Here is a 72,089-nt window from a genome sequence, read left to right on the forward strand (position 1 = left end):
AAAGCCACTGTTTTCAGTGTATTAAGAGACAGTAACTGCCAGTAATTATCTTAAGAGCATGAACCACATCAAGCCATTTTCTCCCCTGTGCCACTCTTATCTATCTCCATTTCTTTACTTTTATGGTGTTGTTTCCCGTGACAATGAGTGGGTTCATGTCCTCTGGCAGTCTCTGTGACTGCAGTCCTTCAGGCATTTCTGACCTAATGAAGTGAATTTGTGAATTGAAGCCTAAGCTAGATTTTTTTTTGATTAGTATATGTTCATATAACTTTCTAACAACTAATTGTAATTGTTGTTCCATTAGAATAATATGATACCAATATTGTCATAAAGTGAAAAAGTCCCTTTTGATAGGGCTGAGTACTTTGGCTAACACTCTGTAATTATTTGGGATATGAAGAGACTTATTTATGTAATTTTGAACACCCAAGATGTTTAGCATTATTTGTTGATATGAGTTTGAGCTCTTTAAAAGCATTTTAAAATGTTGTAAATGAGTGGCAGGTCTGGACATTCCTGGTGTGATACTGGAAAGTCCAGGGAAGGAAGGAAGGAAGGATAGATAGATGGATGGATAGATGGATGGATGGATGGATGGATGGATGGATGGATGTTCAACATAACTGAAAACATTAACATGTAATCTTTAATCAGATCTAAAAATAAAATAGGGAATGTCTGGGTTTATAATAGAATAAGACTTCTCAGCATATTTTTAAAATGATCAAAGTTCTAAATCATTCTGCAACGTAATTACATTCAGTAATGTAATGTTCAGTGTAAAAGATTTAAACAGAGTAATGCTTAATGCTTAATCTATTATTGGCTACTTCTGATGTAGAATTGGAACTCTCAAGAAACTATTTTTGTAATCATATCTATAACATTACTTCATATTTCAAGCTTTCAAAACATAAAGGTTATCATAGCAGCATCCAACAGGATTGAACTGCAACATACTAAAATAACCTCAAAAAATGTATCTGCGGTGAGAAAATTCAGTAGGAAACCATTGGACATGTGAAATTTAAAATTTACTTGTGACGTTTCTTCTGAGCTTTAGTCAGTTTTACATTATTGATCAATGTTTACATCTTACAATAAAGAATGTTCCCAAGCTTCAGTCATCATTTCCTTGGATCCATGTGCTTTCTTCTTGTTTCTAGGAATTCAGATGACTCTATAGGCTTTCATAAAAACTGGAAAACAATTTCAAATAACTTTTTTTAAGTATAAACAGAAAGACTTAATGGTATATTTGGTATATAAAAGTACAGTTCTTAATTCTTATGATCTCATTTAAATTAATGGAATCATAATTGTTACATGAATAATGTTCTCTATACCTGCAACCACTGGGTCCACGTATGCCCTCTTTTATCACTGGGCTGCACTTCCTCTAATACTGATGCCATCCTAGTTGAAACCTAAGTACCTAATACAGCCATTCATCCAACCATTCAACTCTGGGCATCAGTGGGGCCCCCACATAGTCTATAACCTTTATAAGATTAATGCAATGGATTGAGCAGGTGTCTGCCAAAATTCCATTCCCATTTAAACCTTCCAGCCCATACCCACAGCCTAATCCTATTAGGCCCAATTGAGTGAAGTCCACAGTCTTTTTCAGTTAAACTAAGTTCATGCACTAATAGGATTCAAAAGGGGGCAAAAAAGGTACAACGAAGAGAGCAGCAGTGTTAGTGTGTGGCTGGGGAAGTGGACAGTATTGGGACCAGTAGGGGCTTCCTGCTGAGTTTGGGGATATGTGGGAGCGAGGAAACAAGCCAGAGGTCTCCCTCAAGGTGGACAAGCAAGAACAGCTGGCGTCTCTCTCTTGCATGTTTGTGTATGTATGCGCTCCATGGATAATAAATGGTGTGATTTATAAGTGAACAGTTTAATTGATGAAAGATGATTGGAGGAAGATTATCACATTTATCTGCATGTATGTGATCTGTATATATACATACATGATTTAACTACTTGCTGCTCATTGCTGCAAGCTGTAATAGATCAATGTTCTGCCAAGTGAAAAGGGAAATGAAGACAAAATATGTGGTTTAGAGAATGTGATAAATTTATCTTAATCTTTCAAACATTCATCTGAATGTCAGCACATGAAGTGGATTTTGTAGTGAGACATATTACATTATGTGCCATAATGCATGTCACAAGGGCCATGTTATTTTCTTTTCAACAAATAAATCACTGTAATATAAGGGACACAGATGCAGACAACAAACAAGACAAAAGGGTACATAACATTCATATAAAATAAAATAAAATAAACCAAAAAATTGCGTTTAGCATCACAATTAGAATTTCACTTGTACCAAAAACTTCCTGGTAAGAATGAAATCCCAAGATGCAATCTAAATTGAGGGGTCCTCGAGTCAAAAGACAGTAGGAAACACCACTCTTGGCCTTAAACAATCAAAAACTTTGTCACCTCATTGATTCCTTTCTATTTTGGGTTTGTAGCCACAACATATTATCAAGACCCTTTGTTAACCACCCCCTCTGTCCTTTTGTGCCTGCCAAAAGACAAGATGAGCACTTGTGATAGGCAAAGCAGCACATACTCACGCACACCAAATTAAGGAGGTCAGAAGAGGACACAGTGTTTAGCCAATGGTATCAGTGACACAGATATACCCTGAGGATTTATCCTTTCAGGACGGACCATAGCCAGAGGTGCTAAATGGGATTCCCTTTGAAGAAAACAAATCCAAAAGGACTTGAGAGACAAAAGGTTAGCACAGGATTTCATTCATCTTACATAGTCTCATGTCTTGAAAAACAAACAAGGAACAAAGACTCTGAAGAGATACTTGACATTAACTGCAAGTACTAAAGCTTATTTAACGTAGGCTTTTAAAGTAATAGCACTGAGTTAATAGAATAATAACTGTTTTATTATTACAACCCTGTTTCCCCCAAAACGTTGAATGCTGTTTAAAATGTCAGTCAAAAATGGAATACAATGATTTGTGAATCTGGGACATATATATATATAAATTTGTGATACAAAAACACTGCATCCTCAGTTCAGATGAATAGAAGTAGAACTTGCCAGACAGATAATTAAACCATTATATGCTGTCTATTCTTATAATGGTGTTAAAGAGGGGCCATGTTACCTAACCTGATTACATCTTTCCTTTGCTTCTTCATTTGCTTTACCTTTGTTACCGTTTTTTATCCTTAGTTGTCAAAAAGTCTTTATTTTCGGGATGCTTCCATCCATATAATGAAAATACAGAAACAAGGGTAACACAAGAGAATAGAGTGATATTTCTACAGGACTGTATGCAATCCTGTGAAGGGCACATTTCAGTAGTTTGTAGAACCACTTTTAGCAGCAACACTTTGAAGTGCTTCACATTATTTTGGTTCACTATTCTTTACAAGTTGTTTCAGTTCATTAGGTTTTGCAGATTTTCATTTATAACAGTTGTCTTCAGGTCCTGGCACAGCATTTTAATCAGAATGAAGTCTGGGATTGGGTGTAGCAATGACTGCAAATAAGTTTAAACACCTTGAGTCTTTGTTCATTTCAGCCATTCTGTTGCATGATGCAATTTCAGCCAAACTTTAGTTGTCAGATAAATGGCCCAATATAGGACTCTAGAATAGTTTGAATACAGAGGAGTGCATTTTCAACTCATTGAATACTTGGTGCCCAGGTCCCGTGGCTGCTTTTGGTTGATATGCTGTGTCTGGATTTCTCTGAATGTGGCCCTGTGCATTATGACCAAACATCTCCACCTGTGTTCTAGACACTGTTTCTGATTGCACTGTTATGAGCTTTCATGCTAACTGGGGTCTGTAGAGTCTCTACAATTAAGTCTATGTAGGTTCTCAGTCTTCCAGGTGAAGGTAGTCTAAGAAGCTTGGGGGGGGGAAAAACAAGTAATTATATTTTATAAATTGTGTATAAACCAACAAGACCTATTCCTGTGATTTGCTCAATATTATAGTTCCATATTAGTTCAGTGGTCAGCTAGTAAGCTTAGCTTAGCCTAAAAAATAGAAACATGGGGGAAAATGAGCCTTGTTTTCTTTAGAATACAGCAAATTTTTTTTAAGCTTACTAATTCTATTGTTGTTATGGAAGATTGCGTGTTTATCTACTATTAATCTGGTGATTCAGTTATGAAAGTGGCATTATTAATCATGTCATCTCATTCTTGGCAAGAACACTAGATCTACACTTAACAAATGTGCACTTAAAAGAGCACAAAACTTTTCCTTTTATGTGTTATAATGGGTTAATACATCAGAATGGTGCTCTTCTTGTGAGTAGATTGTGTGACACATTTTGTAGTGTAGATCTGCTGAGTGTATAATTCAATTATGAGTCAGATTTTATCCTTAGAAGACCCTAATTGTCCAGCTCAAATGCCATCATTGCCAAAATATTATGTACTGGTTTGAGTGTGTGTGTACGTGTATGTGTGTGTGTGTGAGAGAGAGAGATAAGAGTCCAGTGATGTAGACTAAACTACGAAAAGGCAGGAGGGAGGGAGAAAGAGTAATATAGCTGAGTACAATGATGGAACAGAGAGTAGGAGGGAAAAAAAAATCAAAGAATTGGAATAATTGGCATAATTCAAGGTGGCTGGGCACAGTCAGGGGGAGTGTCAGTGTTGGGCGAATCTTTTGCCATCCTCAAAGAGAGACAGTCTGCACAATTAGCCAGTCGAACTCTGACCCCGCTCAGAATAATTAATGAATAACAGAGAGGATAAAGACAAAAGGCGCAGAGCGGTCTGGTTGAGTGGTGAGCGAGGGTAATACATCAAAGAATGCCGTTAATTGGCCCTGTGGCTTTCATTCTTTGCCCTATTTCTTTCAATTCATTGACTCAAAATAATGGGTTCAGGTTCATTATCAACAGGTTGTAAGCCCTGGGAGTGCCAAAATTCAACTGGAGAGTCAGGGGTGTGTGAGTGAGCGTGCATATGCTTGCCAGTCCATGTGTACAAAAACGTGTGTAATGGCTTAGATTTTTGCCTGCCCCCCCTCCAAGTCTTGACAACATCAATTCCACACAGGAAAACTAAGAGTTGTACAGGCAGGTTGAGAGCAAAGAGCAATAGACTGCACTTTTTAACTTAATTTTTTTATTTTTAAATAGTTGTGCAAGAACGTAGACATACAACTTTTACTGTTTATGTTTGTGAGTCCTACAAGTCCTGTAGCGATGCTGGAATATAACTGGTACGGACAGGTAAGTGAAGCTGACGCACCAATCCCTGCATTGATGCTTTCAAAAGTATACTGATGTAAACCTCTGCTGATGTATCTGCGTGAGTCTGCAAAGCTTTCAGAATTGCTAATGTTGAATTACTATACTGCTGTGCATTGACTGCTTACATTGTTTAACAATGTTAAACGCCATTTATTGTTTAACATTCAGACTGTAGACAATCAGACCAAGTCTACCCTCGTTCTATACTACATGCTCAATAAAATCAAAGCAATTATTTGGACTCTTACTCTATACATTTACATAACTTCATATCACTAACTTTAAAATAATATAATTGTATTGTGTGACTGCTTAAATGCTTAGCATAAAGAACAGCCTGGTTTCACATAGCACAAAAAAAGAACTTGATGACTCTATTAAATGTTAAATAAAATGAAGTTTGTACAGGGCATAGTTAGAGTAAATAATGTGCATTTAAATGGCATCAGACTCCGTCAAATTCTGTTTAAATTAACAAGGCCGACAGTATTACCTCATCAGTGACATAGCAAAACACTGCAGACTCATTAAAAGATAATCTCCTTAAAGGAGCTTAACTTTACTTCTGTTTCATTCACTTGTTATGAACACTATTTGTTGTCACAGCAACTATGAGGGCTACGGTAGTGTTGCCCCTGGCTTTAGTGGTCGCTAATATTCACAAATCCCGACTAGCTTTCTTTGAAGTGATGTAAACACGTGCAAGGTAGAATTACGTTATAGTAAAAAACACAGTGAATAGGAAAAATAGATTTGTTTAAATTTTTGATTTTGGACAATAAAGCATGTTGACAATAAGTAATTCAATTTGTTTCTTTAGTAGTTACATGCTGTTCTATGTCATAATGTCACAGGAACTGTTTAGCACACTTCGTTATCTGTTAAGTCAGTGTAAGTATTTTCATCATAGTACTAAACAACGTAATTGTACTTCACAGATTTTCTGATGTGTTTAATGAATATCATTAATTGATATTGTTAATCATTAAATGAGAGAATTTCCTGGGTTTTTAAAAAATGTATCTTTGTCATTTTTTTTCTGACAAACTTCATTTTATTTACACATGTCAAAACCAGCTAGTGTGGCTTTGGGCTGAAAACCCTTCTTGAAATGCTTGTGCTTGCATACATAACCAAAGGAGATGTGAAGGAGCAAAGGATAACAGGAGAGTTACTTCAATTGCCAGAACTTTGTCTGTTCACAACACGTGATTTTGTTGGAAAACATAGCTGCGTGTTACACACCGTGAAATACTTCTGCCATCCTCTTAGCTATTGCAGAACGGTCTTTTCCCCTCTTTTAGTCTTTTAACTGTGAAACCAAAGATTTCCCATACCTGGGTAAGCCATGTCAAGCAATTAATACCCTGAAAAACGCCTTTTAAGTGAGTCTTTTGGTCTGTGGACCTCCCAATTGTGAAAAGACTGGTGTCGTGTCTTGTTATCCTCGCACAAGCGCATTCTCCGCCAGCACATCTGATAATTACCATAAGTTGAGATGGAAAGAGAAACATACTTTCAGGGTCCTATAAAATATAAAATAGCCAAAGATTTGTGGAAGAAAGTTATATTTTCTAAAACATTCTGGGATAATATGAGGCATATGGCTGTTTAAACAGACAAAGATGAAGCTAAAATGCTCCAGAAAATGTTTAGCTATAATTATACGTATACAAAGTTTTTATTTCACACGTTAAAACATGCATAACCACCAGCAAGATCCTTTAATCCATCATTTCTTTGTACTGTGCACCTTTCTACATGACCAGTTTGAATTATGTTGCTCATACTGTATATAAAGATATGAAAAGGATTATATATGATTATAAATTATGTAAAACAGCAACGGTTCATGGTCATTTCTGGTTCACTGACATCGCAAACGTTTCACACACAGAAGCAGAAAATTGTAAAGCACCAATCATTTTGGTTCACACACAGAGTAATACCATGGAGTAGAGTAAATGCAACAACACATGCTTGAACACAGACAATGGAAGCATGCAGAAATGAGCAAGTAGTATTCAGGGAGTGTCAGCAGGGTTTTGAGGAAGAAATAAATAAACCGCCCATCCCTTACAACATTATAATTACAAAAATGAGTGAAAATGTGTTTATGCTTAGTTACTGAATGTAAGTATAAGAACTGGTGTTGGACATCCAACAGTTAAAATAAAATACAGCAAGTTAATATTCATTTCAATGACAAGAAAGTTTGGTTTTAAGCATTTTTAACTTTGTATTTGGATTTTTTTAAATATAAAAATTCTGTAAAAATGTCTGAGAAGGATCTTTAAGAGTAAAACAACACGCTTTAAATGCATTCTACAATTAATAATAAATGAAGGCTTCCTGATATTGAGGTGGGAGCTTTGGGAAGATATTTGGGAATATAAAGCACAGGATTGGTCAATAGGGAATTGTTGCATTTCCCTTTGAAAGACATCTTTGGCAGCTATAACACTTGGTTAAGGCTTGGACCAAAATCTGGTCTTCTACATGTAACTCATATCCCTGACACTACTGCACTAACACCCCAAACTTCACCCCCAAACCTTAATGTGTGGTGCAGATTCCCTCTACTCCTGGCACTAAATGTTGAAAATGGATGTCAATTGCAAGCAGACAATCTTTGGTATTCTGGTAACCCTTTGGTATTCTAGTCTGTTATAGAAAAACAAATAAAAGCGCCAGTTTACTTTTAAAATATGGCGAAGACGCAAGAAAGATTAACAAATGCCATTATGAACATCGATGTGATGTGCAGCAGCTCATTTTGTTGGTAACAGAAATCAAAACATTCATGTTAAATTTAAGGTTTAAAACTGGTGAACCTGTAGTTGATTTGAACTTTATTTTGAGCGGCAGGGGAGTGCATCGTAGCCTACAATGAAAAAGTTGGCACTGGCAGAAATTCTGTAACACACTTGGAACTGGCAGTACCCAAATGATGAAATAAATAATAATAAATTGAACTCAGGCAAAGCTAATTACACAATTTACCCCAGACTAGGAGTTGGAGTGGTGGGAGAGTGTGGCTCGCAGTGTAGCATGATCCAGTAGTATCTACGCAAGAAGGATATTTAAAAAGAAAAGAAAAGAGAAAGCCTGCTTTTGAAGTCTTGAGAAAAAAATACTTTCATTTTGGTCAGTGCGCATATATGGAAACACATTATGTTATGTAGGAAGGTGATGTGATATGATCTAAATGCAGATCAGCGTCTGATCAGAGCTGCATCCTGCTTGTGATTGCTTTTCACTTCACAGCAGCTCGCTCGTTCAAACAGCAAAAGCACAAAGATAGCCAGACGGAGCAAACAAACAGCTCTTTGTCCACAGCTCCACTATATATTATTAGTTCGGGTAAGGTCAAAGCTGATTTAATTTTCTGCTTAGTTCTCATTAAACAGCTATTGCATTATTTAATTTCCCACAATCAAGTTAAGGAAGAAGAGTAGGGGTTGACTAATCAATATATGTCCACCAAAAGCTTTTGAACAGTAGATTACAAATTTAGCCCACAAAGCTTTATACTAGTTAGGAACAGTACGATCCTCTTTTTGATGCCATATTAAGCTTTAAAGGTCAGCACTATATTAAAATATTGAAATATTTCCAATTCTGATTTTCTGGCCAAAGACTTTAGTTCATCAAAAGTTTTTGAATGTTTATGAGGACTTAGAATAAACACTCATCAATCCCTGATGGCCTGTCCTGTTTACCCTGTGGGATACAGTGGAAGTTACTAAGTGATATATGTAAAGATTTTTGAGTATCCCAACTAATTAAAAAAATGTGGCAAATATAAACATGAACTATAAATTGCTCCTGAGAATGAATGAACAGAGAAGCACTGGAGAAATGGTTTAAATACTTAAATAAACAGTAAGTTAAAAGGGATCTTTCCAAGGTGGAAAGACTTGGAAAGACTCCATACTCCTGCGACAGCTAGTTAGATAACTGGTTAAAAAACTGATTGATGATAAGTTAAAAACACAGATGAAATAACTTAAAATAACAGATAAATGGGATAAACAGCTTGCTAAATTAACGAACAATTCTGTAATGCATGCTGAAGTCTGCAACCAATGCACTACAGTCCACCTGAAGGGCACTACTATATAAAAACTAATAGATAGATGTCTGAAATAGTAAGCTGAAATGAAAAGTAGCTCACAGAATAAATTAAACGCTTGAAAGAGTGTTTAAACAAATTGCTAAATGTGGGGTGCAGGTAACTGGTCCAATTGAATCCATGATTTTGCCCCAAAAAAACCAATATATCAGAGGGGACAGTGGTCAGCGCTGTTACCTCACAGTAAGAAGGTCCTGGATTTGAATCCACCACCTGGTTAGGGCCTTTCTGTGTGGCATGTTCTCCCCAAGCCTGTATGGGTTCTATCCAGGTACTCCAGCTTACTCCCACAAAGATGCTTCTTCCAGCTGCTCCCTTATTTACAAGGAGTCACCACATTTGGTAGGCCCACATATTTGATTTTAAAGTGTCTTTTAAAACCGGGTGGACTTTGTGACGCAACACCAAAGGGATTTGTGTCTCCTCCCAGGATCAAACAGCGGATCTTGGCCACTAGACTGGTTTACATAGATCCAATAGTGTCCAAAGACATGCACGTCAGATTAATTGATCCTCTCCATTACCCCTACAACAGACTGGCAGCTTGTCCAAGGTATAACCTGCCTCTTGCCTCATGACCGACTAGATAGGCTCCAGCCCCCTCACGACCCCGAATTGAATAAGTGGAAGAACGTAGGTGGATTGATAAGTGGAAAATCATCATGTTCTGTTCACAGTAGCATCTCAGCTAATACGTTTTTTTTTATTACCAGATGAAATGACAAAGGGCCGACAAGGTGCAACTCCCCGAACAGCTAAATCCAGACAGGAAATACAAACCGCCAAACACTATGCATGTGACTTCAGAGATTTGGCTTGCATCATTCAAAGTAATGTTGTGCACCCTTGTTGGAAAAAGTTACAATCTAGTTTTTGTATTTTCCATTATCTTCAGACACAAAAAGCACGTCTAATGTTCCACTTATATGTTACATCATGTTGCCTAATGTTTTTATATTGATTCAGAATACTACAGACTAAGTTGATCATTCTGTAATAGGTTACCCAAGACTTAATTACAAGTCTTGATGCTGTTAGATTATTAAATCTTTTTTGGCCAGCTCTACCGATTCTTTCCTGACTATTAAATTCAATAGTCTGTGCTTCATCCATGACTATACCTTCATGTCATATGAATAGTTTCATTCAGGGTGTTTATCTAAGAGTGTAATTTTACAAGAATTGCCAGTAGACAGTTTCATTGAATTCTTAAAAATTGTTATGTTTTCTTAGTAACTGATAGATGCAGACTTATTGTGAGTGGACTGCGGATATATAGATATGAGCTGGGCTGTGTTTAAGTAATTAAATAATGGATTTAAACATATTCCAGTAGATGATCTTTGAGTGTTATTTTTGCTGTTCTAAATATTAATACTAATTGCAACTATCTAGCTAGAAATGTCAAAGAATCCAGATTAAAACTTAAACTCCCATCAGTGCAGATGTAAAAGGTTCTAGTTTTATGTCTGTAAGTGTTATTTCAGTATAAGTTTTGTTGGAGGTGGGTAAAAGACCAACCTCCATGCTATGAAATGACAAGTCTTCAAAGCAGGATTACCAATCACCGATTATTGACAACCATTGTAGTTTCTGATTTTATTTTCAGCTTGTCTGCTAAACAAATCAGATAGAAATGACTGAAATTGGTGAATTGATACATAAAAATCTATGCCTATAATAAAACCAGTAGCAAATTTAAGCTGTCAGTCAGCCTGGTGTAGACACGCAGACAGCTGGTACTGAGGACTGAGAGGTCAGAGTCTCTGTGAACTGAACAGATCAAACGCTTCAATAAAATCCTACTTACACTCATGTCTCTTACTGTGGTTTCCCACCAGGATGTATAACTTCAGAACAGATTGAATTAGTGAGAGAGAATAGATTCCTAATCGATTAGACTAAGTGTATTTAGACTCAGTTTGACATGCAGCATTTGTACAAAAGGCACAGTGAGTCAAATCTTTTGAGATAAATAGATAAATATATCTGTCCTTTACAAAAAAGTAGGGTAGCACAGTCGTACTTAACCGCATCTTTCTTTTAAGGAAATCTAATTCATTGTCTGTATTGTAACTATTTTGTCTATAATCCTTTATCCAGTCTTGAAAAGTCTTTAGTTTGGTAAGCTGGGATTGTCTTGCAATCAATCATGTGCATAATTTTAATAAGACTTCATCTTAATAGTTATAGCTGGGGCTCACTGGGGCTTCTTTTCACCGTCTGCCAAAGCGAGAGATTAAAGTTTGTCTATGGTGCAGCTTTCTGACATCATCCAAAGAAGCAATACTAAACATCGCTCTATCCTGTTCTAGCTCACTGGACAGTGAGGGTCAAGGCTGAGATTCCCCTTTCAGAACTACTACACAGTAGTTTACCCATAATCCTGTTCTGTACTGCTCAACAGCTTCTGTTTAAACGTCTTTTGAGGAAAACTTGTCCTGTGTTTCTTGCTCAAATCCACCAGGTGGCCTGGTGCGGTAAATTATTGCGGTCAGTGTTAATCTCGTTAAATTGACGTTAACACCATAACCGCATTGGATGGCGCTAACATGTTAACGAGCTAACCTCGCTAACACGTTGATGCCATGCAGCCCCACGCACGCATCGGGCGATCCGTGCTAACTCACTAACAGAGATTTGCCAGATTAATGCAGTTGTGGTGTTAATGTCATTTTAAGGAGATTAATGCTGACTGCACTAATTTAATTATATGCAAACATGCCTAAAAATGTAGTATATAATAACAAAATCAAAGTTTGGATCATTGTAACAAGCTTTAGAGTCAATATTTGGTATGACTACTGTTATCCTTTAATACAGTCCGAACTCTCTTAGAAAAACTTTCTCATGTTTTCTTAAGGAAAGATTCTCCAACCTTCTTGAAGAACATTCAAAGCTCCTCTTATGCTGCATTTTTTTCTGTTCTTTGTCGAGATGATCCCACACTGCTTCAATAATTTTGAGAGGTTCTGGGGAGGCCAATCCATGACTGACAGTGTGTCATAGAAATGTGTTTTTCTGCCCGGGTATGCTTTTACTGCATTGGAAGTTGAATTTTTCATCACTGTCATGATGAGAAATGAAGCAGTTGACAATTCGATACGTTTGAGATGGTATTAAAACCTGATCATACTTTTCCATACAATATTTCCATCAGGTTTGACAAGATTGCACAACGCTACTGGCTGAAATGCATGCAGTCGCAGACAGAGCCTATGTTGTACAAATGACTGATTGTCAGGTTCTTGTGTAATGTGGCATATTTCAGTCATTTCTTCCTGGTTCCTTTTATTAGACCATTTCTGATGAGGTTTCAGTGAACAGTATAGGGCTCACCTGTAGGGCCATATGCAACAGTCAGGTCCTGTGTCAGGTCTTTGCTGGATTTTTTCCCCTATTTCTTAAGGACTTTTAGAAACGGTTCATCTGCTGTTATATATTTTAGGCCTACAACTTCTTCTTTTATCCTCCATGGGTTCCATTCCCACAATTTTTTACGGACAGACTGCACATTATATCGCAATATGCCAATATTTCAGTTACTAGCTCTTTGGGAATCACCCTGTTGGTGCAATAGCACCAACTTATGTCAAATTTTATGTTATTCTGTTACCATTTTACTTAATTTGACTAAAGAAATTAGAACAAATGAAATGTATTTGCAGCAGGCTGCTAGTAACAAAGTGGCTAAAAATACAATTTAAAATGAGTTCTGTGTAAACGCATCATTGGTTAATCCCCTGAGTTAAATGGCCATTTTATGTGTGAAAAATATACAGGTCAGTGTTAGGTGGCTTAACAACAACAGGACAGTGCACTTTAACATTTTTTTAAATAATGTTTAGTTATTATATGTCTTATAGTCTTATCATTAAAAAACTAAAACCAACCAATGTAAACAATACAGTGTCATTAACAGCAAAAGGTTTTATTCACAAATATACAGTTTGTGTAGACCACTTGTGAAGTAAAAAAAAATATATAAACCAAAAAACATAGTCTACAAACCTGGATTTATTCTGTGCTATTTCTTCATGTTCTTAACTAGCGCGTGTCTGTGAAGTAGTGTGCATGCATGTGTGCATGAGGGTCTGCGACCTCTCAGGTGTTCCTGTGAACAGGCTCCTTTTTCACTGCTCACAGAAAGAATAATGCGCTCTAACTGATTTAGCAGCAAAAATTGTATTATTGCATTTTGACTAATTACATCTACCCTGTACTGACAGAGAGGACAGGCTGCACTGCGTCGCTCTTTCTCCTACTCCTCTCTCAGCTTTCTGAAGACCTTCAGCTGACTGTAGCTATTTATGTAATACTCATTTATAAAATTAAAGGTAAATGAGTCAGCCACAAATGTATACTTTGTTAGTCTATTAGTGTGTTATGTCAGGTATTTGCACTTTGCTACAGTAGCTCACATTTTTAGTTCACTACATTTTTAAACCAAAATTCAGTGGAAAGTGAACTGTTAAGTAAAATGATTATGAAAATATTTTTCTATATATGACTTGGTGTTAAAACCAGAGAAAATAGTTTCACAACTAAGTCCTCTGCTTGCTATATCAGTCAAATATAGTTAAATAGGTTTTGTTTGTGTACTTACAGGAATCAGTTTTTCTTTTTTAACCACAGCTGTAGTTATGTACCGCTAATGGCGCTGTACGAATTTACATTTCATTTTCTCTCAGGCTTCAAAATATTACCCGTGTTTTTGTAATTAATGATGGCATTTTAAAAAAAAAAAAGAAGTTTGTTTACAATCAAACCTCCACAGGGCACCTTTAAATCATTTTACAGTGAGATGTCTTTACTTTAAGTATGAATTTTAATTATTTTCGCAGCACTGCTGAGGTGAACCATTTTCTTAAATTCAATATTTCATCAAGGTAACAAGCGCATGCTCTCGCACACAGTTTCATGTGTAATCCAGTTAAAATAGCTGTAATATTTAATTCATATGAGAATCATTAAAAGTGCAGTGGTGCTGTGTCCATTATGCATTCCTTTTCTAGCAGGATAAAACAGTCCTCAGATGTGGGCGCTGCACTTTGAAGTGTTGTCTCAGAAGCAGGCCAACTCTTACAGGAAGTCCCTGATGTTTAAAACATGCTATGACGGGGGACTAACAAAGGTGAGCACTTGTGGCTTGCCCCAAGATGAGCCAAAAATGGCCAGCCAGGAATTTTTGCCTAGATCTGATGGAGCGTACATACAGCAGACATCAAATAAACAAAATAGTGGACAAATATACACATGGGTAATGGTTAGAACAGTACAAAAACGAGTGCAGGAAAACACAGCAACAGATAAGCTGGAGAGATGGGCATGCCTCGTGTTGATGGTCAAACAGCAGCAACAGAATCCAGATAGTGCAGCATAAATATTACCTAATGATCTAGATCCGCTATATACACAGAAGATTACTGTGCACAGTAGCATCAAGAAGGGCATTCTTTGCGTAATGAAATCATTGACCATAGACACGTGTGGGGCAGGCTGCATTTAAACTGCTGAAAGAAGACTTTTAAAACCCAAAGTCTGCACAGGATTGATTTAATTGATTCAGTTTAAGCCATTATGTTCAATGTCCTCAAATTAATCCTGATGTGTTTATTACAGTGAATCAAAAATAATTACTATATGAAATTTGAGTTCTTAAATTGTCAGGACCAGTGTGGAGTTCACCCCAGAACATGTATCGGAGCAACTCTGATTCAGATTTATTCACCTGCTAATATAAAAACTTGTAAATCTTGGGATTAAAGGGAGGACGTTTCAGGGATTTTTGGCCTAATAATAACTAGAACATAATAAAAATGTGTGTTTTAGCATGTTTGCACACATTCTCAAGATTCCTGTTTCCCTGTGTTGGAAAAGTGACTACAGTTTTGTGGATAAAATGACTTCCACTGGGAAGTTGGTGTCATGAAGACAGGAAACTGCGCTGAGCTAGGCTGGATGTTATGTGGGAAAAGCAGGAAAGTGTAGTGATCCACAAGCAAGCAGGAATTCACATTCTGTCAACTTATTATGGCTTCGCACACACACATTCACACACTTACTTCAACCCCCTACTGTAAATGCCATCTGTATTTCTGCCTCTGTCAGGCCTTTTCCTTGACCAAACACACACACAGACACACAGCTACAGAGGGGAAACGGCTCGTGCTGCTCCCAAATAAGCTGATGTGTCATGGCTTCCTTTCTGATATTTCTGAAAAAAAAAAAAAAAATTCAGGAAGGAGGCTGCAGCACCTCTCTTTTTCTTCCTCTTCTTCTCCTCCTGTCACGGTGTGAGACGAAGCTGTGGCTGTGACAGTTGTTCTTCTTCTGTAAGGATTTGCAGCTCCTGTGGTGGGAGACGCTGCCACTCTGGAGAGCCATGAGCCGCTGTTGTGTGGTCAAAGTAATCACCTTGACAGAGATCCAACTTTTACAGGTAGGGGAAATGACTTATTTACAGCCCAGGAATTTTGAGGCAATGACACACACTGAAGAAAACATTGTGTTAAATTCTATGTGTGCATTTGTTTGCACGCAAGACACATTTGCAGTTACAGCCAGACTAACCATGGAGGCACCGTGGAATGGGACTTTTGCTATCAGTTCGCTATCCCAGTCTTATCTTTCCTCACATTGCACAATCTAGTGGGTGGTTACAGCTATTTACTGGTTAGCAGGCTCAGCAAAATACAGTAAGCATGACCGAGGAAGAGTTTTGTTCCACTTTCAACTCATCTCCATCCATTTGAGATGGGAAAACAAGATGTTAGATGTTAATAATCTGCATCAATATGTCGCAAAGTGCGGCATTTTGCAGAAATGAATCCAAAACTCCTAGTAGGTTTTGCCCATAATTTGTACAGCTAGCTAATGTCACCATCACCCAGTGTTTCATAAGTTGTTGGATTTTTCTGAAGTGAAAGGAGAACTTGGGCAAGACTGAAACTGGATTAGGCAAGAGCTTTGTGCATTTCAATGTAAAACCTGCAAGGTTGTCTAGTACAATGGCTTTGTGAGTGCAGCATTTCGGGGGGAGAGGGCCACTAAAGAAATACGCCTCTTAACTGCGAGGTAAATGACACCACTGTTAAATGGATCTCACAAATAGAGGCTAAAGAACTGGGCTTACGTTTAGCTGTGAAGGTGTTACTGTAATTTCGGGCCTGCTGCTATCTGTAAGTAGAAGCTGAGGTTTGGGATGTTGCTTTATTTTAAGCCTGACAGAGCTTTGAATTGATATGTTGAAGAGCTGCAGTTGTATTCACTTGTGATGGGATTTCTTGGGCGTGTACTGTAGAGTGCTTTAGATTTGATTAGGACATATGTAGGGACAAAGGCATGTTCTGGGTTTTGGCATTTTTATTTTAGTGGTCTAATATCTCTAATGACGAAAAGTGAGGAAGATACAGATATATATTATTTTATTCAAACACTCTGAAATATGCTGACAAGAAGGTGTGTTCTAAAGTTAAACTATGTGCATTAAGTCAAAAGGCAAAAAGCTTTCATAGTTTAATGTAGGTTTGCATGTCAGGAATAACTGTACAAATGTGTGTAAATAGAAAACTGAACCCATGACCTCCTCTGTGCCAATAATCTCAAACACTGCCTCGATTGTTGTAGCAGGTGCTGGTAGCCGTGCCGAAAAAGAGGAAAACAACCAAAACAAAACAAAACTGAAGCATCTGAATAGCTACAACATGCCCAAACTCCTGATTGATTACATTCTTATATTCTCTCCTGACCCATGTGTATGGCGGGCACTGATAATTTTCCTGCATGCCCGCTTCACACATGCACAGGCCTGCCATTGTCGAGGCTGGCCTTGGTGACTGAAGCACCATTACTCCTCAAATCTAATCAGATTTCCTTAAGTGGATAACAAGCGTGTCTCCGGCATTTACAGTAGTGAGAAAGCTGAAGTGAAACCAGGACAATCCGCTGTCACACAAAGCAGATGTGGTGTGCAGCGGTCCTGGCATCCCTCCTGCTATCCAAAGTGGAAAAAAATGTTGATTGGCTAACAACTGGCATCTTGTTTAGCCTGGAGAACTCAGATAACAACTCTTAGTCACTACTGACAAGATGAGTATTGTGATGAGCCTGGTCTTAGTTAGGTGGCTGAGTTGTGAATAAGGTCAGCTAGTCTAGCTGACAAGGGGGAATTTAATGCTGACTTTTAGCATAAAGACCAATTCTAAAGCTGTCAAAGCTAAAAACTCCCTACAGTTCAGCAGCTTTGTGCCAGACAGCATTTGAAGAATAAGAAGTTTGGTCTGAAAGCATGACGATATAAAGGATAGCTGCATAACAAATCAGTTCTGACTATTTTTTTTTTCTGAGGCAGCGTAGAAGAAGTAACACTTGGACTGTTCTAACCAACAGCTGATGATACTTTTTTTTTTGGCATTTTAAATAAGCTAGCTGCTTTCCTCATCTCACATAAACGACACCTGTCGCCTGTTTTTAAGGCTGAGTACTGTGATCTAAATGTGTTACCATGAAATTAGGAACACATTAAATATCGGCATTTTCAAATCATGTTCGAGTAATACTGGTCTGGCCAATCGAAGCTTCTTGAGCTTGTTGTTGCTCAGTTTTTGGTGGGTCCTGATTCCGTCAGTCCCTGAAAGAGCATCTATTCCATGGTTTAAAATAACTGAGAGCTTGCTGTTTTGACCAGTAAATAAAACAGATTTGGGAGGAAGTACGCGAGACACAGGCAAACTGACCAACCTATTACAGTCAACAAGACTACCATTCTTAAATCATAGCACTTCATGTACTCCCCTAAATACTCTGCAGCCCCTAAACTAATAAAGCAAGTCACGACAGCAACCATCTTTGTGAGCACCAACAAGCATGAAAATTTGATATTTTAGGAGGGATGTTCTTTCCTAAATTTGCCCTCAACTTACACCAAAGGAGACTTCAAAACAGATTTACTGCAGTTATTGTATGGGGAACGCATAATACTAAACTATTTACTTTAAAAGCCTTGAATGAATTGAAAGGCTTGGTTAAAAATGGCATTGGAGGAGTTATTTAAAAACTTCACTGGGGAACAAGGGTCAATTGTGCTGCCACAACCCCTACAGAGGGTTGCAGAGGACTTTGGGAGAGCACCACTGATTGGTCAACCAGAAAGAAAAGGGCGGTCTGAGGGAGTTAGTGATAGATGCTAAAGGCAGATACCCTGCAGTGATCAAACCTTGGATGATCTAACAGTCCAGTGTTTGAAGTGATTATCATTGCTACGCAACATAAAGGCTTACACCCAGCTTTGGGCCTAATTAGTTCACTTAGGGCCCTTTATAAAGAGCTGGTAGGGAGACTGGAAGGGACAGACACTCACTGAGAAGTCACCAGATCAACAGGATAGCAGCAGCAGCAGCAGCAGCAGCCGTGGATCCCTAAAGTTGACCTGCTGCCACACCAGAACAAATCAATTTGAAGATTATCTGCTTTTCTGAGAATGCCACACTTAAGTGACTGCAGTTACTACACAATGCGGGATGCAACCAGAGCTTCAAATGTAAGAATACCAACTTTTAGAAACATTGTGAGCGGCTTGGTAAAGTTTATTTAACACTGCTTTCATAATGTTTTTTAAGGTTATCTTGACTATTGCTGTACTGACATGTAATTCAAGATCAACTGAAGATTAAATATTAAGATTGATTGTAAAAATAGTCAGCTTAGTTGGTTAAATTCAGCTGAAGTCTCAGGGGGGAAGAAAAGCTTTTTGCTTTTAGGTTTGTTTTTTTAACTTTTAGACTGTGAAAATGAGTTCAGAGAATGAGATCAAATTCCCATAAAGACACTTTCAACATTTTTATTTCTGTACATGATTCACTTTATTATGAGTTCTAACTTACAGTTTGCAAGTCTGTAAATTTACTGCGCATAAGTGACTAATCACGGCAAACTAGTTATGTGTGTTACTTTAGATATTCTTTTCATAAAGTCAACAGCTGTTTTGGACAACCCCTGTGCAAATACTCTGAGTCAGCGCTGTTTCAGCGGTATGGGAAACAGTGCCCAACCTTGCGCTTCCTGGACTAACTTAGTCAGCTTGCTGAACTGTTGAATGATCTGTTCTGCTACAGGTACAGAGCCACCTGGAGAACTCCAAGTTCCATCTCCACCAGAGCCAGAATCAGCCCGTGAAGCAGTACCTGACGCTGGGCTCCAAGCTGGCCTCCTCGGCCGCATCAGGCCACGCCGTGACACATCCGCACACCCCTGGCCAGGCACTCGCCACCGTGCCGATCATGAGGAACGGACACATGCCCCCTGTCAGTGACAGCAGTAACCCCAACAGCCCTGTTACCCTGCTTACGATGGCCAATCATGACAGTGAGGTGAGTGGACGCATGGAAAAGGAAAGAATCTCAGTCATGACTTTGTGGAACTGAAATTCAGAGAACTCCGACCGTGAAATTGAAACAGAAGTTTTGAACCACAGACTGGGTCACTTACGGATGAACTGTGGTTCATGGTTTTTGTAGATTACACAACATCCTTACAAGGTTTTCCTTTCAGCACAGCCTATTACTTTAAAGCAAAGCTTTTCTTCTCTGTTGATTTTTAATAAGCACTTGTGAAAGATTTGTTGCTGCCCCTCTAATTTCTTTCTAAGGGTGATAAATAATGGCTGACACTTTGTTGAGATGGATAGCTGACACGGTGCATACTTCAGAAGCATCAATTATGACTAAATGTACTATCTGGATTGGGTCTGAATCTTAATGCAGGGAGCAGGTCCAACTAATCATCTAAACAAAGTGATGCCATTATTGATCGCCCTCTCTCTCTGATGTGCTCATCAATAACTTCAGACATGCAGTCTCTGATGAGAGAACCCCTTTCAAAGGAGGAAACTAGGTTGGTAACAGATGCCTGTTTTTTCCCGCCAGCACCACTAACAAATCTGAGAACATGGCGGCGAAGAGCTCGTCTGTTATTGAATTAATCTCTCCACAGTTCCTCCCTCTTTTTCCCTTGTCTATTCTGGTTTGAATGTTGAGATTTCAAACGAATTGGACAGCATTGAAATTCTGGTACAAACATCATCAGTCTGTCCTTGAGTACACTGAAATCACTGTTTTCTTTTAGTTTCCAATGGATGAAGTTATTGATGACCTAATTAGTCTTGAATCCGGTTTCAATGATGGAGGCTTGGATTGCATGGAGCCTAACATCATAATGCAAAACAATGTAAGTATGAATCACATCAACTTTGCTCTAATAGCTACTCATTAACCCCCCCCCCCCTTTTTTTTTTTTTTTAAATAATGCTTTGTGCTGATTTCTGCATTTCTGCATGGCTGCCTCTGTGGGTTAGACTAGGTGAGCCTAGATTTGTGACAGTCCCCTTAACTAATCACTTCTCTGTTTTTAAAGTTGAATGGGGACTTGAAAGTGAGGTTTCTTTACCCAAACCCTTAGGTGCTGGTTTGACTCGCTTGGGAAAAAGGGGACCCGACTCAGTTTGAGGTCAGCTTAAGTCTAGAAATGAGTCAAAGTTCACTTGAGATTAGCAACATTACTAAAGAAGTTTAACAAAGCAGATTAAGAACTTTTTTTTTAAAGGAAAAGTGATGACATGCGTTTAACAACTAAAGCTAAATGTATAGTAAATTCATAAATTCATAGGAAAATCACATGTGAGAAAGGTCTTTTTATACTAGTCTGTAATGATGTGCGCATAACAAAAAAAATCAAATAAATGCTCTCAAAGTAATCAAATCTAAACCTGACATTTAGATTAGTGCATTAAAGCATTTAGTAACATAAAGGAAAACTTTAAATCAGTCTAAAAAAAACACATAAAATGCACACTTTTTAACTCTTTAGCAAAAATGAAGTGGATGCACTGATGCACCAGTAGGATTCACAGACAGGGAAGAATTCAAAAACTCTGGGACAAGAGGTCAGTTTGGCCAGAGAACATAGCTACACAATGGGAATCAGGCCTAACTCCATAAATAAAAAGAGGCACACACACAGATAAAGCAAAACAGAGTAAAACACAACAGACATTGTAATGGAGGAGGAAGAATGAGGGCGAGTCAGTGGGTTTCAAATGTAGACAGGAATGCAACAGCCAGGAGCGAAGAGTGAGAGATTTTGCCAGCGAGAGTTACTGAGCCAGTGGATTGGCCTAATGCACATAGTCCCCATGGGCTTGTTCAGAAATGATACCGTGCTTAAATGGATCAATTCATCCTAATTAGTCATACAGTACGATGCATCACATCGTTTCGCTGTGTCAACACACTCAGGAACGCAGACGGGAGAGGAATTGAAGTGATTACAATTTTAGTAGTAGGGGAATTGTTCCTATCTTTTATTTTGATATGCAATTTTGTCCCCTCCTCCTATATATATATATATATATATATATATATATATATATATATATACACGTACATATTTTTAAAACCAGCTAACACTCATTTTCTCTTGACTTCCTTTTTCCACATATAAGAGCGTGGTTGTTAAATCTAACACACGTTGGAGATAAAATTAGTTGGAATCCGTGGTGGCTTCTGGCATGCTTTTTTTTCGACATAAATACACAAATGCGAATTAGACACACACGTGTGCCATCATGCTAAAGATCCAGACATCTCTGTCCCTCCACTCCATGAAAAGGCCGTATTATTGCAGAGGGGGATACATGTATTCTCAGACAAGAAGACACCCGTAGGAAAACAGTTTTGCCTCTGTTCATGCAGTTGACCTAGCTAGCCTTTTCATCTAATGGGATGCTATTTTCAACACAGAGCGAATCAGTGTTAGGAGCACTTTCATCTGGAGGGGTTCTGAAAATGGTACCATTAGCAAATCAAGGCGCTATGTTTGGTCAAATCGCCCCCTTGGCGAGCAGCAAGCCTGGGTTCGAGGTCAGGGGTAAAACGTCTTACAATTAGGTTGCGTTTCTGTTAAGTTGTTTTTACTCCATTGCCACATTCCCGGGTAGAGTGGAGGAGATGCTAACAATCTTTTCTTCAACGCTCTGATCACTCCACATGTCTCTTGTCAGTTTTGCCAAACAAAGCCACACAGCAGTTAAAAACAACTGTTTGTTTGGCGGCTTTTGTGTCAAAGTGTGAAAGCCCTGTTTGTTTATGTGCGTGTGAATGTGTGAAATGTAAATGCACTTCCCATTCACTTAACTCACTCCCCTTTCTTCCTCTGCATCTCCCCTCTCTCCTGCCTAGGTGTCTCTCAGCAGCAGCATGTTGGACGTCTATGGGGGTGAACAAGGTATGAACGCCCCTAATGGTGGACTGAGTCCTACATCTAACCCTACAAAGCTCACTGTAAAAAGGGAATACACAGGTATGAACTCATACCATAATCTGACCAAACAGCTAAACCATTAAAGAGTTGCTCACATTGTGAAACCTAAAAAAATAGAAGCTAAAACAAAGTTCCCTTTGTTAGACACTAGTGGAGACTTTTCATCTCAAGGCAACAACAACAACAACAACAACAACAACAACAACAACAACAACAACAACAACAACAAAAAAGAGATCCTTTTAGGTTTTTTTGTTCATATTAATTACAAACACCCAGACGAAAGCTGATTAGGAAACAGAAAGGATGCCTGACCAAAAATAAATAAATAAATGAAATCCTTCAGTCTCAATGGGCAAATAAGAACATTGCCATCTGTTTCATTTGAGAGTAGGCAGAGGGGACAATGGGCTGTTGCACAGAGTTCAAATTGTCCTGATTAAATCAACAAGAGACAAATTGGGAAATCCAATCTCAGGTCCCCAATTATGTAATTTAGGAGAACGTGACTACAAATATGGATACACTGGAATTTTTGTCCTTCTCGGACGGATGAGTCAATTCGCTAAATCTTCTTAATTATAGAATGTTGTGCGGTAAAAAAAATGGGGTTACCATTTTTCTTTTTCTTTACAATGAGCTTCATACATGCTGAAGGGGGATGAACCGGGGTCAGCGTGTGTGTAAGGAGGTCAAATTTATGTCCGTAGTGTAGACTCGCTGCACAGACACTCCTCATTCTGACCCCGGCGCTGAACTCCCCTCAAAACGGCTGATTGTGCGTCTCCTGACTGGACCTTCTGTGGCTCTTTGTATTTGTTGTCTTTCAGTTTCTAAATCTGTGTGCATTGCTAATCCATTCATTCTCCTGCGTGATTTATTTATTCGTGTATTTTTATGGTTTTTTTGCTTTTTTTTGGACAGAACACGACACAAGGGTGATGGCCAAAGAGAGGCAGAAAAAAGACAACCATAATTTGAGTAAGTGTCACCCCCTCCAACCCACGCCGTTCAGCTCCATAATACCTTAACATCTGGGATAACCTTTGGTGCAGCATCTGACACTGCTCTCATCAACTTTTGCTCCCTTTTTTTTCTTTCTGCTTGCACAGTTGAAAGAAGGCGACGATACAACATTAACTACAGGATTAAGGAGCTTGGAACACTCATACCAAAGTCGAATGATCCGTAAGTTGCAAAATCCTAAATATATTTACTGAAAAATTCTCCCCCGCCACCCCACCTCCTGCTTCGCTTCACTTCACGCCACTGAAACAACTGCAAGAACCTGTGTGTTGGGTATTAAATTCACAGCACAAAGACACTCGAAAAGTCGTTCATTGAATTCAAATGAGTGCTCGAGCACATTTCAGTCATATTTCAAGGGTGCACTTGAACTCTCATTGTAGTCGACGCTCTCCGAGCTGTACGTCTCCTCGCCGGGTCCCGGCAGTTCAGCTCAAAGCATGAATGATGAGGAAAGGGTCAAATGCAAAGAAGCGGGCCACGGCATTTGAATCAAAGTTTGAAGCACAATTGGAACACCGAGACGGAGCGTGGAACTGAATTGAAATCCCGCGGCCATCTTTCGCAGTTGAACTTTGCTTCAAATTTAAATGGAAGGTTAGCGTTGTCGTCGTGCCATTAACGCGGGATAAAAGAGATTATTAGCGCTGATCAGGCCAACGTCTCACTCGTGTGGAAAAGGACAATTTTACTACAGCTTCCCTGTCCTCTTTTAAAAAAGTAATAATATCTCCAAAAGAATGACTTGCACTCTAGCACCTTAAGTCCATTTCTCCATTTTTCTCCTTGCCTTCCTGCTTAGCTCATTTTCCCTTCACCTATTTTTATTCGAGGATTAATTTTACCGTACAAGGAGGTACAAGAATGGACTTTCCACATACCTACTTAACTATTCTATTAAAATTCCCATTCAGTGTCCCCATGTAATGTCCAAGGATGAATAATTGCCCCGTGTAAATCACCATTTCTTATTCATATCATAAAAAAGGGGGAGAAAAAAAACCTCTGTTAAAACTTTTCCCTGCATTTTTTTTTTATTGCAAAGGATATTCTGCCGACATAAGGGGGTTCTGTGTAAAAGGTTATCTTTTACGTTTCTCCTTTCTGCAGCGACATGCGGTGGAACAAAGGCACCATCCTCAAGGCCTCGGTGGAGTACATAAGATGGCTGCAGAAGGAGCAGCAGCACGCCCGGGAGCTGGAAAGCCGTCAGAAGAAGCTGGAGCAAGCCAATAGGAGGCTGCTCCTGAGGATCCAGGTAATAAGATGTGAATGTCTCAGTGGGTTTACTTTATATCTGTGGTATAAATGCAGATAAAGTGCTTGACACATTTGATAAACACAGAGAGAAAAAGAAGGAACTTATATTTCATATACATTTTTACAAGCCAATCAGCACACAGCATAATATTTTAATTCTATTTTACAATACTGAGTTCTTCCTGCCAAAGATCAGCTGGTAACTGCCAGTCCCACATCCATCATCCCCAGGTACTTCACGCTAATTTCCACCTGAATGCTTTACGACACCACAACGCAAACTTAGGGACTCCCACAGTCCCCGCCACCTTCACCACCACTCTCTTTTACAAAAGATCCCTCACATCCCATAATCTTTTCTTATAGAGGTCAGTGCTAATTACCTGATAAATAAACACAATGACCTCAGCTCTGCGACCTCAGGGAATGCAGCAGGGGCATAAATAGATGAAGAGCACTAATAGAAGAGATGCTTACTGATAAATGTGTGCTGATAGGATTGCACTATGCACATGCAGACTTTCACACTCATTCACTGTGGTTAACCAGAGTAGATATCAATGATGGGAATGCTAAAAAAAAGAAAAGTATGTGTAATCAGAAATGATGATAAAAGTATGTGTGAAACAATAACCAACCCCGACAAAAGGGCAGCAAACAAAGGGCTTAATGCAACAGCAGGGCTTTGTGGTGTCACTGATGGGTGATAAGCGCAGATAATGTACTCTGTAAAAGTGTGAGAAGATTACGCAGTGAACCTCCCAATCCAACCTCAGAATGTGGAGGAGCCAGGGTGTGACTGTGATTGTGTCAGAGCTACTCCCATATTAGTTAAAGACGTCAGCTCATAACTGATGAATTTCACACAGTTTTAGATAGTTATTCAGATACTACACATAGCTTTTTTTTTTTTCAAAAAAAAGTTGACGTCTCAGCTTACATCCATCTGTGCATCCAGTTGGCAGCTTCACCTACAGCTGCAAACTGCTTTGCAACCCAGCCCCAGCACCTTTGAACCTATGCCTGCTCTCGCCATGCACACATTTTCTAAACCTATTATTTTTTAAAAGGTTTCTTTTCTTTGCTTTCCAGGAGCTTGAGATTCAAGCACGAGCTCACGGGCTACCAAACATGGCCACAGCCTTGGGGACGGTCGAACTTTCCTCCCACCTACTCAAACAACAACAACAACAACAACAGCAGCAGCAGCAGCAGCAGCAATCATCTCCCCAGGCCCAGCAACCTCAGCAGCCAACTCTCTACCAAGAGGACATCAACAACGACTACCTCCAGAGGATAGCTGCGGCATCTGGCGTGCCATCCACTGCCACCGTCAGCGGGCCGCAGGATCACATTAGTGGCACTGACGCCTGCACCACCTTCTCCGACCCGCTGTCCCATTTCACAGACTTCTTCACCACCACGCTTAAGGAGGAACACCAGCTGGATGAGATCCTGATGGATGACCCACTGTCGCCGTTTGGCACCGATCCGCTCCTCTCGGCCGGCTCCCCCGGAGCTGCATCCAAGGACAGCAGCCGCAGGAGCAGCTTCAGCTCTGCCGAGGGTGATGACCTATAAGGGTGCCCTCAGTCTCGTTATCACCTATAATCCCTGTCGGTAAAGGGCATCCACGTGGCCTTTAAATGACTGAGTGATGGCTCCGAGCATACATTTAAGACTCCTACTAGGGTTGCAAGTAATTTAAACGACAGCTGACAGCACTCCTTTAAAGTGCCACCTGTGCATTAAGCGTGTAGTTCTTGTCGATCAGTTGAGTGTTGAAGCTACAGAACACTGACGTTCGCCAAAGCTGAGCGGGAACAGAAACATCCTGTGAGCACACCACGGACCGGCTGCTCTTTTTAACTTTACTACAGACAGTTTCAACTATTCTCTGCCTCCCAGACACAGCTGAAAAAGACTTATAAGAAAAAGGGAGACAATTATAAGTACATAATGTTAATGACTACTGTTTTTTAAACACACTGTGGTGGCCACACACTGTAACGTATGCAAAATAACCACTAAAAACATACCAAAGGTGTTTCCTTTCATGAAAGCATTAATTCTTTACAAAAGATCATGTTAATACGTTGCAGATGGTTGCATTATTTGATGTGCCTTATTTGACCAGTACTGATGTACTCACCCCAATGCCTAACACGTCCTCATCAGTGTCTTTGAAATGTTTTTGTTTGAAATGTTGGTGTATTTATATGTTTTATTCCATTTATTCATAAAAAGTATATATATTATTATCTAACACCTTTTTTAAAAACTTCTTTGTAGGGGTGGGAACAACGTAATAAACCCCTTTTTTTTGTATTTCTTATTTCTTGTCATGCTGGATTCATTGGTGCACCCTTCCTCAAACAGTTGTTCCTGAGTGTCACACCTGTTGTAGCCACCGTCAGGAATTTCAGTTAGCAATCTGTCACATCCAAGCAACACATTTCTCACTTTGCTACAAAAACTTTTACTTCTAACTCAACACCCACAAACCTGCAGGTAAAAACTTGATACAAAGTGACTAGTTGTAAACTGGGGGCAATAAAAAAGAAGAAAAAGAAAAGAAAAGCACATTCTGGATGACAACAGGAGTGAATAAAAAAGCCTGGAAAGATTCATAGTAAAAGGCGAGGAGCCTTACAAGGTGGCTGATTGGCAACGAGAGGCCGAAAGGAAGAGAGAGGAGGGAAATTAGATAATAAAGACAAGTGGAGGAGGAGTAATAATTCTGATGAGCCCACTGTGAGCTGATGAGCCCTTGAGGATGAATAATGGCGACGGATAAAGAGTTGCTCTGAGAGCTGTTAGCCGAGAGCCGAGAAAGTTTCCTTTGAGGTAAGAGGTTGTGGAGATGGTGTCCTTTTCGGAATACGATTATAAACAATCTGTATCCAAGTTAGCCGCAGAAACTTTCTGTGTGACACAGAAATAAAAACTCTTTGATCTCATATTGACAAAAAAAAAAGTAGCTGTGTCATTGACAAAAATCATACATCAACAAGTTTTCTAATCATGAGGTCATGCATTAATAATACAACAAACACGCCAATACTTCCCAAATGGATTTCTCATCAAAGCCTCTTCAAATTAATGTTTCAGAGTCTTATTAGTGTGTACTGAAATCGAAACGTATCCCACTCGCATCTCCTCTTCAGCTGCAAATAAAGAGAAGATCCAATCAATTGGTTTGGAGCAGAGCCACTTCAAACTACAAAGTGATTAGTGATGTTTACGAGTAACTTTCCAAATCAGTTATAGAAGGCAAATACAGATTTCTGTTATGCTAAACAAAACAAAACAGCACTCTCTGTTGTAGTTAAAGTATTGGAAGGATATGAAGCAAGAACATTTTAAAAAGGTGTTAATTAAAAAGAAAACCAAAACATTCACACTCTATAGACAAAACACACTTCCTAACTAATTCATTTCCTCCATATCAAAAAGCTATCACAGGCAAAGTTCAAGGTCCGTTGTGCACATGCTTCAAAAGGAAATGTGGTCGGATGAGGCAACAGTGACATCAGAACAAGTGACTTTTTATTAGGAATATCACAGCTCATCAAGCCCAGGTTTGAAAAACTCGGAGGGTTTGTGTCTGCGCTGGATGGAGAAAACATGTCTGCCTGCATGTTAGAGGCATTAGCTGCATGTGTAAGGAGTTAAACTTGAACATGTAAAACAAATTTGGGTATATTTCCAATTGCGCAACTCTCTCAATCTTTGTCTCACTCGCTATAGTCCTTGCCTAATTTCCGTCGTAGAGAAACAGATGGGATTCTAGCTTCTTACAGAATCTGCAAAGAAAAAAAAAGTGCACCTAGTAAAATAATACTTCACCTCCCTTCTGTTATACTACAAGCACCCACAGGAACATGGTCCCCTTCGGTGAATCACCTCACTTCCACGACTGCAAAAAAAAGGAGGAAAGAAAAGAAAAGGCTGCTGCTGTATCCTGATTGCAACAGCAGGTGGCAGCAGCTGGCTGTGTGTTGTTATCACACTGTGCAGTAATGAAAAGAAACTCAATGCAGGACTGTGGTGCCAATAGGGAACGTTTGTGGTGGATTATTTAAGAAAAGCCAATAAAAGAAGAATAAAAAAAACCTTTACTGTGTAACAATGGCTGGAAAACACTACTTTCCCATATGGAACTGTGCCTTGGCAGTATATGCTAAAGTCCAGGGTACTCCATATACTTCCCAGCATAAACTGACAAATCTAAAGAAGGCAAGTGATGTCGTGAACCTCACAGCGCAGTCGTTCTGTCACCAAAACAACGTTGTCAGACCTCCTGCCACCCACCAACACTGACGCCACCGCCGAGCAGGAGAAGCTGTCACCTGCACAGATGCCAGAGCTGCCAGCATGCTACAATGCGCTCACCTGTCGAGCCTGCCATTGGCAACTCTTAATCACCTCCCGCTGAGGTGACTCACTTTGGAGGCATGGCAAGCTCGGAGACATATGCACGGGGGGCCGCGCGCTCGCTCGTGCACACAAACAAGCCTAATCAAATGTGCTCGTGTGTAAACACAAACACACACTCGCCGCACAAATGCACGCGCAGGTGTGTGTATCACTGAGCTTCGTTGCCACACATAGGTGGAAGAGAAGGTGAAAAAAGAGAGAGAGAGAGAGACAGAGAGAGAGAAATCCACGTAAAAGCCCTCATCAGGATCTGGACTGTGACAAGACTTGTGCACAAATTAGGTGAAATTTGAGTGGGAATAACAATATGACAGCCGGCAGTGAGGAACCAAACATCAAGTGTCATATCTATTTTCAGCCATGACTCAGAGCTGTGTGACAAACAACACCATGCTGCTTCTCAATCAGTCAACCCATCTACTGGAAATGTGGCAAACTACCCCGCCCCCCCCTCCCCATGAGTTTTTTTCCCCCCTTCAGGAAAATAAGAAGCGATCTGAAGCTAAGGTCAAAGTTAAAGGTGAAAAAAAATATATAAAACTTCGCCAAAGTCTGAGCATCACATTTTAATGCTCATACCATTGACTGTGTTCTTCCATTGCACCAGAGTAATACTTCCCATGATTCTCTAAGGGCTGATTTTATTAGGGACCACACCCTGACCAACGCTCGACAAACTCCCACGTCAATGGACCGCCGAGGCCCCCACGTGCATTAACAAAGGAACACGAGAGACAGAGAATTGAATTTTTTTAAAAAAGGCCCTTCTCAAGATGCTATAAAATTAATGCGATTTCCAGAGTTTTTATGAATCGCACCAGATGCCAAATACATAACTTCAAACAAATTGACTTCCAATTATTGGTGCCGCACACCACTTCCAGATGTGCAACAGATGGAGCCGGGGCAACCGAAGGTGTCTCGGCCCGCTCTTTTTTTTGTGTGTGTGTTTTTTTTGTTATTCCGCAGTAAAAAACAGCGGCACAGTTGTATGCATTTTAAATCACAGTGGGCTGTGGGCTGGAGGTGAAGGGAAGGACACGGGGGATAAGAGGAGGAAAAATGAAAGCACATCATTAGGAAAAATGTAAATCGGCACAGCACAGACAGTGCCATATGTAGCATTAATACGCCCTGATATTATGTAAAGGCAGATGAGATGCCAGGGCTGAAAGCTGGAACTGTATCAAGGAGGTGGAGGGATTCAGAAATGTAAATGTTAATGTGATCTCTGCTGTATCTTCCAGTGCCTGGGATTAAATGGTAAAAAGGAACAATTATGGGGCTTTCTTTCTTTTTTCTTTCTTTTTTTTTGCCGCATATGTTAATAGCTTACAATATCCTTGCATACATAAAGAACATTAGATATGATTAGAAGATATCCACAGTTTATATACTAGGAGGGTTTTACGGCAGCCATAAGAAACGCTGCACTCTGCTCTGTTGTTAATAAAGTCTCTTCCTGGAAACTTGAAGTAATTCGATTAGTCGCTGTTAAAACCGACATAAAAGTAAAACAAATGTGATCCGGAGTGAGGAAAGTAGCTGAGCACGGAGTTCTTTTCACTGCAGAGAAAACTAATAGAATATCCAACAGCGGTACGGTGTCCTGGGAGGGTCATGGCTCTGATCCCATTATTACCACAGACTCGGGGCCCCGAGGGAGCCAAAATGGCTATGTATTTTTCCCAGAGCCCACAGTGGAGCTGTCTGCTGGGGCCCTATCGACTTCACTAGCAGTCTGAGTTGAGCACCACAGGTCCTCCCCCCTCTGATCCTCAGGGCCACGGAGCTTCTCCTCGCTTCCTCACTCTGTTTTCACGTATCTTAGGCTTTCTATTCAAATACAGCAGCGAGCGGGGACCATTTTGCTTGGCCATCGTACCTCTGTGCTGCCTTTAATTCCCTTGCTCTGCCAGTGCTGTATGCTAATCCAACTTGCAAGCCCCCCTCCTCTCTACACCACCACCACCCTAAGTCTTCCTGCACGTGCACACTTTAACCTTGTGTAATCTGGGTGACCTTGGACTGAATGCGAAGCGGCTGAAGAGAAGTCCCTGATTGATTTGAAATTCACAAAGAGCAGGTATGACCACTGACCACCAACAGGAAGAAAAATAAATACATTTTGGATGCCCCTCCAAAATAAAATAAATGCTGGTTAACGCGCCTCCTGGCTCGTGTTGTGCAAGTTGGGTGAGGTGAGGTGAGGTGTGGGAGCAGCTGGGTAAATGTCAGATTTAGGCATGGCAGTGTTAGGGGGTGTAAAAGGGGAGAGCATCAAGATGATCATCATTAGCAGTCGAAGATAATTGGCACTGCGTTTTGGGCGCTCTGATGGGCAACTCCACTGCATTATTCATTCACCTTCCCGCTCTCTCTCTTCCCTCTCTCCAACCCAGGCCAGGCACTGGGCCTTAGGAGCTGGACTCATCTATTATAGATGGGTAATTGTTTATTAAATGCAGGCATGACCCTATTATGCCTATTACCCAAGTGCCGCACACCAGTGTGGCTGGCAAGCGACTGTGTTTTTTCCATATTCTAGAAGATCTGACAATCCCCTTTCAAGGACGTGAGACTGCTTTGGCATGAGTAAGTGTCAGCACAGCTCAGGATGTAGAAAATACAGGAGAAAAAAAAGTAGGTAGAGATGGGAAAATAGGAGGAAGTTGGCAGGGAGGAGAGGAGCAAAGGATGATGAAAAATAAAGCTAAAGCTTGTGTGGATGCCACTGGCTAAAGAAGTAAGTCTCTCCTTCTCCTCGAAGGCTCGGTGGATGGAGGCAAAGACAAAGGGTAAGCTAAAGAGATGCTTTGCCTCTCATTACACTGGCTCCTAATCTACCTTTACCCTATCGTGGGCAATCCCCGCTGCAGGCGTTTGGAGGCTAAAGCTTCGAGGCAGTTTGGCCAAAGCGGATTCATTACCTTAGATAGGACTACCAATGTGCCTGCTAAAATGTCACATTTAAAAAAAGAAAAAGAAAACCCTCACACAGCGAGCCACAGCTGGGGCGAACCGACACTAGAGGTCAGTGTTGTAACAGAGTTCGGACACCGGTCTTCGGTAGCAAACAACAGCACGCTTAAAGCAGACATTACAAAAGACAGGAGAGACTGGGAAAAATAATTCAGGTAATGGAAATGAATTGAAATGAAATGATTAAGTCCAGTTAATTACTCGGTAGCTTAGGCAAATCAGCTTAACTTATATCAAAATTATTATTTCATCCAGAATGGCAGATTCACTGAGAAGATATTTTAGCCAGCATGCACTTAAACCAGTCTATGTGAAGTGGGATCAAGCTAATGGATCAGATCTAATGCATGTGGCACTCGGTATGGTGACATAAATGAATGTGCGGAAACAAAAAGGATTGATTGAAAGGTGGGGACGACATGTTTCTTTGTCACTGTTGAAGTGTTTATAATATATCAGTTTCACTTCCCACGTTAAATGGCAACTCACTGGTTTGGTAACACAGATGAAATATTTTTCTCTCGTCCTGTGAAAGAAGTCAAAATACCGACGGAGAGTTTCGTACAACAAAAACAGCGAGGATCGAGGGGTGGGGTTGGGGGGGATATCGCCCAGCTCGGATGTGCTGCTGTGCTGCGGTATGATAAAGTGATCTGCATGATGGCATGTCACTGGTTATTGGCTGGGTTGAGAGTGATTAACATGGGGTGTTAATTAGTGGGTCGTCAGGAGTGAGTGTGCGGCTAACGACACGGCTCCGAAACAGCTCGGTCTCACTCACACACACACACACACACACACACACACACACACAGTGTTGAGCTTCGGCCTTCTTTTACAATTAAAATGAATTTGACAATTAGTGCTGAGCAAAATACTTTAATATGTTAGCTTTAATCAAAGGGAAATAAAATTATATTTTTTATGCCATCAAACAAAATGAAAGGATATCTTTAGGATGTGTAAGGAAAATAAATTCTAAATAAAACCCTTTTTTTATTATTAATGTATAAAAACAACTGTAAGTCATTCCAGGCTCTCTTTTAATTACATCCAATTACTTAGCATCTACAGCAGAACAGAAGGTATGACTGTGATATGACTTTTTAGCCTCTTACTTAATAAAAATGTTAATTTCTAATAAAATTATCATGGTGAGAATATTTTCATTAAATTGCTGGGAAAGATGATGAAAAAAAGAGGAGAAAATATGCAGGTTTTCAAGCGAATGAACCATAAACAGAATCAAATAATAATAATAATAATAATATTGATAAGTGCAAATCAGTGACACGTTATTTGCAGCCTTTTTCTAATTTAATAGCACTCGTACAGAAATAGGAATTCTGCTGGCAGATTTGCCCTAATGCTGTTGAGTTGATTAGAAGTGTGAGAGGCGAATGACGGAGAGCGAGCGGGCAAGTAAGAAGAGAGGAGGGAGTGAGCGTGCCGAGCCGCCCCTCTTTCCCCTCTGAGGTTTATTTATTCCTCTAGCATCCGGCCCACTGATTAGCCGGCCACATACGCATTTAACACTTCCCCACAATGAACTGCCGGCTGCCGTTTCAATGGGCTTATCTGTTGTACCGCGTGCTGTAAATAATGCTGCAGCTGTCAGCTGGCCTCAAACACATCATCCCATGTAGCTAGTGCTACGCTGGGATTAGCTGTGCTGAATGAAGTCTTGTGTCAGAGCAGGGGGAGAGCTGTGCCAAACAGTTTACAGGACCCCTCCGCCCCAAGTGGAACAAATAGAATGTAGTTAAGGAGAGATGAGAGCACGGAGGAGGTGCAGTTAGACACGGATGCTCACGCGCTAACATTTGAGCGCACAAACACACATTTACTCCTGCCACATGCAAATGGTTCTTTGTTAGTTGCTGTGCCGGGTTTTTTTTAATACCCAGAGAGAGTAAAAAAAAAAGAAGCTTTTTTACCTTTCTTTTCCATATTATGGAATTTGTCATGTTCAGTTGGAGCTGTCATAGCTAGAACAGTGTGCGCTAATGTGTGTAATCTGCTTTGCAACACATCAATTATGATGGATATTGCTCCACCGCCATGCTTCCAGGGTTTTTATACAAGCCTGCAGGGGAATCCGTCTTTTCTTGTTAAGCAACCTGTTTAGTAAATAATGATCCACTTTGAGCCCGCCTGATGTCGTATAATGGGATGCGTGTGCTCGCGTCTGCACGTGTGAGTGCGTGCGTGTGTGTGGCGCTGCTTTGGTGCACAAGGATCAAGCCTGCTAGATCAAAAAACACTTACGTGCAGACTGGAATTCAATCAAGCCCGCGCTGTGTGAAAGCCACGTCGTGGAGAAACCTCAGCTGCTCCTGGATGTGTTACAAACACATATGTAAAAATTATGAACACCATCAATGACCGGTTCAAGTATACCGTCTGAGCTAACAGGGAGGCAGAGACGTAAATATTTAGATCTCACACTTTTCATTCAAAATCATATTTTCTTCAAATTACATTTCTTATTTTTCAAGCTTACACATACCCTACTTTAACCTCCCCCCACTAGCTAAATTTCCACTCTTTTCTGAACTCTTTTTTCCCTCCTGTGGTGATTTGTTACTCCCTATCATGCTTTTTCTTTCCCAAGCAACATCAGCTCATGAACTCCTTTTGCTTGCCTTATAAATTATGTTCCTCCATCTTTAACGTTCTACCACACGGTCTCCAGGACAGGGTACCAGAAAACAAGGAGAGAGTGGCACAGATTTAACCTCACACTTTCCACAGATTCGAAGAAAAGGCCATCCACTCCAAACAGCTTGCTAACTTTTGCTCACCTTTGAACCATTAGCCTCCTGGCTCCTGGCAACATTTAGTTAACTTACCCAGAAAAACCTCCGGTGACCCCAGAAGCCCCACAAAATAATAGAGATTCTGTTTTTGGGAGTACATTTTGACAAAAGACATCAGTTCTTGGGAGTTTTTCAGCGAAAGCTTGACTAAAAAGCTGGGCCACCCTGCAAGTTGGCTCTGCTCAGATGGAGCACTGTTTTGCCAGCACGCTCAGGGAAAGCTTTAGCTCGGGGTCCTTTGGGAGCTGCATCGGATCACGTCGAGATCCCTGTCAGATCTCCGCTGCACTGCACTTCATTCAGTCAGTCAATCAGTCAGTAAGTCGGTCTGTCGGTAAAGCAGGGAAGCAGGTAACAGACAGGCAGAGAGAGGCCCTTCACTCATAGATGAACACATTCTTTAGTGTCAGCATAAACCCCTAGCTGCACTGGGACCCACTCGTAGACACTGTTTTCTGTATGGGCTGATTTTCACGTGCGTGTTGAAAGCATGTTGTAGAAACATATGTACACATCTCTGTCAGAGAGAAAAACTGCTGAGATTTGGTGGCTTAATCTGAGATTGGGACAGATACTGTTGGAGATTCTATTTACTCCTTGCAAGCAGCTCCCCGATGTCCCATAAAGCCTCTCGCCTCTGAACTAAGCTGGTCAGGGTTTCAGGGTTAAAGCTCCCCAGCGACAGCAGCCTGAGTACCTGCCCGCAGTGTGAATGTCAGCCTGTTTATGTGTGTATGTGCCCCCCCAATTCCTCCCACCCTGGATCTGAAGTGCAATGGCTTTATTTATGAAGTGGCTTCAGCTGTAACAGGCAGGTGATAAAGGAGATACCACGATCTGCAGCCATGTTATCCCCATGGCTTTTAAGGAACGACAAGGAGGCAATAATTCTCTAACTGAGGGAAGTTTACCTCGACTGCTGTGAATCATCTATATCTGGAAATCAAAGGGAAGAAGCCAGAATGGCTCATTACTTCAATTACCCTCTCTAAACCGACTCATTCTGCTCTTTTGCAACATAATGCAATGGCCCAATTTTCATATGATGGATTTTTGCAAAGGATTTTTGCCTACTGTTTTTCTATAAATACAGGCTCTAAGCCAAAGACTGCAAGTCTGTCTTATTGCTGTAATAAATGCATGCTAAGTCCATAATGTCTCAACCTTTAATCCACACTATAAAAGCACTGTTTTCACCAGAAACCAGAACACAAAATCCCTAAAATTCCTAAAAACATTTAGCTCTTATTAGCACAAAACAACTCAACAGGCTTGAAAAAGACACAAATTGTATTCCTTTTTTTAAGAGCGAGAATTATTTTCTTGACCTGCACCTGCACATGAACAGAATTGGGCCTCTAAAAACAGAAAATGAGGACATTTCCTCAGTATTCCCAGAAGGCAGCAGCCTGCTGGCCAACAAGACCAGCAAGGTTTCCCGGAGATGCAGAAACCTGTTAGAACACACAGAACTCATTCAAACACTCGTCTCCCCGTCCTCTTTCTCCTTTGCAGGCGACCTCTGCTTCGACGCACCTGTGCCGCTACTCAACCGGTCATTAAAATTTACATCTGAACACTTTTTCCTGTGTTTTATTTTTTTTCTTCAGCGGCGCGCCTTTGCTCGTGAAATCAAATGTTCTCTGGGGTGTAGTTGCTGAGGTTGTTTACCTGAGTAACTAATGTGATTTACAGTTTCTTTCAGACCCAAAGACGCTGAATTGATGGCGTCTGGCTGTGGCCAACAGCGCATGACAGCAAAAACAGCGACGCATTGGGGCCCGGTTTAATGTAAACCAAATGCCTACATGAGTACTGATGCAGATTGAGGTGGGATTTGTGAGGCCAGAGTGCTATCATTGCGACCACCTGATCTGTGCATAAGAACAACCTATGACTTTGTAAGATCCTGTATTTCTGTCTGAGCCCAGTCTGAAGACAGAGCAGGCGTACGTGCGGGCCGTTCAGATGTGTCATCTCAGTAAGCAGCTCGCTTTGCTAGCAGAGATGTTATCCTCTCTGTCATGCCGAGGTCCCATCTTGTTTTGCCAGGTGAATCTGAGGGCCCTTTCCTTCCCGCTCCAAACTGACTGTCTAGATCCAAAGCAGCTGGTAGGACACAGAGCCCGTTTAGTCTGGGAAATCAGCTTGTACAAACAAACACCTTGCTTGCTCTGCGGGCCCGGTGCAGGCCAGCGCATCTGCCAGCCATTATAACCTCATATCTGCCTCATATCACTCGTCTCGCAAAATAATCCAGATTCTGCTTCCAGTCCGACAAATAAACCCGACAAGACCACAGGCATCATTATTCATTATTAAAGATGATACGGCAGAGTTGGGGGCAGTGTACAAAGTACACCTGCACCACCCACAGAATTCTAAAGTGACCCAAGGGAGATGCCAAATGCTCCTCACAGGTGATATGGGTTATTCATGCTAACTGACAAGGAGGTTAGGAGTCATGTCTTTAGGATATGCTATTACCTCATATAGAATTCATTCATTTTTATTCATTTATTCATCTTGTCATCAAACGCAAAAGCCTAACTGAAAGTCAGTCTAAGACGAGCAAAAAAACCTGTGAAAACTCCAACTTATGGGAAACTCTTGTAGTCTTCCAGACACATACAAGGTACAAACATGAAGCTGATGGCTGTATGTTGTCAGTCATTCCAATACAAAACTGCCAGGCTGATGAAAAAAAAAAAAGTGCTGCGTTAAGCAACTGTGGAGTGTCACGGCGGTTGAAGTTAACTCGTAGGCCTACTGAGTACTTCTCCCCGGAGTACAAAATTGTTACAAAGTAAGGAAGTGGCTTTTTTTTCTCTTTTTCGCGTCGATGGAGGGGAAACTGAACGCCGCTGCGGTTGGTTACGAAAACTCGAAGCTTGAAGAGACCTCGCTGTACTGCCAGGAGGAGACGGGAAGAAAGAGAGCAAGAAAACAAGAGTGAGGGCAGATTGTAAGGTAAAGAACGGGGGTGGGAGAAAAAGAGGGGTTGGAAGAGACGTACCGTTAGAGAAGAGATGGAACGAGGGAAGAAGTGTGTGCGCGCAAATTAATGTGGATGTGTTTGAAAGGGAGAACGGGAGGGTGGGTAATTTTGGCATGTTTTCCTTGGCGCACCTGCCCGGAGAAGCAGTCATGAACAGGAAGGTCTAAAAGTTAATTACATCAGTTGTTCGAGCCAAAATAAATGTCAGCCCCTGATGGACGCTGCAACACCTCCTCGACTCTTGTTTGCCTCTCAGCAGGCACTCCACCTGCTTTGAGTTAGATATTTGAGCACAAATGACCTCGATTCACGTCGATGTAGTATCTGTCGACTCACAGAAATACGTATAGGCACTTGTGTCTCAAACCGGGCATGTTTGCATGAAAGTTATTTTGTGCCTCTTTGTAAAGCAGAAAGCTCGAAGGACCTAGTTCAGTATATTTTTGTCCGTCTTTCTTTCAATGTGTCCGTCCGGGTACATGCATGTGACTTTTTACTGCATTATTCATTAAGTACGCCTTACTGCAAAGCGCTGCTCCTGGTCTTTCTTACTTCTTAATCATTCCTAATTTCACATGGCACCTAAGGGTGCCCTGCCTTGCCTCTGCTTTCACCAATCCAGCCCCTCTGGCCTCCCCTCCCTTGGCCCAAGTCATTATGCCTTAGCTCCACACACACATACACACTTCGAAAGGCCGCCAGTGCCAATCCAAACCCAAGCCTCAACACCATTCAACCTCCCAGCAATGTGGACTTTAAAACATGTTGTTATCTCCTTTTACACTCTGATGATCCCTGTAACATTAACATAACTTAACCCGGCACCTCTGGTCAACCTATATGGGTTAGTACAGAGAGAGAGAGAGAGAGAGAGAAAGCTTAGACATTTGGAAGAATCTGGCGCACTCTTCTAAATAGTCACACTTGAGAGAGATCTGCAAATAAAGGAAAACAATTTTATTTACTTTTAGCATTTTAAGCCTTTTTTGACCGCGGATGAAAGCAGGAAATTGAGGAAGACACAAGGGGAATAGAATCTGAGGCCAAGGGCGTATACAGCCTAAACACTAAGCTAAACTTCACATTTCACCACCTTCACTAGCCTTAGATCGATGAGGCACTGAGGCCAAAAACAGCCTTCCAACAGAAAGCAAGAAATAAAGACTGCAGAAAAAAGGAAGGTCTTAGCAAACATTTTTCTGTTTTTATAGGATCCAGATCCAAAAAGATCTGACAAAAACATGCGGAGCGATCAAGAAAAAGAAAAAGTTCTGGCGCAGCACAACACAACATTGCTGCCAACACACTGCACTGGCCAGTCAGATACACATACACAGAGTTCTGGTCATTTATTTTGAAAGATTACTATTGTGAGCTTCCAAAGTTTGGAAACTGTGTGTTACTGTACCACACACTACTTGTTTGGACCTCTAAAAAAGCTTCCATACTTCTGAATGTGCTAATTAAACATACAAAGACTGCTTCTACCACAGAGAATATATTATTTAAAAACAAAACAAAATAAAAGTTAATATTTAGTCTTTGATTTTGTCTGCTAATGCTAATGCCAATCCCTAAATGCCAAGGCAATGAAAGCAACTACTTAATTTTCTAGCACATGCTAATAAAAAAAACCTGAACTAACCCGCCCGAAAGTTCTTTGTGTGAACTCTGTTTTGCTTGTGGATTTTTTTAAAATCCATAACATGGTGATGGAAGAGTGGGTGGGGAGATGTTGGATGGTGGCTCATCTAACATCTTCCTCTCGCTGTCACATCTGGCATCATCTCTTTCCTGCCTTTCCTGTCGCCTTTCCTCTCTTCTCCTCTCTCCTCTTTCCACTCATGGCGGGAGCAGTGCGTGGGAGTTGCTCAGGAGACATCATCATGAGGCACTTCACTCGAGTGTTGCCTTCAATCAGCCCTTGAATTAATATTAATCATTTCTCCACCCCCCCACCCCCCACACACAACAAGCCCTCCATCTCGTTGCTGCTGTGTTAAATACAGATGTGGGGGTGAAAAAGGCATCAAATAAAGCGTTTACAGTCATTTTATGGACATCTGCTAATGACCACACCTTGGTAAATCCTCATGTCTGTTCCCCCTTTATCTTTCTGTCTGAGTAGCTTTATGGTTCAAGCTACTGTTGAAGACATAATTGTCCCTAATCACCGCTGAAGGTCATGGCTACTCAGCAACACATCTCCCTTCCTCTGACCTGTCCTTCTCCTCTTTTCTTTTTTTCCAGCCCCCTCCCCCCTTCTTTTCCAACAGCAGCTGCCACTTGAACCAATAGTCCATTAGAGATCTTCAAAAGAAAGAAAGAAAGAAAGAAAAATGGGAGTCAAAATGTAACAAAGACCTTCGTTCAAAAGGAAAAGTTATCAGTTATCAGCTTGGAAACATTTACAGTGTTGCTATTACCAGCAGGTCTGGGAAAGAGGGAAAAAAGAGAGCGACAGAGCCAAATGAGCGATAGGATGAAGATATGAGGCCTAAAATCAGAAGTGATCATCCAGAGGAATGTTTATATATGTGTGTGTGTGTGTGTGTGTGTGTGTGTGTGTGTGTGTGTGTGTGTGTGTGTGTGTGTATGTGTATGTGTGCGTGGGTGGGTGTGTGTGAGAGCAAAAGAGAGAGAGCAAATGAGAGAGACCTGAAGATGGCTGAAGGTCAGGAAGACATTGAGGCAATCACACTAATGAAAACAAACGAGGGATAGAGTTGGAGGGAGCGAAGGAACGTCAGGAAGGGACGTGGAGAGCGACAGAGTAAAAAAGAAAGAAAGTGCAGTGTGTGTGTGTGTGTGTGTGAAGAAATAACCTGCCTTACCTCAGACTAATCAAACACAACGGGGTGCTTTAACAGGCAAGTGAGAATGCACAGATACATAAGCAAACTATCAGAGCCTGCCATGTACTGCTCTTTTATTTACATGCCCTCCTAACCTTTAGTCAGGCTTGGCACACACACACACACACACACACACACACACACACACACACACACACACACACACACACACACACACACACACACACACACTGTACATATACTGTACACACAAACACATACACAAGGCAGTAGCAATATGTGAAGGTTATTCCTACAGAGGGATGACAGTGTTTATTCAGGGCTACCAGGCAGACTCTGTGACATTCAGCTTGGAGAAAATGATTAATGCAACAATATACATAGGCACGAGGAGAAGGAAGAGGAAGGCACTGTTTCTTCACAAAGAGCCAAGGTCTTTGTACCCACATATACATCCAGCTGTCTTTTCCTAACTCGACTGTGCTACATTTTCACATCGAGTTTGAACACCAGTGATTATGAATGTGATATCTGATGTCAGCATTCGTATCAAGCCCCTTAATTCCTTTTAACATGTTTTAATATACAGAGACAAGACAGGATGAACCAAAGAAATTAAAAAAAGGAAACAAAAGTTTGATTCTGAAATGAGAAGAAAAGGCTGAGATGAGATGTAATTGAATAAAATATCCATTACTTGACTGAATGTAAAGGGAGGGGGGTTAATTAACATCACAGCTAATTAAAGTGGTTATAGATCAAAAAGAGCGAGATACAGAAGCACACGAAGATGTACAATACGCTCACACAAACTGCCTAACACACCGCTGCTCCTCACCTGATCACACCGTTATCTGACCAATCAGTAAGCACAGCAGCTTCCCTCCAACAGCACAAGGTGGAGATCACTGAGACATTAGCAGCGATCAATAAGTAGATGGTCTACCACAACATGTAAACCTTCCCGGAGGAGAGGCACTGCCTCGGGCAGAGACGAGAGGGAGGAGGAGGAGACCGCGGCTAAAAATTACAATTTTCTTGTAACAGGTGGGAGCTATGTGAACTTACTGTGAAATCACAGTGCAGGGAAGTTTCTTTCAAGTATTTTGTGTTTTTTTATTCTCACAACACTGGAGCAACTTAATTCATCTTATTACCAGAGCATCTTTAATAGATCGTTTTCAGATTAAATGGTTGATTCAGAATTTGAATAAACTTTAATTAACCACCCACTGATCTGCCCGCAGGAAGCTTACATTACGTAAAACATTCATGGCTTGTTAGCATTAAAAAGGGAACAAGCTTATGAAGTGTTTTAAGAACCTCGACTTCTGTCTTGTTTATTTGTTTTACTGTGGTCATTTTCAAATGACCTTGTTACTAAAAGGGTATTAAAGGAAGAAGAGAGATTTCTGCAATAAATAAACGATGTTTAACAGGATAAAACTGTCCATACTTCAACCTTCAGCCTTTTAAGATTCATTTTTTAATTCTTGGATGAAAATAACTTCAGTGACAGCCTGAATGTGACATCAATTACACATTGATTGTTTGATTTACCATCCACTGTGGTGATGTATAAGGGCAAAAATTGTGTCTTTGCCCCAAACATTATTGAGGGCACTGCATGTTTATACAACTGAAAAAGATCTGCCAATCAGGCTGTTACAATTCTTGCTAATAAGGGATACTCTGCATGTCTGTCTTCTTGTTTGTGTGTGTGTGTGTGTGTGTGTGTGTTTGTGTGTGTGTGTGTATTTGTTATCTACTTATCTATTTGTTATCTACTATCTCATAAAGGTTATCTTATCTTACTTACACAATTGGTGGGTGTATGCTGGGGACCCAAGGAAGTGCAATTTCTTTAAAGTGATACATCTTACTCTTGTAAGTAAGGTGCTGTGGCAATATGAGTCATTTGCAGCCCTGTCATATTTTGCATTTAAGAAAAGAAAAACACAGACATTCAGTTGCTCTACAATCCACCAGTCAACACAGCCAATCACACTGACTCAGCAGCTCTCAGGCAGCATCATGGCTTAACTGAGCTGCTCCATGTTGGCCCATTCTACTTCAGAGGAAGCCCACTACTTTATTTTTCATTGAAAGGGGATTTGGCTTCTATCAACTGGTAGCAGTCCTTATCAAACACACGTCTGGCTTGTAAACAGGCAGCTGGCAGCACTCCAAGCTCCCCATGGCGTGCAGCAATGCCGGGCTGAGCCGAGCGGGGCTGTGACACTGATCCCACCCCTATCACTCCCGCACTGTCTGTGCTAATAGCCCCTTCAATCACTCTTACCTCTATCTATATTTTATTTGAGACAAGTCCGTTATGTTTATGTGTGTATTTGAAGGCTGTGGATGAGGATGTGCATCATGTTGACTGTGTGTGTGTGTTTCTGTGCGTGCACTTGTATTCTGTCTCCCCCATATCTCTCTGGATGAGGCATCTTCTTTATTGCTTGTTGTTGACATGGATCCCTTTAGCCCTTAACAAGAGTCAGCAGGAGGGTTAAGCTGCTAACCACCCACTCTGAGGCGTACACACAAACACACACATGCAGACACTCACACATTGCACTGCTTCAACAGTCTGAAAGCATTATTCAGCAGGTCAACAGCCACTCTCGCTGCTTGGGAGTCTGTGTTTGTGTGTGTGTGTGTGCGCCAATGTATACAGTATGTGCATGTCTGTTAGATGTGTGTGCTTGTGTACAGCGCTTCAGGCTAAGGCACTCTGAGTGAAATTATGTTCTCAGACTAGCTCCGTGTTGCCCTCTTTATCCTGACAGCCGAGGAAACAGCCACAAATAAATAAGCAGAGAGCTCTCTCCCCAGACGTGACCGCCATGGCATACAAGCACGCCAGAAGCCAGCGTGAAGAAAACAGAATTGTGTTTTATTGTAGGGGTGGCAGGGGACTGTGACTTGATAAGCATGGTGTATTTGTTGTATTTGTGCCACTTAAAGTAAAGCTCCTTGTGTGGGAAAAGATGTTAGGGGGCGTGTAAGGACACAACAAGCATAGAGGAATTTGTTACTGTGGCAAAGGCCATTTATAGTTCCAGGCATTTTTTAATGGAATAAAATGTCAAATATTTTTATATAATATAAAAATAGATTTAAAGGTTGAATATGAGGTTGTGACAAAGTGGGTGAGAAGACCATTTGTCTACATTCTTAGTTAACATTCTTGTTTTGATTTAACCATATTTCACATGTAATCTGCAATAGGCAAACATCTACTATCCCGGGTTTGTTTATGTTCTGCACTTTTACAGATTATATAATATAACATCTTGGTTTAAATCAATTCATGCAAGTTTGTTAAGTTAACATGTTATTTATTTCAACTGTTAATTTGTATTGTTTGAACTTACCTTTACCTACCTGTCTTCCAGAAGCAAAAGGAGGAAATGTAGTTCTACTTCCTGCTTTATACCTTCTGGGTTCATCTGAGGTCACAGGAAGAGACCAAGGGCAGGAGGGGAAGAATTCTTATAATTTAATAAAGTTGATTTTAAAGGGTTTATAAAGAAATAGATTTAATGTTGTGATATGTATTGATTACACCAGAGTTTATGTTGCCAGTCAAGAGGAGTAGTAGAGGATGAATATAATCATGTTCATCTCACCTACCTACTGAATGGAATAGTCCAGAGGAGAAAGTGTTTGATTAAGGGGACTATTTAAGCAGACGAACTCAGGTGTTTCAGAAGAAGGGTTCAGGTCAGTGTAGCTGTGTGCAGTTTGACCTTAATTTCCGTTGATTTAAGTTCAGTTATGTTTATTTGAATTGAGTTTATTATAGAGTTGAGTTTCTTATTTGTTTCTTTGTAAATATTCTTGGGCCACAGAATGGTGAATAAATCACTTGCTACACTGGACAGCATCAGTCTCCTGCACTTCTTTGACCGCTTAAGTCGAGTCCTACCACATTTGGTGGCAGCAGTGGGATTCCAGGCCAATTAAGGAGTGGAGAAGATGTCTACCCGAGCAAAGAGAGGGCATGTTCCAGAATGTGAAGCAGATGATTTACAAGATGGCAGCGACCAACAAGGGGCAATAAGTGGCCATATTTCTGGACAAGAGAATGTGGCTGAATTGTCCAAACTTTTGCAAACTCTGATGCAACAGCAGGCTGAACGCGATGCTAAACTGGAGCAAGAGCACAAGCACCAGGATGATAGATGGAGGCAAATCCGGCATCAGTTTGCCCAGCTTCAACAGCAGATGCAGCATGGCAATCTAGAGCATCAGTTACTTGAAGTACAAGCATCTACATCGGCTTCTTCGAGAGCACCTACTCCAGAACCATCTGCCAGCACACAAGAATCAAATAGGCTTGACTTGGAGCCGGCACATCAACGCAGTGAGGCACAGCTTTCAACACTGGTGAGACATTCAGGCTGGAAGGGGCCAAAAATGCAACCTTACAATGAAGGTGAGGACATTGAACATTATTTAATCACCTTTGAAAGAATTGCTCATGCTTGCCAGTGGCCGCGAGATGAGTGGGCTCTTCACCTAGCACCACTGCTAGCTGGTAAAGCACGTTCCGCTTATGTAGCCATGGATATTGATGACACTATGGACTATGCAAAAGTAAAGTGTGCTGTCTTGCAGAAATATGAAATAAGTGTTGACACCTATCGAATGAGGTTTCGTTCTAGTACCTTTGGAGCAGAGGAAACACCAAGGGAGCTGCAGGTCCGCCTAAAGGAGTTGTACATCAAGTGGATGAATCCTGAAACAAAGACAAAGGATCAAATCGGAGACGCCATCATCATGGAACAGTTTCTCAAGGTTTTGAATCCTGATCTTCGGACGTGGGTTAAGGAACGTAACCCAAAGACTTCCAAGGAAGCAGCAGAACTGGCTGAAGCTTTCTTAGCAGCTCGTCGACCATCAAAAGACTTCACACCAGTTAAGTCAAATTCCAACGTGCCATTCAACAAGTTAGGTGGTGGCCCTGACTTGAAAGTTAAGCACACAAGACAGAACTGGTATAACTCAGATCCTGCCAGATCTGAGACAAAAAATAAAACCAATAAAGCATGTCATTTGTGTGGTCAGATAGGTCATCTTAAAGCTCAGTGTACAAAGATGTCTGTTAGTAAAAATTACATGTGTTCTGCTAGACAAACTGAAGTCAGTGAGAATCACAAAAATGAAATTGAATGTCAGCAACGTGAGCCATCAATTGGGGTATTTGTTGAAGACAAACCCTGTGTAGCTCTGTTAGATTCAGGAAGTAATCGCTCTCTGGTTAGACAAGACAGTCTTCCCAGGGATGTGATCTTTTCAGGAGCAACAGTGGATGTGTGCTGTATTCATGGTGATAAGGTATCATACCCAGTTGCTGAAGTTGCAATTGAAGTAGAAGGCCAGTGTTACACTCTTTCAGTGGGAGTGCTGCAAACGCTGCCTTATCAAGTGGTGTTGGGCCGTGATCTCCCAATACTCACAGAGCTAATAGCCAAGCATCCCTGTCAGACTGAAACCGTTGAAAGTTTGTTAGCGGTCACAAGGTCAAAAGCTAAGGAGCTACAGGTTAATGCTTTGGGTTGGGATGAATTACCTTTTGCAAATGAGGATGCCCCATTGGACGAGTCTAGCACTCGTTCTAAACCAAAAAAGAGCAAGAGACAGAGAAGACATGAAAAGGTGAAGGGAACAAGAGTAGCTGAACACATTTTAGATCCTTTAAAGACTGAGTCTCTCCCCAGTGCTAGTCAGGTTGCTAGGCTTCAGAAAGAGGATCTAACACTTAAACCATTGTTCTCTAAATGTGTTCCAGAGTCAACTACAGTTGAGGGAAGGCAGGAAGTGTTTGTGGTTAAGGGAGATTTGTTGCATCGCCGTAGCAAGATTGGTGACCAGTTGGTGATCCCCCAGAGTTTGAGATCTACCATTTTGAAAATGAGTCATTCCATTCCCTGGGCAGGACATTTGGGACAATCTAAAACATTTTCTAGAATGATTCCCAGATTTTACTGGCCCCAACAGTTCAGTGATACGGTACAATACTGTAAAGCTTGCCCACAGTGCCAGTTAACAGCTCCAGGCAGGAAAGCAGATAGAGCTCCGCTTATCAGTATGCCCATCATTGATACACCCTTTTCACGCATTGCCATGGACATTGTTGGCCCACTAGAACAGAGTAAAGCAGGTCATAAGTACATACTTGTAGTTTGTGACTATGCCACAAAATATCCTGAAGCCTTCCCCCTGAAGAAAATAAAGGCTCGTCAGATTGTTAACTGCCTGATTCAGTTGTTTTCCAGAGTAGGTATCCCAAAAGAAATCATCACAGATCAGGGGACCAATTTCACTTCTAAGATGCTTAAAGAAGTATATAGTTTGTTAGGGATCCAGGGTGTCAAGACCAGTCCCTATCACCCACAGACTGATGGCCTTGTGGAGCGATTTAACAAGACCTTAAAATCAATGCTCAGGAAATTTGTGAATGAAACAGGGTCAGATTGGGACCAATGGCTCCCATTTTTGTTATTTGCCTACCGAGAGGTTCCACAAAGTTCTACTGGGTTTTCACCATTCCAGCTACTTTATGGGCATCCTGTCAGAGGTCCAATGGATGTTCTGAAAGAAGCTTGGGAGGGTTCGATGTCAGAGCGGAGGTTTAGTGAACTCTCACATGTCCTCAAAATGAGAGACAAGCTAGAACATTTCCAAGAACTTGCTAATAACAATCTGGCCCATGCGCAACAGCGGCAAAAACAAAGATATGATAAAGTGTCAAGAAGAAGAGTCTTCCGTGAGGGACAGAAAGTTCTTCTACTTTTGCCAACTTCTGAGAGCAGTCTTCTTGCAAAGTGGCAGGGGCCATATGAAATCACAAAGAAGACAGGCCCAGTCACATATGAGCTTCATTTACCAAACCGTCGAAAGAATCATCAAGTGTTCCACGTCAATCTTTTGAAAGAGTGGACTGACCAGCCACAGGACTCAACATCCATGTGGGCACGTACAGTTGTGGATGAGGAAGAGCCTCAGGAGCAGTACTTCCCTTCTTCAGCTGTCAAAACTGTGTTTCCAGATTTAAACCATTTGCCTTTGGAAAGACGTCAGGAGGTGCAATCACTTATGACCAAAGAACTCTTCAGTCTAAAGCCAGGTCGTACACACCTCATTGAACACAAAATCACTTTGCATTCTCCAGACCAACGGCCAATTAGAGATACCACTTGCCGTATCCCAGCTAAGCTATTGCCTGAGTTGAAAAGTGAGCTGGAGGAGATGCTGGCTGCAGGAATCATTGAGCCATCGCACAGTGAGTGGTGTAGCCCTGTTGTGCTTGTACCAAAGAAAGATGATCCTAAGCTTAGATTTTGTGTAAACTTTTCTAAGTTAAATTCTGTGTCTGCTTTTGATCCTTATCCAATGCCGAGGGTTGATGAACTAATTGATCGTTTGGGAAATGCTAAATTTCTGACTACCCTTGACCTCTGTAAAGGTTATTGGCAGGTTCCCTTGACAGATTCATCTAAGGACTTAACAACATTCAGAGTGCCGAGTGGACTGTTTAGATTCACAGTGATGCCCTTTGGTTTGCATGGAGCACCAGCTACATTCCAAAGGTTGGTGGATCGAGTGTTGAAGGGTGCAGAACAATATGCAGCTGCCTACATTGATGACATTGTTGTTTATAGTGGTACATGGGAAGATCATCTGAAACATCTTGCTGATGTGTTTCGACGTATCGCAAATGCTGGACTTGTCATAAATGCCAAGAAATGTCACATCGCCAAGCCCGAGGTGCAGTACCTGGGTTATGTAATAGGGGGTGGAGGCATTCGCCCTCAGGTTGGAAAAGTGGATGCAGTTGCTGCAGCACTCTTGCCAAACACAAAGAAAAGGTTGAGATCATTTTTGGGATTAGTAGGTTGGTATCGTCGACTAATTCCAAATTTTTCCTCAAGAGCAGCTTTATTGACTGACATGACAAGAAAATCTAGTCCTACAAGGATCAGGTGGACGAAAGATGCTGAGGATGCATTTAATGATTTGAAAGACTGTTTGTGTCAGAAACCTGTTTTGCAGTGTCCAGATTTTAACCTTCCATTCACAGTACAAACAGATGCCTCTGAGGTGGGTCTGGGAGCTGTTTTACTGCAAGGAGAGGAAGGGCAGCAGTTGCCTGTCCAGTACATCAGTCGAAAATTTTTTCCAAGGGAAATGAGGTATTCGACCATTGAAAAGGAGGCATTGGCGATTAAATGGGCTCTAGACACCTTGCGATATTATCTTGTTGGGAAAGAGTTTGTTCTTGAGACTGATCATCGTGCTTTGCAATGGATTCATAATATGAAAGACACTAATGCCAGGATAACAAGATGGTATTTATCTCTCCAGCCTTTTCGTTTCCAGGTCCAGTATAGACCTGGACATAAGAATGTCATTGCTGATTTCCTGTCCCGTGACTCAGAGGAGTAACGGTCTTAAGGGGGGTGGGAGTGTGACAAAGTGGGTGAGAAGACCATTTGTCTACATTCTTAGTTAACATTCTTGTTTTGATTTAACCATATTTCACATGTAATCCGCAATAGGCAAACATCTACTATCCCGGGTTTGTTTATGTTCTGCACTTTTACAGATTATATAATATAACATCTTGGTTTAAATCAATTCATGCAAGTTTGTTAAGTTAACATGTTATTTATTTCAACTGTTAATTTGTATTGTTTGAACTTACCTTTACCTACCTGTCTTCCAGAAGCAAAAGGAGGAAATGTAGTTCTACTTCCTGCTTTATACCTTCTGGGTTCATCTGAGGTCACAGGAAGAGACCAAGGGCAGGAGGGGAAGAATTCTTATAATTTAATAAAGTTGATTTTAAAGGGTTTATAAAGAAATAGATTTAATGTTGTGATATGTATTGATTACACCAGAGTTTATGTTGCCAGTCAAGAGGAGTAGTAGAGGATGAATATAATCATGTTCATCTCACCTACCTACTGAATGGAATAGTCCAGAGGAGAAAGTGTTTGATTAAGGGGACTATTTAAGCAGACGAACTCAGGTGTTTCAGAAGAAGGGTTCAGGTCAGTGTAGCTGTGTGCAGTTTGACCTTAATTTCCGTTGATTTAAGTTCAGTTATGTTTATTTGAATTGAGTTTATTATAGAGTTGAGTTTCTTATTTGTTTCTTTGTAAATATTCTTGGGCCACAGAATGGTGAATAAATCACTTGCTACACTGGACAGCATCAGTCTCCTGCACTTCTTTGACCGCTTAAGTCGAGTCCTACCACAGAGGTGAAAATGATTTTGTTTTGAAAGGTTTAATAGCCTAATTTTACTTGCTATTTTAGTGAAGTATGGCTACAAAGATGAAATGCGATACAGTGGTCCCTTGCTATAACACGGTATTACCTTTAGCGGCCTCGCTGTTTCGTGGATTTTTTCTGTGCAATTTTTTCCCCTTTTTTTTCTTTACAGCGCATTTTGCTCTGTGTCCTGATCAGCTGTAAACCATTGTCAATCAATTTCGTGCCGTGTTTCCTGTACAGTACAGAATGGCTTCAGCTTGTCAAATTTACATAAATCTTCGATCGCTAGCAGTGTGACTCTGAAGTGCTGTACTGTATGTTTGTACGTTTTCTCCCCAACAAGCACAACAATGTCGACGAAACGTTTTGCACCCTCAAAGGCACCTGCGCTAGCACCCAAAAGGCAGAGGAAGATGCTAACCATTGCATAAAAAGTTGGACTTCTGCATGCTAAAGGCAGGTAGAAGTTACTGTATTTTTCAGATGATAAGGCGCATAAGCAAAATAAAACAGTCAAACTTTACTCAACTCATTCTTCTTGCTTCCTCTACTTCTGTACCATTGATTCATTAATGTTGAATTCTCTGGCAGCTGCTCTATTCCCTTGTCCTGGACATGAAAACAGGGTTTGATCTTTGGTTTCATTCTATAATATTGGACTTTTTTTTCTATGAAGGTTTGAACTTTGAGAGTGTATAAACAAGAGAGAAAAGTGTGAAAATGTCCATGCCTGTCTGAGAAAAGTACATAAAGTGTGCAGTGAGGGTTTTTTACAGCTTTAAAACATCTACAATAATTGTAAAAAAATAAAGCTGACTACTTCCCAGATTTCACCTATCACGAGTTATTTTTAGAACGTAACTCTCACGATAAACGAGGGATCACTGTATTCATGATCGACAGAACTTCACTCTAGAACTCTGCACACTTTTCTACATGGCGTAAAAGGGAATATAGTCTTTAGCGCTAATTTGCATAATTGGTCATGCTAATGTAATTGTAACCTACATTGTAGGAAAGAAAAAATAATATCGTGGAAGAGACATAAAGTGAGTTAAAAAGTCCTAAATGCATTTAGAATTTATTTAGAACTACAAATTAAATTTCTTTTAGCAATTATTGTTTTTTGTTTTGTTTTGTATAGTTATTGTATCTTTGTTAGTTTTTATGATCATTAAGTCCCTCTCTTTATTGTTAAAGAGCTTAGAACTGTACTTGAAGGCTCAACAAACTGTAAATGTTTACAAGACACACTTGATAGCAGGACAATAGCAGCCAAATATTGTAATCGCCATTTCTGGTAAATACGCAACTTGCTGTGTTTGAGACAACACTGACCTATTTAAGTTCATGCTTTACAAAATTAAGTACATAGTATTCATAAAGTCCTAAATTTAAGTGGTTTACTAAGAAGAGTCCACACAGTAAGCTATTTGTTCATTGTGCAATGCTATGTTGATCGTTAGTGGATCAATACAACAACCTTTCACTAAGGATAAAATTTATATACCCAAATGGTTGGCAATGGTTTCTGGAAGTTTCAGTTTCTCTTTCTGAGAAAATCGGTTGCAAAGAAGGAGCAGTGTCAAAAACCTCCTAGTGATTGCTTTGTTTGCTAGCAGGCTGCATGTCGTTTTTCCATGTTTTTCTGAAAATGGTAGCTTACTACTAACCAAGCGGTAGTGCCGCTTGGAAAAGTGTTACCGGAAATGGCAAAGACTTGCTTTCAAAGCAAAAGTTGCACATTTTAAAACATGCTAGCTTCAGCGGTGAGGCAAAAATATTACTTTGAAGGCAAATTGGTTGGGGACCCGCCTAACTGAACACTCTAACCTTCACTTTCTCTACAAGTGCAATCAACCTCCAGGAAACACTCACAACTGGGAATGTTCCTTTTTCCCTCAGAATGGGTATTACCAGAAGGGCAGCGGACCAGTCTCTAGGTCTGTGTGACTGGGGTCTTATTGACTTCACATTCTTCACTACATCACTGTGATTATCACACATACAGAATCGTTCATGTCACATGGTTAGCAGTTAGTGTCTTCAAAACCTTAGTATTTGCCATCTTGACATACATCACTCATTGGCATTTCATCAGTAATCACTTCAATCTCCAGAGTTTTTTTTGCCTGCATTGCTTAAAGTCACTGAATCTCATTGGCTTCCTATGGTCTCTAGTCACTATGTTGCTGGTACTCACCTTCTGCATGGATCCCCCTATTCAGCTATACTATCTGACAAAGAGTGATGAAGTGTAAAAAAACAATGCTGAAGAGATTCACACTAAAGATTTCTCTCTTTTCAAGAAGCACCCATCCATATGCCTGTTTTTACTTCTCAAGTTGAAATGAAGTTATACGAGATCATCATGAATCAATCAGACTTCTTTACTCTGATAGGCTCCGCAAATAAAAAGAACTAAGGATTTGTCAATCAAGCACACAGAGGGATAATTTAGAAAAAATGAAAAATGCCTGAGGGAGCAGGGCCTGTAAACTGACTGTACCTTTGTACAAGTCAGCAAAACCTGTGAGACATTCTAAGAGGTCAGCTAAAACCCTAAAAGCCTGTCATTTCACAAATTGTAAGAATTGCTCAAATTATAATTATGCCCCATGTAAAAAAAAAAAAAAAAAGGACAATAGCTTCATTAATAGTAGACTTTTGGGATAATGATGAACATTTTTACATTTAAAAAAAAATCTGATAATCTTTTGGTATACTGGTAAATCTTAAGGACAAAAAACTTTTTATTGAAATTACACAAAAGCCTGACTAGTCACAATACTTTGGAAGAAGCTACTATCGGCTACTATTACAGCAGATAACCTTCCTAACACAAAGTAATTTTTTGTGTTTCCTCCTGGGACCAAACCAAGAACCCATTGTTTCTTAGGTGAACGTGTGAATTACTACATTACATTACTACACTAACACATCTCTGTAATATATTAAAGTCAAAACTTCAATTTTAGGAAATCCTAATCTCTGCAAACATAAAAAACTGACACGATGACTGAAATTTGTGGTCATTCATTTGATATAAACAAGGTCTTGTTGGAAAGACTTACATTACCGAGCACACAAAGGCCAAGTTGTGCAATTTAATAATGAGCAGCCATTTTGTTTTTTCTTTTCTAGCTGGAGGGAAACTTAATCGATTTTTCAGTGTTGACAGTGGTTTTATTTAAATGTCCACAGCCATAGACAAAAAAAGAAAGAAAGAAAAAAACGAAAAAGAAAAAATGAGTGTTCAAATGGTGGTTGATGACAATGAAAAGAAACCCCCCTCCCCAGCTGGCCTATAAAAGACTTGCAGAGAGACATCTTTGAAGGTTCTCCTTCAAAGCCCCGGCTTGCCTCCACGGCCGCATCAGGGGATTTCTGTTATTAATTGAAGTTAATTTTCAGGGATATCAGTTTGCTGGGCACGTGGGAAAGATTGATAGCCCCCACGCGTCTCCCGAGTACTGGGATGTGGAGGGGGACAGGGCGAGAGGACAGAGAAATGACACTGTTCCCTCAGCATCCCAGAACCCGACTTTCACTTTTATCATCACCAAATCAAATTACAAACATCGGAGGCCAACCTTGGCTGGAGGAGATTTCCATAAGATTAATTAGACTGGCTAGCCAAAGACAGAGTGGGCAGAGAAAATATAAAATAATAAATATAGGAAGGGTGGGGGGTTAGTGATGTAGATGGGGGTTGGTAGGGGGTGAAATGCGTGTGTCTTTGTGTGGGTGTGTGAGAATGGGCAAGTCAATGGACAATGGGTAATTAGTGCGAGCACCAGAATCTCAAAGGCATGGGGAAGACAGCCGAGCGGGAGCTCTTCGTTGGCCCCGTGATGTGGAGGGCCGTACAGCGGGGCCCACATTTAATTAGCGCCACTTTGATACCCACAGGAGTGCCAGGGGCCCCGGGGCAACCTAAACAGTGACTGACAACCCCACACCTCTGGACGCTCCCTGCTCTCCAATTATAGATGCACCAAGCTGAGAGAGCCCAGTGTAAACCCTCGTACAGGGGAACTTGCGTGTGCATGCGCACACACGCATGCAGATACTTTCACACACCTTTGTACTGTATGTGCACAAAATGCCCAAACAAGCCAGCCAACCAGGCAGCTGGCTCCAGCCTCTTCCTATTTGTGTGCTACAAATTGGCATTTGGATTAAATGGAGCTTGAGATGCCCTGAAGGCGGGAGGAGAAGACAATCTCTCACCTGGCCTGATCTGCTACCAGAGCAGACGTTTAAAATGAGGATTAATTTTGGGGGTTGTCGGGGTAGCGGTGGTTGGAAGCAGCGATGGAGGGGAAGAAGCAGAAACAGGAAAAATCCTCAGGACAAGGCATATTAGTGAACTGGGGTAAAAAGGCACACAAACACACACCCACACACACAAAAAGCTTTGTCGTGCCAGTGTACGGTTTGCAATATTAATGTGCGGAAGCGAGTCTGAATAAGTGACTGGAAAGAAGGAGCTTTTTCTGTGTTGCACTAGTCTATATTTAATGCGCAGGGATGTGCCCGACACCACAACATTTTGCAATGCTTGAGTTACGTGAACAAACAACTCCTGGCTCCATGAATTATGCAACTGTAGTGTTCTGATCCAGCCTAAAACACATATTTAGTAAACAAACTGCTTACTCTTTAGCTAACAAGATGTTTGTGTAAATAATAGATATTCAAATCTGCTCTCCTGACACACAGGGAAAAAGTTGCAATGTAATTTGTTGTATTATTTAGCATGTTTTCTTTTCATCTTGCTCCGTAACTCCCTCATCGCCAATTCGCGGCAGGTCATTGACAAACAGCAACAGCAACACGATTGTTGTTGGGGTTTTTTTCCTCACTATGCAGCGTGAAGACGCTTCTTCCCCCCCGTAACGAGCTCTTCCTGCCATAAATGAATTACCAGACTTTGAAATATTAATCCACATGACACATATCCCTCACAAAGGAGGGGAAATGTGAAGATTTTCGCAGTGACAAGCCAACACTGACTGCTTAGATTTTTAATCAAAAGAAATCAATAGGATAAATATTGTATGTAAAAGATGGCAGCACAATATGGCATCTAATCACATGCCTTTGCTTGTGCTGTCACAGATAATTCCTCTGCACGTCTCTTATGGGAAACCACAGCACTGTTCAGTTGTTATGAAATGTGGAGACTTTTCCAGAACAGATTGGTGTCGCTGCCCCCCACAAGCCGTGTCTTGTTTATCCAGGGACCTGGAGGTCGTGTTGTTACATCCATAAAGTTTGTTTGATCGGGGATTGGCTCCAATCGATAAAGCAAATCAAATAAACAGACACTGCTAATGGCAGGATAATCAGTGTCACAGATCTGAAATCTACTAAAAGCCAATGGTTTAATTTGACTCACACCCCAGGGCAAAGAGCTGGTCATGGATTCTTCAAATGGTTCTGTATCCCATTAAAAGCAGTCTAAATTCACAAGATTTTCAATAATACCAACATAAACATATGCATTCTTTTAACATAAACACAAGTCTGTCTTATCAAAAGGAACCTGGGTTTATGCACGTTGGCTCACTAATCACTGATTTAGACTTCTGTGGGAAATCGACATCATAACTTTTGAAGCAACTGGAAACCTCTTTTAAATGTACAGCGTAACCTTCTACAGAACCTGATGTGCACCTCCTGAGAAACTGAACTACACACACTGTCAGTGCAGCCAGCATTAGTCTAAATCAGACATCGGTCAGTGCTACAAGCTAAATGTTTCCTATACGAGGTCTATGAGATATGTTTTATACCTGGGAGCACTCTGTCTGTGAATATTTGTAGTGTTAACTAGTTTGTGGTTTGTCATTATTTGACAGAAATCACTGTATTAATTTTTTTTAATCCCACCCCATTTAAATCCACAAAAATTGAATTTCTAAATCAAATACTTTTGATTTAGAAATTCAATGTAGTAATGGCTATATACACTATAGCCATTACTACATTAGCACAACCTATATGGCTGAAAAATGAAGCCAATGCAAAGTGCTAAAAGTCCCTTAAATGGCCAATGGCAGCAAAAGTGACTCTCATGTTAAAATGCCAAATATTACAGCAGGGTATAAAATGTTTACAGTTTGATACAAAAAAAAACCAAACACTTTTTCTCTATAGCAATTTTCTTAGAAATAGCAGGGGCTCTAGGTTTTGCGCTATTAGCAGCTGGCTGCTAGGTGTACTAACTGAACCTCTGAACTGGGCCTCAGCATTCGCTGTGAGGTCAATTGTCCAAGAATTCTGTGCTGGTGCTAATCTACTGAGTACTCAGCATTCATATGTTGAACCTTACCAATATGCAAATTCTGCCTCCAAAATTATGTGACTTTTGCATAGTTGTGGGCTATCATGCAGACAAAATCTGTTGAAAGAAAGACTTCAGCGGCTGATGGTGTGTGTGTATATATATATATATATATATTAGGGGTGCAACGATATTCGTATCGATATTGAACCGTTCGATACAGTGCTTTCGGTTCGGTACGCATATATATCGAACAATACAACATTTGTAATTTATTTTATCAATTTTCCTTCTGACGATGCTGTCTGTGTTGAGCGCTCAGTGAATCTGTGTTCGACTACTCCGCCTAGGCTGCACTGTCGAGCGCAGATCCACTGAGCGCTCAACACAGACAGCATAGTCAGAAGGAAGAGCGCAGGGCAAGCTAGCGAGACAGAAGTTAAGCTCTACTTGCAACAGGCAAATTGAACCTCATTCAGATCTGGCGTTTGGAATTATTTTGGTTTTCATGTGACGTATGACCCTGAAGGTAAGCGAGTCATGGACTAAAGTAAAACAGTATGTTGGATGTGCCATGCAATGCTCAATTACATTGGTGTGAACTAGTGTGTTAGCGCAGTTAGCTCGTTAACGTGTTGGCCGTCTAGCCCCATGCACGGAGCGATCGGCGGTAGCTCGTTAACGGAGATTTGCCGTGTTGTGGCGTTAAGGTCATTTCAACGAGATTAACCTGAAAGCACTAGTGGGAACACAACGAATATGACTGCACATTTACGCCGACATCATCCTAGTGCAAAGACAAGTGGAAGCAGACAAAAAAAAGCAAGCATGCTACTAACTTTAGCGGAGTCATTTAGACAGCTGTTAGCACATGATTCTCCTTATGCTGCTGAGAATATAGCCCAGAAGAAGCGGATAGTATAGCTTTTATTTTGGAAAGAGCCGTTTCTCTGTAATAAACTCTCTTTTCCAAAGATGAGTGATTCCTCAATCAGATACAGGGCTCGCAATATCGCTAGCCCGACGTCCCGGAGCTAGCGATTTTTTCAGTCGGGCTACCAAAATCTATCTCTTCCCTGCCCGTCGGGCTATTGTAGGAAAAATATATGTCAATGCTTTTGCATTCTTTCAGAAATGTAGCTGGGTAATTATGTCATTGGCATCGGTGAGCCACTGTCAATATGTGACATATTGAAGTCGCGTTTGAATTTGCGCTTGTTTTTTTGCTTTCACTTTGCAATCGTGCGAACTGTGTATAGAGAGCGACAGCACTGATCTGTGAGTGATGATAATTTGTGCACCAATTTCTCTGACATCGTCTTATTAATCGTTAGCTTACTATGCAAACATGTCAAGTGAAATCTCCCGCAGCAAGCTTAAACATGTGAGAGGTTGATCGTGCAGAGAATCGCTGAGCTTATGTGAGTGCGTGTGTAAAAGCATTTCAGTTCTGCTGAGCCAAATAAGACAGGTCAGGGTGAAGAAGTGACAGCCAAAGAAAAGCTTACCACAAAACGGAGAAGTTATGACAAATCAGACTATAAGGCAAAAAGAAAGTGCAGCTTTATGGTTTCATGGACAAAAGAATTTTGGCTGCAATATGATGAGCTAAATAACCAGGGCTGCACATAAGTGGTCCGCAGGTGCGCATTCGCTGTCAAAATAAAAAACACGCACAAGGGTTAGGGTTAAATTTAAAAACTGTACTTTTGAGTTAAAATATATATTTATAATTTTAATAAATGACAAATTAAAAATGCATGAACATTTTTTTGTATCGAAAAAATATCGAACCGTGACACCAAAGTATCGAACCGAACCGTGAATTTTGTGTATCGTTGCACCCCTAATATATATATCTATCTATATATATATATATATATATATATATATATATATATATATATATATATATATATATATATATATATATATATGTATATATATATACACACACATATATACACATATATACACACATATATATATAGGGAGTGCAGAATTATTAGGCAAATGAGTATTTTGTCCACATCATCCTCTTCGTGCATGTTGTCTCACTCCAAGCTGTATAGGCTCGAAAGCCTACTACCAATTAAGCATATTAGGTGATGTGCATCCCTGTAATGAGAAGGGGTGTGGTCTAATGACATCAACACCCTATATCAGGTGTGCATAATTATTAGGCAACGTCCTTTCCTTTGGCAAAATGGGTCAAAAGAAGGACTTGACAGGCTCAGAAAAGTCAAAAATAGTGAGATATCTTGCAGAGCGATGCAGCAGTCTCAAAATTGCAAAGCTTCTGAAGCGTGATCATCGAACAATCAAGCGTTTCATTCAAAATAGTCAACAGGGGTGCAAGAAGCGTGTGGAAAAACCAAGGCGCAAAATAACTGCCCATGAACTGAGAAAAGTCAAGCGTGCAGCTGCCAAGATGCCACTTGCCACCAGTTTGGCCATATTTCAGAGCTGCAACATCACTGGAGTGCCCAAAATAACAAGGTGTGCAATACTCAGAGACATGGCCAAGGTAAGAAAGGCTGAAAGACGACCACCACTGAACAAGACACACAAGCTGAAACGTCAAGACTGGGCCAAGAAATATCTCAAGACTGGTTTTTCTAAGGTTTTATGGACTGATGAAATGAGAGTGAGTCTTGATGGGCCAGATGGATGGGCCCGTGGCTGGATTGGTAAAGGGCAGAGAGCTCCAGTCTGACTCAGACGCCAGCAAGGTGGAGGTGGAGTACTGGTTTGGGCTGGTATCATCAAAGATGAGCTTGTGGGTGTCATGATCCTGGGTCTGCTGACCCAGCGTTTTGTGTTTAGTTTATGTAGCCTTCAGGTTTCCTAAGTTCATCGTTTTCATGCCTAGGTGTTTCTAGTTATTTTCCCCTCGTGTTTCCACCATGTTAAGTCTCCCCTGCTTTTCATGTATTTCATGTCTGTGGCTTATGTTGTCAAGTTCAGGTTGTCATGTCTATGTCTCACTCTGTTTCCTGTTTTATTGTGAAGAGGTCTGGCGTTTCTGTGTTCATCGTGTTCAGTTTTACTCTCCCACTGTGACGTCATTATGTTCATGTGTGCCAGCTGTTTCCCCAGGTGTTGCCACTTCCCTCATTATCTTCCTGTGTCCATTTAGTCTGTGTGTTCTCAGTCATTCTTTGTCAGGTCGTCCGTTGTATTCACCCGTTGTATTCGTCCGTTGTTTCCTATGTCTCCGCTCCAGGTATCCCTGTCAGTTTGTTATGTTTAGAGTTTTCTATGTTTTGTTTTAGTTCACCCAGTTTAGGTCATTGTTTAGTTTTCATCGATTCCCTATTATTTTGTACCCTCGTTTCTTGCCTTAATAAACGGCTTGTTTTGTTATTCACATCTCATTTCGGTCTGCGCTTGAGTCCTTCCCTGCAACATACGGTCTGCCCTAGCCAGACCGTGACAGTACGACCTGACCACTATGGACTCAGCAGACCACGAGCTTTACGAGCGTCGGGAGGCAGCCTTCGCCCAGCTGGAGGAGGAGCTCCGCTGGAAGCCGTGGCGCGCCCCCGACTATGAGCGGATTTTCCACGGGACTCGGCTAGCTCTCGGAGGTCCCAAGAGCTGCCGTAAGTCCCCACCTGTTTCCAAGCCTCGTCCGCTTCAAGTGGGAGTTTTTCGCGTGGCTACAGGCGCTCACGCTCCAGCCTCGTTGTCGCCGTGTTGTGCACCGGGGGCTCAGTCGCTCGCTCCGCCGGCTTCCTCCGCTCGAAGGAAGCGGCGCGCCCGTCGCCATAAACTGGACAATGCCGAGCTCACGGTGGTGAGTGACATTGACTTTTATTCTCACGTCCCGTCTGACATTAAAAGTAATCAGCTCACTTCTGATCCGTGGGGAACTTCCCTTATGGATGACGACGTGGACTGGGAAGAATCGTTTTGCTTTGCTCCCTCTACACAGGGAGAGATGAAAAACAATACCCGCTCGCCTAAGTCTGCACATGCGGTTAAAGGGAAAACTGTGAACCACTCTACCAGGTCAAACACCTTCAGTTCCGGTTCCGTCTGTTCGGGTTTTGTCAGGTCCGGTTCAGTCATCCCCGAGTCAACCCGCTCTGCAACTGTTAACCCAAGGATTTTGAAAACTGTTAAAACTAAGACTGCTATTGCTAAGACTGCTAAACATGAAGTGGACGGCGGGCTCATTTTTGATAGATCCGTTTTTGTCGACCCTATATATGTTGACCCTGAGCCTGCCGTTTCTGCGACTGTTTTATCTGAGCCTACTCCCGTTCCTGCTCGTGTTTCTCCTCCCGGGGCAACTCGGGCCCAGCGTACCTCTGCACCCTTGTCTGTTCCTCGGGTGGGGGAGACTGAGGCCCGGTTGGCTCCCGCTCTGGTTTCCAGGCCGGCTGAGGCTCTGACCCTTTCTGCACCCGTACCTGCTCCTCGGGTGGGAAGGGCAGTTGCCCAGCCGTTGCCGGTACCTGTTCCGGTCCCCAGGGTGAGGGCAGCCAGGATACAGCCCGTCTCCGCACCTGTACCTACTCCTCGGGTGGGAGTGGCTAGTGTCCGGCGTGCTCCTGCACCCGTCCCTGTCTCTACTGAGGGCTCAGGAGAATTCGGTCTGCAATCCACACCGCCATCGCTACTGCATGCCTTTCAGTCATTAGCTCAGTCGTTAGCTCTGTTAGCAGCCCAGTCCGTAGCTTACATTCCTGTGCTTCCGTTAGCCCAGCCGTTAACCCACTGTGCAGCTCAGTCATTTGCTCCATCACCTGCTCAGCCTTCTGTTCAGCCGGTGGTCTCTGCACCTACTGGTCATGCCACGTCAGCTGGAGGGCCCGAGGAGCCCGTCCAGCAGCCTTCCTCGTCAGCTGGTGGTTCCGGAGAACCACACCACCCTCATGCCTCGTCAGCTGGAGGGCCCGAGGGGCCCGTTCAGCCACCCGTCTCCGCTGGAGGGTCCGAGGGGCCCGTTCAGCCACCCGTCTCCGCTGGAGGGTCCGAGGGGCCCGTTCAGCCTCCTGTCTCCGCTGGAGGGTCCGAGGGACCCGTTCAGCCACCCGTCTCCGCTGGAGGGTCCGAGGGGCCCGTTCAGCCTCCTGTCTCCGCTGGAGGGTCCGAGGGGTCCGTTCAGCCTCACGCCGCGTCAGCTGGAGGGCCCGAGGAGCCTGTCCAGCCGCCACCTGCGGCTGCCTCGTCGTCACCTGGTCCAGCTTCATCCGAGTCTTCATCCTCGCCTGGTCCAGCTTCAGCCGAGTCTTCATCCTCGCCTGGTCCAGCTTCAGCCTGTGCTTCGCCTGGTCCGGCTTCATCTGAGTCTTCATCCTCGCCTGGTCCAGCTTCAGCCTGTGCTTCGCCTGGTCCGGCTTCAGCCTGTGCTTCGCCTGGTCCGGCTTCATCCGAGTCTTCATCCTCGCCTGGTCCGGCTTCAGCCTGTGCTTCGAATGGTCCGGCTTCAGCCTGTGCTTCGCCTGGTCCGGCTTCATCCGAGTCTTCGTCCTCGCCTGGTCCGGCTTCAGCCTGTGCTTCGCCCTCGCCTGGTCCGGCTTCATCCGAGTCTTCGTCCTCGCCTGGTCCGGCTTCATCCGAGTCTTCGTTCTCGTCTGGTCCGGCTTCATCCGAATCTTCGTCCTCGTCTGGTCCGGTCTCTGCTTCTGCTACGCCTGGTCCAACCTCTGCCTCTGCTTCTGCTACGCCTGGTCCAACCTCTGCCTCTGCTTCTGCTACGCCTGGTCCAACCTCTGCCTCCGCTTCAGCGTCGCCTGGGCCAGCCTCTGCTTCAGCGTCGCCTGGTCCTGTGCCCTCCAAGCCTCGGCCGGTACGCCTGACACTTGGGAGCCGCCGCTGCCTTCCGCGCGGCCGGCCCCCTGAACTGCTCCGTGGTCTCCTTTGTCACCGCCGCTGCCTTCCGCATGGTCGGCCCCCGGATCGCCGTCGCCTGTGTCGCCGCCGTTGCCACCCGCACGGCCGGCCCCCGGAACTATTTGAATGTGTTCTCCTGTGCCGTCTGCCGCCGGGCCGGCCCCCTGCTCGAGTCAACTATGGACTTCTGGACTGTCACCCTCCGGGTCGGCCCCCTGAGGAGTTGCGAACTGTTTCCTGTGCTCTTGTTGGACGTTTTGTTTTGTGGCCTTGTTTCTGGCCCTCCGTCCTGGGCCCCCGCCGCCCGCCCTTGGTGGGTTGCCTTGGTTTTGTCTTTTCGGGGTTTTGGGCGTCTGGAATCCGCCCTTGAAGGGGGGGCTCTGTCATGATCCTGGGTCTGCTGACCCAGCGTTTTGTGTTTAGTTTATGTAGCCTTCAGGTTTCCTAAGTTCATCGTTTTCATGCCTAGGTGTTTCTAGTTATTTTCCCCTCGTGTTTCCACCATGTTAAGTCTCCCCTGCTTTTCATGTATTTCATGTCTGTGGCTTATGTTGTCAAGTTCAGGTTGTCATGTCTATGTCTCACTCTGTTTCCTGTTTTATTGTGAAGAGGTCTGGCGTTTCTGTGTTCATCGTGTTCAGTTTTACTCTCCCACTGTGACATCATTATGTTCATGTGTGCCAGCTGTTTCCCCAGGTGTTGCCACTTCCCTCATTATCTTCCTGTGTCCATTTAGTCTGTGTGTTCTCAGTCATTCTTTGTCAGGTCGTCCGTTGTATTCACCCGTTGTATTCGTCTGTTGTTTCCTATGTCTCCGCTCCAGGTATCCCTGTCAGTTTGTTATGTTTAGAGTTTTCTATGTTTTGTTTTAGTTCACCCAGTTTAGGTCATTGTTTAGTTTTCATCGATTCCCTATTATTTTGTACCCTCGTTTCTTGCCTTAATAAACGGCTTGTTTTGTTATTCACATCTCATTTCGGTCTGCGCTTGAGTCCTTCCCTGCAACATACGGTCTGCCCTAGCCAGACCATGACAGTGGGGCCTTTTCGGGTTGAGGATGGAGTCAAGCTCAACTCCCAGTCCTACTGCCAGTTTCTGGAAGACACCTTCTTCAAGCAGTGGTACAGGAAGAAGTCTGCATCCTTCAAGAAAAACATGATTTCCATGCAGGACAATGCTCCATCACACGCGTCCAAGTACTCCACAGCGTGGCTGGCAAGAAAGGGTATAAAAGAAGAAAAACTAATGACATGGCCACCTTGTTCACCTGATCTGAACCCCATTGAGAGCCTGTGGTCCATCATCAAATGTGAGATTTACAAGGAGGGAAAACAGTACACCTCTCTGAACAGTGTCTGGGAGGCTGTGGTTGCTGCTGCACGCAATGTTGATGGTGAACAGATCAAAACACTGACAGAATCCATGGATGGCAGGCTTTTGAGTGTCCTTGCAAAGAAAGGTGGCTATATTGGTCGCTGATTTGTTTTTGTTTTGTTTTTGAATGTCAGAAATGTATATTTGTGAATGTGGAGATGTTATATTGGTTTCACTGGTAAAAATAAATAATTGAAATGGGTATATATTTGTTTTTTGTTAAGTTGCCTAATAATTATGCACAGTAATAGTCACCTGCACACACAGATATCCCCCTAAAATAGCTAAAACTAAAACCAAACTAAAAACTACTTCCAAAAACATTCAGCTTTGATATTAATGAGTTTTTTGGGTTCATTGAGAACATGGTTGTTGTTCAATAATAAAATTATTCCTCAAAAATACAACTTGCCTAATAATTCTGCACTCCCTGTATATGTATATAATAGCACACTGTACCTAACTTCACAAAAATGAAAGAGAACCTGCAGTCACATATAAAGTGTTCAGGCATTCACAACTTACTTAACTTAAACTGTCTTTCTATTCAGCACAGATTATTTCTATTCTTGGACATGACTTCCCAAAACTTCTGATCAGACTTCACACAGGCTTGCATGCTCACACCCAGACGTATTATACACATATCTGTATATATGTGTCACTAGCACGCATCCTACAGGCCTAATGTCATGCCCACCCATCTGTATCACTACAAAGTCAGTCCAAATGCCAGACTTCAGATGCCCACGGTAGGGCAGAGTCGACCCTCTTGACCTAGAAACTCTCACATTGCTACCTCGGGAGCCTGAAGTGTCCCTTCTGTAACCACATAATACTCCCTACCACACATTCTACCCACACTTCCCCCACCCTTTGACCAAACTCTCCCCAGTCTACACATGAAGCCCGGGGAACCTAAAGCAGCGCCAGATGGGGCCTCTTGTTACAGCAGGAAGTCATCCATTCTTTGTAAAGCAGTCTCTTTTGCTCTCGCTCTACTTTGCCCTGTCGGCCTCTCTTTTCACCTTATACATATTGATGTACAGAAAACTTGGCATGACACATAGAAATTGACTCAATTCATGGAACCGCCGACAGCTGTCAGACATTACGTCCAATCAGTTTGGCTCTAAACAGCCACTGGGCAATGAGCCCAGACTTTTGAGCAACAATGGCCTTTATTGGAAACGACAAATTGGGGCCTCTAAAAAACTAGCCTATTTGCCCTGTAATGCAATTTGTCACCGCCTTGCCTAAATTTTTTGGTGGTCAGTGACGGTGTATCAGCTTTCCTAGAGGACATGTTTCTATACATGCATTAGAAATTACCCGCATGTTTGCAATCTCTGCCTTTCATCCACCTTGTATCCCTTGTGTGAATGATTTTGATTCAAGTGACCGACAAAGGAAGCTGCCAGCATCTCATGTTTATCTGCCTTTTACATTCAGATAGCTTACCTTCTTCACAGGAGGCTCTCACATTATGATGTACATATGTATCCATGTGGTTGTGATTTCTTGATAAAAACTATATGCGTAAAATTCCATATCAGCTCACCAGCCATTCAGAATCCAAATATGGAGGTAGTCACTGCGCCATGAATCTGTCACGCAATGGTGTACTTGAGGGTCTGGGGTTTTCAGCTAAATCTATCTGCGTAGATTAAACGATCAAATCAATGGGAAAGCTGAAAACATTTAAACTCAGTTTCCTACTAAGCTTGTTTGAGCTCGCTCAGCACTTTACTTTCCTTCTCATGGTCATCTTAAATCTAGCCCCTCAAACTATCTGCCAGTTACTGGATATAATAAAGTAGCCATAAACTTCCCATTACGACAGGTAGTGGGCAGGGAACAACTTTAAAATTGGGCACACAACTCATGTTGAAGCCATCAAGCCATCAACTGACACCAAGCCCTATCCATCCCACATGTGCAAATCATTATCATTTGTTATAGATTCTGTATATCAACAAGGAAAAACTTTACATAAAGGCTTCCATATGGTCACGAAATGGCATTTTTGTGTGCTGGACCCTAAACGGTTCGGAGTAATTTAACAAGATCCCTTTGGAGAAGGAATTTTGCCCCCTTCCAGTGAAATTTCCAACAAAAGACACACACACAAAAAACATATGGCGTTGATGCATGCAAGGGCAATAACATTTACTCTGCAAATCGCTACCAAATTGAGCTGTGTTGTATAAGGTAAGCCGCCCCAACAATAACAGTTTATGCAGGGAAATGTTGTTTTTGTTCATGATGTGATTGACGTAATTGATTGGTTGATTTTAATACATCTGTAGCACAAGAAAATGAGCAATTACAGTTTATAAAAATGCTCCAGACACATGCAGAACACATTTAGTCAGTGCTAAATATTTATCAAAACTATTTTATCATTTAAATAGTTTAAATTTCACCGTTTAGACGTTGTACATTATTTATACTTGACGCGCGACAAAAATTCCACTTGTTGAATGAATTTGTCTGCATGCATTTTTTGGGGGTTTTTTTTTCACTGGCAGGCCCGTGCTGCCTCAGACCTGTTGTTTCTTGGCTGCCGGTGTTGGCAGGATCCCAAGATTTCCAGTTAAGATGAAGTGCCAACAGCATGCCCGGCTCTGGCTGTTGCATCATCACGCGTGCCAGACAAAGTGGGGGCAGTCGAGTCTTTGCTCTGTGATGCTGTGCTGCATTAAGGTTTTAATGGTTGTCAGTTTGTTACTTAACTGTTGTAAACACGCCTCACGACCACCACCGCCCCCTCGTCTGTGAACGGCGAGCAGCCCTTGGCAATCTGTTGGCAAATTAATGAGGAGGGGAGGGGTGGGATTCCTGCCCAGCACTGGCGCTGTGCCAGGCTGAGGCTGTGGAAGCAACAGGCTGATACGAAAGAAACCACACACACACACACACACACACACAAGGCAGGGAAAGGTTGGAAGAAAGTGAAGGAGAAAAAGGATGATGAAGAAAATCCAATAAGACAAATTACATTAAAGTACTTTCTGTTTAATAAATGTGCTGTTTTGTTAGATGCTGCTATGTTACACACAAAATCACAGTTATTACCCATTGACGACTGAAAGGGAGCTCAGTTTTTTAAATGTGCAAAAGTCTTAAGCCACCCTACATTTATTTAGAGAAATGTGCAGTCATACATGGAAATATGGTCTATAACAGTGGTCCCCAACCCCCGGGCCACGGACCCGTATCGGTCCGTAAGTAGTTTGGTGCTGGGCCGCGAGAGTTGAGGCTCAGGTGTGAAATTTATGGTTTTCAGGTTTTTTATCGTTAACTCGGTTTCCCTGTGTCTTTTCCCGTGTTGTAGTTGTGTGTCTAATTTTGAAAGAAATATTTACGCATTACCATAGTGACCAGAGAGCATTAAGGGGCAGAGAGGAGGATATTACTCTCAATGTTGTTGACGTATTTCAGGAGGACGCTGCTAATACAATTACACAATTGCACAAATAATTCACATTTTTTCTTATATTTACAAAATACCACAGTTTTTGTCTTGGTCGTATCATTTTATTTTGTTGCATTTATCCGCGACACCTTAAAGGCTGGTCTGTGAAAATATTGTCTGACATTATGAAAGTCAGTATTTTGTATTCTTTAACAAAATCTAAACTGATTTCAGTCCAGTTTATGTGTAATTTAACCTACCTTACCAGTAATTAAAAATACCTCACCAATGGAAAGGTGGCTATCAAGAAGCCATCTCAGCTATCACTGAGACTATTTCTGATGAGGATTCAGGGGTTAAGAATCATCTGAAGATCCTGCTTCAGGTCTTTGCTGCATTTTTTATTCTATTTCTTAAGGATGTGATTTTTAGTTACTGTTCATCTGTTATTGACAGCATTTTTGGCCTGTCGCTTCTTATTTCTGTCCTTCACTCGAGCAGTTTCCCCAAATCTTAAAAAGATACATGCACATGATGTCGAGAAATGCCAAGTTTTCAGCTAATAGGTCTTTGGAAATCGCCTTGTTGCAAAAATGCTATTTAACGCCTGTCAAACTGCGTTATCTTTGGCATATTTGGTAAAGTAAACTAAAGGATGCGTTTTTGTGACAGACTGCTAGTAACAAAGGGCCCAAAGATGTAAGATAGAGTTTAAAATTGGTTCTTTGATTAATTGTCTGTTATGTGTAGACATAACAAGGTTGCTCTCATTCCTCTGAAAATGTATGAAGAGTGGACTGAAAATGAGTGAAAAATTAGCCAATGTCCAAAAAACCTTTGAAAGACCTTCAGAAAGCCTGGGGAACTATTGCTCAAGACCACTTTAAAAAAAATTACAAGAAAGTAGAAAATAAACCATTTGACTTTCTTAAATACATTTCCATTCAACAGCCACTTGTTAGAATATCAAATATTCACGTTTCCATCCAAAAAGCTGCAAAAACAGCCAAAAAGCTTGCCTTGAATTGCAAACTGATTCTGGAGAACATCCAACATCCAAATGTACTGAGAACCAGTATTTACTCTAAGGCTGTGTTGATAATCAACTAACTCTATGAGGCCAGTTCAGCTTTCATGCTGAGTGTTCCAGCCGTCGCCAGCAGTGATGCCTCTGCTGAGCTAATTTACTAAATAGAGTGTGTGAACAACCCTTGGCCTTACTCCACCCCTTTTCCTCACTTCAAAGAAACTTTATTAGTGGAGAGATTAGACTGCACTTAACCTCTAATGATGGCTGAAGAAAGAAGTTTCTGCACGACACTTTTTTTATTTGATAGTTTCAATGTGAAGAAAGGAAGGGGAGCAGCGGGGGGAGACGAGCACGCCTGCTGCATGACAGCTCCATATCTGAAAGCAGGGTTCTTTCGCAGGGAGACCGCCACCACTCCTTCCCCACCCTCTCTCTGATGATGTACAGCTGTTTCCTTTCCCTTTTTCCTTTCCCTTCTCCCCGTTCCTTCTCTCTAACCTCCCACCATCTCTTTTGCTAGTCAAAGGCCCTTCCCCTCCCCCTGTCTTCGCCACAAAAAAATAGGCCAAGGTAACTTGTCGGCGCCTCCCCCTGCCCCCCTCCCCGGGGGTTTGTGTGATATTTAACTACGGCTACAGTGGCATTTACTAATTTTATATGTGCAGAATTTATGTCAGATTCTTATTCAGCGAGAACAGGGGAGAGGAGCAAAGGTGGCTGGCTCCGTGTCCACTGTGTATACACTGGTATTATGTGAACTATTCACAACACGTCCACTGACATGAGCATCGCTATTTTGTCTATAACTCTGCTGCTTTCCGACCCAGGTGCCACAATTAAAGCCTAACCTTAGCATTTGGAGAGGGAGACATGAAGAGCCAATTTGTTGTCTGCAACGCAGCTGCCTTTGATACAAAGAAGTGAGTAAAGTTTTTTTTTTTCTTTCTTTTTTTATGGAACTCGCAGGCCTGGCTCTACATTTTGTTGACAGGGATGTGAGGTCAATCAGATCCTACAGACAGCGACACACAAAAAATGGCATTCGGTGGTATACTAAAACACACTAATGACACATGCAGAGCCACCCACATATATACACCATATGCAAGCACGCATTCACACAGGCATGCTGTGCATCACAGTCAAACTTGTGTAGTGTATATAACTTAAGAAATGCATTAATTAATTCATTTTCTGAATTAAAGTTAACGTAGTCTGCTTTAAAGTTACACTTTATAAAAGCTCACCACTAGATGTCAGTAGATTGCCGATTGCGGTCAAATTTGCAGAATTATGTTTTTTAATCCATCCCATTCAAGGGTATAATTCTTGCTATGGTGGACACTGTAAGACAAACAACTCTAGTATCCGTTCATCTGTAGCGAATGTAGGCTGTTAGTCCGCTGTTTATTTCTGCCTCACTATGTATCCCTATCTATTTACTCTGCAGGAGGCTGTAAAAATTCATGAAAGAAGTCCGATCTGAGACACTGAGTCAGTGAACCTCACTTCTCACTGATGAGTGATATGAAGTTGTTGAGGTATCCTGTACTTTTCTGATGCTGTTAGCCTCTGTTAACTGCTGTTAGCCACTGTCAGCTGTTGTTAGCTGGCATTAGTAAAACTTTCTTTGAAATGGATCTAAAATTGTTGTCTAAACGCTTGACAATATTCGGAATAAATAAGCATATTTCTGCACATTTTCTGATATTAGAGCCCTGACTTCGGCTCAGTATTTGAGGCTTAGAATGAGGAGGAAGAGGATGAAGTAGAAAGGAGATAAGAGAGATCTTATAAGAGGTACTATGTATGTGGCAGTTCTCTAGCCACATGCTTGTCCATCTGACAATGTCCATCTGAGTCACTCTAATCAAGATGGCAGGGCAAAACGGCAGCTTCGCAAACTGGCGCTGCTTCCTATGTATTTTTAATGGATAAATTCTAAGTTTACGAGAAGAAAGTTTGTTGGAAGATGTAATTACGCACTAATCAATGTTTATTTATGAGTACAACATTTCTTCTTTCTTCACTTCTTTTTCTATTAAATAACCTCAGAAGAATTACTGCTGAAACTTTAACAACTGCATCAAGTTACTCGATATAAAAACAGGCTTTAACCCTTGTATGGTGTTCGGGTCTGTGAGACCCGTGTTCAGTTTTTTTCAAAAGAAAAATTAAACAATTAATTATTTTTTCACGTGTAAATGTGTTGTGTCTTTCCACTCACTCCACTTGATTATCACTGATTTATTTATAACATTTTATATAAAAGAAAAACGAGAAGCACATTAATTCATAAATGTGATCTAACAAAGGTAAAGGGAAAAAATTAACCATGTTTGCTGTTCATATGTCTTGTAATTGGGATGAAGTAAACATCTGTTGAGTAATTTAACATAAAATTGTTTGATAGTGTTAATTTGGAAAGCCAAAACTCTAGCGGGTCCACCAGACCCATGAACACTGGCTGAGTAACAAAAATACGAACACCACACAAGGGTTAAACCCTGAATGAACTTTGACTGCATAGTGGACCCATAAAAATCCAAAAAAGATTCTTGAATTATATTTGTGTCTCGGCTTCCAGTATGGCTACTATTTTTAGGTCACCCTCGGGAAGTCCCATTCTGACCACTTGCATGTGCACATCTGCAATTTCAGCACGGGCCTCAAAACCTCCAACCTCAACTTCCAGCTGACCCAACTTTGAATCAGTTGTGATGAGAGATGGATCTCCCACCCAGAGACCAAACAGTAGATTTCTAGTCAGTGTGCAAAGTTCAAGTGAGGAGGAGGCACAAGTGAGGAGGTGAGGACTGTGCACTGTAAATTCACCCCCAAGGTGATCGTCAGCGTAGAGTTCTTCTACAAGAACTAAGGTGTGGTGACACTTGTTGGACACAGCCTGAGCTGTCTGGGTCGTTCTTTAAGATTACACATTGCATTAACAAACAGCAAAAACTTGTGCTGCATTCAAGTGATTATCCTGACACCTCCATACAAGATTGCCATAATTTGTTATTGTTCAAGGATTCAAAGTATATGTTATAATGGGCCAAATAATGAGCACGAAGTGCATAAATGCAAACACGAATGCACCAGTTCTTACTTGTTTGTCCCATTTTGTGTGCAGCGCATCTGTTTTCTTGCACTGAAGTGAATAACTACTTGCCACTCAGTGGTGACCATAAAGAAACGACATCCTGACATTTAAAATCCATATTTGTGGCTGTTGCATATTTTGATGTGACCACCAACCTTCAAAGAGAGACCGCTCTGAGAGCAACTTAAATGCACTTCTGCTAGCGGTTTAACACAGAGAGTTAAAAAAAAAAAGAGTAATAGAGACAAAGGGTTAGAGAAAGCAAAAGAGAATGAAAGTGAGGGGGGACGATAGAGACTCAGAAAGAGAAAGCAAATGACAGATGTGAAGGATGGGGAGGGAATGATAAAAGGCGGCACCTGAAAAGGGGGTTCAGGAGATTGACCTGTGGGGCTTAAAATCAAATTGCAATGGTATTGTATTCCCTCCCATTTCCAGTACAGCTAGTAAGCTCCTTATTGATAGAGAAGAGATGAGACCACCCATACCTGGGGCTCATCCTGCTGTCACCGTGCAGGACGGGCACCAGGAGGAGGGAGAAATCACACATCACATGCAGGGGGCCCTTTTCTATTTTGCAGCCAAAGCCAAAGCCAAATCCTCAGGGTGGGATCCCGCCTCATCCCACAACTCAATAAAATAATTAGCTTTTGGACAGCCCTGCCGTTAATCAAGCTGCTC

General features: G+C 41.6%; 2 protein-coding genes across 10 annotated transcripts; both read left to right on the top strand.

Moving 5' to 3' along the window:
- The first annotated feature begins 2,647 nt into the window (after nt 1–2,647).
- Nucleotides 2,648–27,333, top strand: tfec (transcription factor EC). Of its 9 annotated transcripts, none has more exons than XM_080291423.1 (8): nt 2,648–2,758; nt 19,511–19,765; nt 20,520–20,621; nt 22,631–22,751; nt 23,637–23,693; nt 23,825–23,900; nt 24,849–24,996; nt 26,091–27,333. In XM_080291423.1, exons 1-8 carry the CDS (start codon nt 2,708–2,710, stop codon nt 26,577–26,579), a joined length of 1,299 nt encoding a protein of 432 aa, XP_080147549.1. In that variant the 5' UTR covers nt 2,648–2,707; the 3' UTR covers nt 26,580–27,333. The 9 variants fall into 9 exon arrangements, with proteins under 9 accessions (XP_080147549.1, XP_026003874.1, XP_026003873.1 ...); XM_026148089.2 differs by lacking the exon at nt 2,648–2,758 and adding an exon at nt 5,109–5,239; XM_026148088.2 differs by lacking the exon at nt 2,648–2,758 and adding an exon at nt 15,673–15,837.
- Nucleotides 27,334–44,177: 16,844 nt separating this feature from the next.
- LOC145421354 (uncharacterized) lies at nt 44,178–50,279 on the top strand. Its single transcript, XM_080291587.1, has one exon. The coding sequence runs from the start codon at nt 45,041–45,043 to the stop codon at nt 49,511–49,513; it is 4,473 nt and encodes a 1,490-aa protein (XP_080147713.1). The 5' UTR covers nt 44,178–45,040; the 3' UTR covers nt 49,514–50,279.
- The last annotated feature ends 21,810 nt before the right edge of the window (nt 50,280–72,089 follow it).

Source organism: Astatotilapia calliptera, chromosome 17 (genome assembly GCF_964374335.1).
Source record: "Astatotilapia calliptera chromosome 17, fAstCal68.1, whole genome shotgun sequence".
In the NCBI taxonomy this organism is placed as follows: domain Eukaryota; kingdom Metazoa; phylum Chordata; class Actinopteri; order Cichliformes; family Cichlidae; genus Astatotilapia; species Astatotilapia calliptera.

Excerpts from the sequence above, each read along its gene's own strand:
- tfec (XM_026148087.2), top strand. The coding sequence starts at position 18,877 with ATGCCACACTTAAGTGACTGCAGTTACTACACAATGCGGGATGCAACC. Across the intron at positions 18,937-19,510 it reads ATGCAACCAGAGCTTCAAAT|GTACAGAGCCACCTGGAGAA; the intron begins GTAAGAATACCA and ends GTTCTGCTACAG. Across the intron at positions 22,752-23,636 it reads TGTAAAAAGGGAATACACAG|AACACGACACAAGGGTGATG; the intron begins GTATGAACTCAT and ends TTTTTTGGACAG.
- LOC145421354 (XM_080291587.1), top strand. The coding sequence starts at position 45,041 with ATGTCTACCCGAGCAAAGAGAGGGCATGTTCCAGAATGTGAAGCAGAT.